This window comes from Hevea brasiliensis, unplaced genomic scaffold (assembly GCF_030052815.1).
Source record: "Hevea brasiliensis isolate MT/VB/25A 57/8 unplaced genomic scaffold, ASM3005281v1 Scaf354, whole genome shotgun sequence".
NCBI classification, from domain to species: domain Eukaryota; kingdom Viridiplantae; phylum Streptophyta; class Magnoliopsida; order Malpighiales; family Euphorbiaceae; genus Hevea; species Hevea brasiliensis.
Genome location: NW_026614867.1, coordinates 25,408 through 97,496, shown reverse-complemented (window position 1 = coordinate 97,496; position 72,089 = coordinate 25,408). Strand labels below are relative to the sequence as shown.

Below are 72,089 nucleotides of genomic sequence, written 5' to 3'. Positions count from 1 at the left end.
CTCGTTCATGGAGTCGTAGTCGACCTGTTCATGGTGCCTTCGACCTGTCATAGTATTCCCAACCTGTCATGGTGCTTTCCGACCTATCGTATTACTTTCTGACCGTTCATGGCACTCGTTAGCTCATACTCCAACTGAGCTCATGTAGTTGATCAAGTCGTCAAGGCCTCTTTTGAGTAGATTGTCATAGTGGTGGCCGGGCAGCTCGTCATGTACGAGTAGGACTTGCTTCTGCATGTAAAATTTTAGGCTCGGTGCCATGTGTGTGATTCTTCTAACATGCATCCATTTTTGTCACTTTCCTAATGACTGTGGAGCATTTTAAATAGTCTTGAAATTTGATTAAAAATTGTACAAGTCTCGGGACTTTCAACTATTTGAGTAAAAAAAATATAAAAAAAAAAATAAGGAAGAAGGTTATGTCTAGAAGTCTTAGAGATTAATTTTGAAAATATATCATTCTTGTATGGGTCTTAGTGGTTGTCAAGAAGAGCTACGAACATAACTTATCTCATACGAGTTGGAGGAGGTCGGGGTTGTTCATATGCTCGAGCTAGTGTGTCATTTGGTTGACTGCGATCGACCTTGGTTGTAGGTCAGCTCCGCCTTAGGTTTGGAGGCTAGCTATAAGGCTTGGTCGTCGTGAAGCTACTTCTTTATATTTAAGGGTTGCTCTTAAATCTTTATTGATGCTTGTTGAGCTCACTTGGTTAGTCAAGCTCATCGGGCTTGTTAAGTTTCCAAGGAGTCTGTGACATGCAGAATCTAGTCTACATGCACAGCCAGCTTAGGCACAAAGGAGGGGGTCATCAGTTGGTAGTCCATAAAGTTTAAAATTCTACAATATTGCCATGATCATAATGTTATTATGTTGCATGGGTTTTTCCTACTATAATAATAAAATGCCAAAATGATCATGAAATTGCAAGAATGAAATTGAGCATCTGTTGTGTGAAATCCCAACATTATTTACACACTTGACACTTAGCAATCGTTGTACACCTTTTGTTCGAACTTGTAAAAGTACTATTACTTCATTAATGACAAATAGCTTGTTGTATGATTAGATAAGCCTAATAAAAATTATATATATATATATAGAACTTGTAAAAGTACTATTACTTCATTAATGACAAATAGCTTGTTGTATGATTAGATAAGCCTAATATATATATATATATATATATATATATATATATATATATATCATGATTAGATAGGCCTAATAAAAATTACACGTGTACCACTTTGATCATTGAATTATGCTTCGAATTGAAATGCAAAAATTAAAGAGTTTTTGCTTAAAGTTAAATCTAATTTTGTTTTTAGAGAAAATGAGTATAATTTTAATTCCAATCCAGTTAAAACCTAAATTAGAAAAAAAAAAGTTTAATTTAGTGCCAATTCTAAGGATTAACTTCCAGAATTAACCTATGAAAGTTTTACGAGCTGGATTAAATTATTAAGGTTACCTTTGTTTCACAGTAAAATTTTTTAGAAAACATTTTTCAAAATTTTTTTAACGTTTGATATACTCAGAAAAAATAGTTAATAAAAAATATTTTTCTGTTCAAAGAAAAAATAAAATCATTTTTAGGGAAAATAAAAAAGAGAAAGTCATTTTTCATTTTCTGGACTTTGATCTTATTAAAATATGAAAACACTTATATATATATATATATATATATATATATATATATATATATATATATATATATATATATAATAACAAATACCATTAATTTAACATTACAATCAAATAATCAAAATTTTATTTAAAAAAAAATATTTTTCATAAAAAATATTTTTCATATATAAGTTATTTTCTGTAAAATAAACGGAGCCTTAGTCTCGTATTATTTTCTACAATAAATATTAAGTAATGGGGGCACTTGAATTTATTTTGGAGTTTATGTGTTTCAGTATTGCTCTAATCATTCATTTATTATTGTTTATAATGCTCTGCAATTTAGATTTACCAAAATTAAATTAATTTTATATCCATGCAAATATAAATTTTCTGCAATAAATATCTATGCAAGCATGATATATTATCTTTCAAATATTTTTGTACCTGAAAGTTATCATTATTTGTCAAATTCAATATGCAGAGCTCTTGAGAAATGTCCATTATATATTTGGTTTATCATAATATTAATTTATTGTGAAATGTTGAATAAATTTATGGCATGTCATATATATGGTAATGTTCACAAAATGTGTCTACAAAAGGTATTTTGTAGATAAATATCAAAAGACTCATAGATGTCCAAAACAAAGGTTAAAGACCTCCAATCAAAGGCTCTTAAGCCATTGAAGACCACTGGAGATAGATAGGGACAACCCCTAAAGGCTACGAGCCTCGAACAATCTCCAAGGCCATAATAGTGGCCCTCAAGCTCTAAGCCTCAAAGAATCTCCAAAATAAGGGACAACCCCTAAAGGTTACGAGCTGAGAAGAATATCTAAGGTCAAAAGAGTGGCCTTCAAGCCCTTGGCCACGCTAAGGGACAACCACTAAAGGCAACGAGCATAAAAAAATCTCTAAGGCCGGAAGAGTGGCTCTCGAGCCCTTGGCCATGGCAAGGGACAACCGTTGAGGGCTTAGAAACCTCAAAGAATCTCTAGATAGGGGACCAACCCTTGAGCTTCTTAAGGCACCTTGATGGGGCACTATCCCCTGAGCCTCTTAAGGCACCCTGTTGGGGGACCACCCATTGAGTCTCTTAACGCACCCTGATGGGATTTTAATCCCCGAGCCTCTCAAGGGATGAAGATTGAAGCCAAGCTTTTTAACTCTTAAGCCCCGAGGCCCCATATGTAGAGCCCTTCAGCTTCAGGCCCTAAGGTCCCACATTTAGAGCTTTGACTTTTAGGCTCCTGAGACCCCATATTTAGAGCCTTTCAACTTTAGGCCTCAAGGCCCCACATATAGAGCCCTTCATCTTTAGGCCTCCCGAGGTCCCGTGTGCAGAGCCATGAACTCCTAAAGAGAAAAGGCTATATTTCTATTAAAATTATTTTCAATTATCTATATTTCTCATGTTAAGCTAACTTTCTCTATAAGCCATGAAGAAGGGCTCTAAGCCCTGATGACAAGCTCTTAAAATTCATGGCCATAGGCCTTCAACTGTAGAGCCATGAGCTCCTAAAACTAAAGTTACATGTTATTGAAATTGTTTTAAAATTAGTAAGTTAAATATTTCCTTCATGATATACTTGCATAAAGAGGCCAAAGAGCCTCAAGAGCTAAAAGCTCCACAATTAAAAATTGAAGAGTTAAAAAAAAGAAAGGAAAAATGAGGATAGAAATCGACTACTCTAAGACACAAGCCATAAATATCTTATGCTTAGAGTAGGGGACATTTCGTAAATTAAAAGAATTGTTTTACAAATTATTAAAGACCTCTAGATTTAAGAACTAGTATTTCAATATTAGAAGCTGAAGAGAATTTGTAAAACATAAGATTCAACATAAAAAGTGTCCGTCAAGTGATGAGGGTGCTCTTGTAAGAATAAGAAAATCCTTATGAAGGCTAAAGTACCCTTCTAAGGGTAAAAGTGCCCTTTAAAGGCCAATATTAAAGGTTTAACGGTTAGAGCTGTAAGCTCTAAAGACTGTGACACATTCAAAAATAAAAGGAAACAAATAATAAAGATTAAATTTTATGTTCTTTAAATCTAATAGATAGAACTCTTGTTAGCAGAGCTATGAGCTCCATATAATTCAACGTTTATTTTATTAGTTAGTTCTATGACTTTACACTGTTAATGATATATCATTTTCAGTCTCAAAAGGGCCAAAAAGATATAAATTGAATACCTTATAAGTCGAATCCATCTCTTTATATAACTCTGTTTGTGATTATGTTAAATGCCATCTTTTCTTTGATGAAAGAAAGAGCCCTCGGGTTGTCTTTGTGGGTTTGATGAGTAGGAGATGACCTCCAGTAGTCGTAGTCATTCAGGGTGAGCACTTGCTAGTCATCCAGGCGGAGTACTTGCTAGTCGTCCAGGTTGATACTTGTTAGTCATCCAAACTGAGTACTTACAAGTCATCCAGGCCAAGCACTTACTGATTGTCCAAGATAAACACTCGCAAGTCAGGGTCCTTTCGACACCTCGTCGTGGAAAATAATGTAAAGAGCTGCTTGACCTGCAGACATGCTATGTCAATGGTGAGGAGGTCCATTATGTGTTTGATCATGGTTTTGCTTGTAACTACGAGCGTGCCACTGGAGGTCGAGGTCAAAGAACTCGTCCCTTAAGAATTTTTGAAACCTGATCGGCTAGCACAATTGTATAAAAAAGTCGTATCTGCATATAAATTGGCCTTCGAGAAAGAAAGTAGCCTGTAATTGAGAGGCTTTTGTTTTATTATATTTACTTAAGTTGCCACTTTTTAATTGCTGCTATGCTTTTGCTAAAATGTTGCAAAACATCATCTTGGTTTTATTAAGGACTCATGAGTCTTGTCATCTGTTTACATGATCCTTTTATTTTAAAATGCCACCTGTCTCATTTTATGAAGAGAAACCTTTTGATAAAATGAGTAGTATATATTTCTTCTACTCCATGATTTCACAAAGTTGCCGTTACGTATAAAATTTATGATTAATCGCAAAATCACAATTTGGTCACTATTAATTTTAGATCCCTAATGTGTCTTCGATCCTTCCTTGTGGTCATTTGATAAAGTCACATGTTTCTAGTTTTATTAAATTTATTTAAATATGATTTCAAAGGATTATCTTATTCACCTTTTATATAGACTTCTAATAAAATTATTTATTTCTCTATCAATTTAAAATTTAGTGTCCATAATTAGCTAAAGGCAGTTATATTAATTCGATTGGATCAAATAATCCAGGAGGCATAACAATATCTGTTACTAATTATAGCAAGAGCAGTTTTAGTACAAGAAAGTTTGCTCAAGCACAATGTCATAAATAACTTGCACTGAGTAAAGGGGCATTTGATACACTATAAAATACTCATATATAATATATACCTCTTTTATTTAGGAATACACCCTAAGGAATATTCCCTAAAATATGCTAAGAAATATGCTTTTATCACTTTTCCCTATAAATGGAGTTTGGTAAGGATGTAAAAGGGTTCTCTCCTTCTTTCCTCTCTCTTCTTCCTCTACTCTGCCTCTCTTCTCTTTCTACTTTGCCTCCCTTCTCTCTCTCTTCTCTCTCTAATGTATCTCTATCTCTCTAACAGGTCCCTTTCGCTGAGATGATAGAATTGGGACCTATCTTAGTCAAATGGCATCGTTTGTGGGAATCAACATAAAAAATTATGTCTCTTCCCTTTTTAATTCTATCAAGATAATCAGCTCATACTCCATACTTAAAATGGAAGAAGGAATTAGATGGAGGAGGTTGGTGGTTTGCAATAACCCAACTTGAAGAATTGTTGCTTTACTTGTAAATATAAATGGGTTTGAGGTAATTTGTTCAGATCTATATGCTGGTAATAATTTCACACCCATTCTAGTTTTCATTATTTCTTCTATGTTTAAGCGAGATCCAAAAATTTGATGTACAAGTAATGTAGTTTGGAAGTCATTTGCAAATCTTGATTTTGTCAAATTTTGCAAGTCGTTTGCCATTACCACTTTATAGGTTTGGTTTGAAACTGCAACTATGCCACTCATAATTTTACTTCTATTTACAAAATATCTCTGAATAATATTTGTCCAAAGTTACATTAACAACAATGCATGTGTTAGTAATATGCCCTAGAGCATATCATTGTATTGTATTATGTAAATAATTATTCTCATTTAATGGCAATTATTCTTTTCATTTATGTTCAAATGGTTTGAATTTAATTTGAAAAGGTCCTTTGATATCTTGTTAGATGTTCTATTCTCAAGTTATTAAGAATATGAGTGACATAACTGTACAACTATTATAAATTTGGTTCACAATCTAGGATGCTTTATTGGGCAGACTTATCCAGAAAGATTGTCACTTGTGTTTGTTTCTATGAATTAGTATGAGATACTAATAAGATGAAATGGTAAGTCTTATACCATATGACAAACATGGTGAGCACTTATATGATAAGTAGAATGAACCAGTGACACAAGATAACTTATGCATGGAGTTTACTCTTATCAAGATAAAGTCATCTAGATCATAATAGTACATATAATCCCTTGACATGAGATAACACAGTTATCTTGTATATAGGTGGTTTGAGTTTAATACTACTTTCATACTTATACTAGGTATGAGTATATGGGCATGTGTTGGCTCCGACTAATTATATATGGAAATAGATGTCAGTCAAAATGAGATCCGTTATCCTAATTAAATAGGAATAAAATCCTATGTTTGTTTGATTATTTTTTATTATTCAAGTTCCTAGTTAGGACAAATAGATTTAGATGGTTTGATTTTAATACTGCTTTTATACTTGTACTAGGTATGAATATATGGGTGTGTATTGATTCCGATTAGTTATATATAGAGATAGATGTTATTCAAGATGGAATCCGTTATCCTAAGTAAATAGATGTTATTCAAGATGAAATCTGTTATCCTAAGTAAATAGGGATAAAATCCTATACTCGTTTGATTATTCTTGATGACTCAAATTCCTAGTGAGGGCAGATAGATTTATTCAGAAAAGAATTTTAGACAAGTAAGTCTTATTAATCAATAATTAGAATCAAAAGAGAATATAAGATTTAATACAATTAGAGTTTGACATAAACCATGACTCTAGCTTAAATTGAGATTTTGTAACGGAGAGATTCTAGTGCATGGTATGTATGATCTAAGGTTCATGAATTGAAGAACTAATTCATAACCAATTGGGTAGTCATAACAAATAATGCTAGATGTTAACTATGACTTATGAGAACTTGAATAAAAAAGGAAATTTCATTTTGAGTTTGGAACAGTTCCAATAATATTAAGGACTTAATATTATTCTCATTGACAATTAGTGATGAACCTAGTAAGTCACACATATAAGAGCAAATTGATCGAAACAAAATTAATTTAATTAATTGATTAAAGTGTTTAATTGATTAATTGAATTAATTAATTTAGTTTGCAATTAGATTGCAAAGTCCGTAGCATAACTTAAAACTAAATTTATCAATTGAAGTATTCAAGTTAATATTTAAAGTGTTTAAATATAAACTTGAAAATTAACATAAGGTAGAAGATCAACTTTGACTTGTCAAAATTTGACCATGTTGACTTGGTCAAACTTGAGAGAAAATTAATTAACTAATGGTTAATTAATTAATTGGCATGAGTAATTAATGTTGATTAATCTAATCTTAATCTCTTGATTAATATTAAGCTTTAACAAGTGGTCCAATGAGATTGAGACAACATTTTTAATTAGCCAATCAAAGATAAATACTTGTTAGCTTAATTAATTAAAAAGGTGAGATATAAATGAAAAAGATAAGAAAAAATTGAATAAGGTCTTCTTCTTCGCATTCATGAGCCGGTTAATTTCTCCCTCTCTTTCTCTTAATTAATTAAAAAGGTGAGATATAAATGAATGAGATAAGGAAAAATTGAATAAGGTCTTCTTCTTCGCATCCATGAGCCGGCTAATTTCTCCCTCTCTTTCTCTTTAGTTTCATCTTCATCCTTGAGACAAAATTCAAGAACACAAAGTGTTGTTGCTCTTGAATCTCAAGTGAAAAATTGTTTCTCACCACTTCCAAAGAGAGAAAACTCAAAAACAACATATCTTTCTCCCTTCTTATTGTTAGCTGAACCATAAGGAGGCTAAGAAAAGAATTTTGAGTTGATCGGCCTAGCTTCCTGGATAAGGTGTTGAGAATTTGATTCTGCACGTATTGGGTAAAAAATTCTCCAAAATCCTAACTTGTTTAATTTTAGGAAAAATGTTTTCTAATGATAATTAGGCTTAATTAGCATTTAAAACATGATTTAGTGTGACTAAATGATATGTTTTTCAATAGTTTAATGTGATTGCATGATACATGAAACCTTAAGTTATGAAAAATTTTAAATTGCTAATGATTGCACCTATTGATGAATTGTTTTTGCAATTGCTGCAATTCTTCTTTCAGCATGGTCTTCATAATCGTCCATCAAGCTCATTGTTCGATCGTTTAGAGTCATGTCTAACCTGTTCATGGTGTCTCCAACCTGTTTAAGGTGTCTCTGACATGTTCATGGACTCATATTCGACCTATTCATGGTGCTATCCAATCTATTTGTGGTCTCTCCAACCTGTTCCTGGTGTTTCTGACATGTTCATGGAGTCATATCTAACCTATTCATGGTGCTATCCGATTTGTTTGCGGTGCTCTCTGACCTTCTCAGAGGGTCTACGACTTGTTCATGGAGTCATGTTCGACCTGTTCATGTTGTCTTCAACCTGTCATGGTGTTTCTAACCTATCATGGTGTTTTTCCAACTTGTCGTATTACTCTCCGACACCGTTAGCTCGCACCCCAAGTGGAGTTCATTTATTTGATCAGGTCCTCGATGTAAGTGTTTGGGAGAAATGTGTATCTGTATTGATTAATAATCAGTACATTGAAGACCGATAATATATATAATCAGAGGAAGTTAAACAAAATCAATTTGAAAATATACATAGATAGGGAAGAAATATAGTAATATTCTTTGTATCCTAACAGTCGAGGCCTCCTTTGAGCAGGTTGTCACAGTTGTGGTCGGGTAGCTCGTCATGTACGGGTAGGACTGCTTCTGCATGTAAAAATATAGGCTCAGTGCCATGCGTATGATTCTTCTAACATGCATCCATTTTTATCACATTCCTAATGACTGTGGAGCACTTTAAATGGTCTTGAAATCTGATTAAAAATTGTATGAGTCTTAGAATTTTTCAACTATTTGAGTCAAAAAGGAAAAAAAAATAAAAATATGAAAAAAAAATAAGGAAAAGGTTTTTGTCTAGAAGTCTAGAAGATTAACACCTCAAAATTTATTTAATTCACAAATAAAAGTTTTGAATATAGTTATGATTAACGTTAACGTTTGATATTTTTAGTCAATTGATTAAAATTTATATTTAAAAAGAAAATATATTTTATATTTATTTTTAAATGAAAGTTTATACTAAAAAAAATACTTTTATAAATTGAAATTAACGTAGTTATTTTTTAATCAAGCCAAACAAATTTGTGTATGAAAATATAAAATGTAAAAATAAATTTATAATTTTTTACAAAATAATTTTAAAAATAATATATAATTGAAAAGAATGTATTCCATATGAATTATAATATCCATTAATAAAATGTGTATTTTATATATAGTTTACTCTGCTTAATATGTGTATTTTATTTAATAAATTCTACGATTCATGATAAATCGGATTTAATGTATATTTTTTTCACTGAATTTTTACTAAATTTTTAAAAAATCCATTAACGTGTTCAAATTTTAATTGAAGACAAATGAAAAAAAAAACTCAATGCAATAATATTTAAGGTTCTATAATTTTATTAATTCTTTTTTCACAAAGAAAATAAAGAAAAAGGAAAAAAAGAAAAACAATTTCATGAAAATTTATGAACAAGTCATACATTTTATTTTCCATTTTCACAAAATTTAAGATGTGAAGAACTCATATAAATTATATGAAATTTATATCTGAATATTATAAATTATATATTTTGATTTACGTGATAAATCGAGTTTATATATGATTTTTTAAGTCATTACCTTTAATTTATTAAAAAATTCATAAAAAAATTAATATTTAATAAATTGTAATATTTATTAAATAAAATATACAAGTTAATTGGATTAAACTATGTGATAGAATATGTCCACCCTCTTCGGCTTTTAATCCATCACGTGCTAGGCCCATCCAAGTATTTTCCATTTTAGAGAAATTGCATTCATACAGCAGCATAGAGTATCCCACTACGAGTAGGAATTATTCTGCACTTAAATAATTGTCTTTTATTCAAAAGTGAGTGTATGAAATAATTATAAAAATAAGAAAAAGAGATAACTGAACAGTTTTTTTTTGCTTTAACTGCAAGAGCCAAAACCAAAGCTCTTGGGGGCACGTTTGGGCTGTGGCCTTTGGGTGCAACAAGAAGATATTAATCTTCAGTAGTTCGAATTTTAGTGCAATATTGGCGCAACAAGATTCTTTTATCTTTTAGCAGTTTCCATCTTTATAATTTCTGTGGAGTTTTTGCTGCAATCCTGGTGCAATTAAATTGTGAAAAATATATTTGATTTATGAGTAACATGTGATTGAATATGTATTAGTGATACAAAATTGATTATAGGCTTGTATGTATGATCTAATATGGTTAGGGCCATATTTATTTATTTTTATAATATGGTTAGGGCCATATTTATTTTTTCTAACACTATATATAAAATACATATTTTATATAATAGATGGTACAATTAATGTGGTTGTATCATTTTTAATTATATATTCTTTTCAAAATTACTTTGTAAAAAGGTATGATATTCTGTCATATTTTATATTTGTATACAAGGATTTGTTTAACTTGATTTAAGAGATAATTATGTTAATTTAATTAATAAAAATATTTTTTTATATAAAATTTTAGTTTAAAATAAATATAAAATATATTTTCTTTTAAATATAAAGTTTAATCAATAGACTAAAAATACCAAACATTTATATTTAAAACATGATTACATCTAAAACTTTTATTTATTAATTAAATAAAATATTAGGTGCTATATTGTCATTTACCTTTAATTTTTCAAATTTAATTTTAACTCTTTAGATATAATTATGCCAAATTTTAAAGGTTTAGATATTTCACGTAAAATTAAAAGTTTTAGATATATTCGTAATTTGATCTAAACGTTTGACTTTTTTTTGTCCAATTAGCCTTAATATAATCAATCAGTGTGTGTATATATATAACACGCACATAAATAAGCTTACAAAATCATGCCACGTGTTTAAGAAAGTAACTTAAAATTTTGTGATTTGTTATTTTCTTAGTGCAATTGTCATAATATATGCTAATATATACGCTACTTGGCAAAAATGCCACATATTTAAGATATTTTTATTTAAAAATATAAAATATTTAGAATTTAAATGATATAAAATATTTAAATTTTAAAAAATAAGAATTATTTATTGAAAAAAATATTAGATAGTTAGTTTGTTTAATCATTCAAAAATATTTTCTTTTAATTAATATTTATATAAAATATTTAATTTTAAAATATTAGATAAAAATTCTAATCCAATTCTAAAAGTTCGAGGATATATATATATATATATATATATATATATATATATATATATATATATATATATATATATATATAAAATCGTGGCTTGGATATGTTTTTTTTTAATTTTTTTTATCTCTTTTACTTTATTTTTTTCCCCTATAAAACTGCATAATTTTCTTACCTTTTTAAACTTGCCGAAGAAATCTGAAAGTCAAAATCAAAGTTGTGGCCTCTCAATTACTATGTAACCTTAACCAAAGTTCATAAAGAAGCTTTTGATTTTGGATCACTTTCCAGAATGCACAGACTAAGCTTAATGTCACTGAGGTTAAAATCAGGTATTAGAATATATACTCCGATGAGCATGTAATTTTTTATGAAATTAATACTTTCTTCCATCCTAATCCACAATATTACATAATTAAGTTAATTTTCATTCTTTTTTATATTTTAATGGAGCAGTTTTATAATATGTATTGGTATTTTTTTATATTTAATTTTAAATTCATAATTTATCATGCATAGCTTTGTTTGAGTATCACTAATTGCATACGTGAGTTATGTAGAAAATAAACATTTGTTAGTTACATAGCAGACGCATAGCTATCTGCTATTTTTTTTAATATAATTAATTAAGCTAGAAGAAAATAAAAAGAAATTTTGATTGCTACTAAAAATAGAAAGGAATATGAAAATAAAACTATATATATATATATATATATATATATATATATATATATATATATATATATATATATATATATATATATATGATAAACCCATTTTATATAGATATTTTAGGGTAGTTTTGCATCTATTTTGCCCTTTTTAGTTTAGTAATTTTATATTTTTAATACTTATTTTAGTTAATTTGTTAATTTTAGTTTCATTAATTTTCATTCTTTTTTATATTTTAATGGAGCAGTTTTATAATATGTATTGGTATTTTTTTATATTTAATTTTAAATTCATAATTTATCATGCATAGCTTTGTATGAGTATCACTAATTGCATACGTGAGTTATATAGAAAATAAACATTTGTTAGTTACATAGCAGACGCATAGCTATCTGCTATTTTTTTTAATATAATTAATTAAGCTAGAAGAAAATAAAAAGAAATTTTGATTGCTACTAAAAATAGAAAGGAATATGAAAATAAAACTATATATATATATATATATGATAAACCCATTTTATATAGATATTTTAGGGTAGTTTTGCATCTATTTTGCCCTTTTTAGTTTAGTAATTTTATATTTTTAATACTTATTTTAGTTAATTTGTTAATTTTAGTTTCATTATATTTGATTTTTGGGATTTTAATGTTTTTGATAGGTTTTAATAAGATTTAAAGACAAAAAGGTCCATATGGAAGAAATTCAAAGTGATTTGGAAGCTTAAAGTAGTGTGAAAAATAAAGAAAATTCGCTTAAAGAAGAAGACTAGCCAAGACTTTCAAGGGCCTCAACATATCCCGAGTTGAGGGTTGTGTGAAGATAAGAGTTAGCCAGTAGAAATCCACATGAGGCATGTAAATTCACACTAGGTCGTGTAAACAGAGATTTCGGAACACAATACGCTGAAAGTTTCAAGGGCTTCAACATGTCCCGTGTAGCTGGTCATGCAGAATCTAAAGGCTATTCCTCCAAATCAACATGAGGCACGTGGAAAACAACTTAAATAACATGAGGCATGTGGGATGGCACTGGGAGATTTGCTGACATGGAAAAATTTTCTCTTTTCACACCTTTTACACCTTTTGTCTTTATCCCTTTAGAGACCATTTTTAGGGCAAATCTTGAGGGGATATATAAGTATCATATTCTCATTTTTACTATAAGGAGAAAGAGAGAAAAAAAATCAAAAGAAGAAAGAAAGAGGGAATCAAGCCATTTTTGGAGGAAGAACACCTGTAGAGTGACATTTTCCAGCTTCCATTTTCAGAGATTTAGATTCTCTTCTTCTGGGTTCTTTTATTTTAGTTTTATTTTCATGTTTTCTTACTCTATTTCATATTTTCTACTTGTAAATACAAGCATGAGTGAGTAGATACTTAAGATTTCAAAGTTGTGTGTAATGATTTAAGTTTTATCCGTAGATTTGGACTGGTTTTAGCCAAATTTTAATATATATAAGTTTTGATTCTTATCTTGTGTGCTTATTTACATACCCATTGTTGGTACCCTTTGAGTTTTATTCTTAATCTTAGATTGAAGGACCGAGAGGTGAAAATCTATGATAGATAATCAAGATAATGAACTTAATCACCTAATGTTAGAAATAAACTAGTGAGTTAAGAGGAATTTCAAGTTGATTAAAATGCTTAAAGGGTTTTGGGTAATTAAACATCGCATGAGAATGGGTTTAAAACACTCTTTAGTTTGCTTGAAAGAGAAAATAAAGGAAATCAGAATCAACTTCCTTCAAAATTGTATTTTCCTTAATTTTGGCTTTGCCTATCCAAATCCCAATGAAATTTACTTCATGAACCTCAACTCTGGAATCAATTTTTACCATTAGTTAATTAAATCTTTTGTCACTTGCTGAAATTTTAGTAAATTAGTATAGTGCTTAGAATTTTAAATGCTTAATTCATTATAATTTCCTTACTTTCCCAATTTATTTTGCTGCATCTCTTACTTTACTTTTTTGGAACACGTTATCGATAGTCCAAATAATCGTGACTTTTATAGTTTGGTACTCAAACAACAAATCTCTATGGGACGATATCTTTTCTTTACTACTTAAACGACCTGTATACTTGCAGAGTACGCAATCAAATTTTTGGCACCGTTGCCGGGGATTTGTTTTGTTTGATATTAGACGATTGATTGTTTGGTTAATTTAGGCATTTTATTTTTTATTTAATTTCTTTTCTTTATCATTATACTTTGAGATTTTCCTGTTTTGATTTTTCAGGTACATATCTTTTATATGAGAAGAACAAAAAGTGCAGAAATTGATTTAATTTTTTATCCTGAGATTGAAAAGATAGCTAAAGCTTTAAGAGCAGAATCTAAAAGAAGAAAAGCTGAACTCAGAATTCAAAGATAGCAAGAGCAACATCAAGAGCAACAAGTGATAGAAGCTATGGCAAACAACAACAACCGATCAATTAAGGATCATGCTTTTCCTAGTTTTGGAGATTTAGACCGAGTATTACAAGGCCTAGAGTGGAAGCAAACAACTTTGAGTTGAAGCCCTCACTTTGTCAAATGGTTCAACAATCACAGTTTGGGGGAGGTCCTACTGAGAGTCCATATGTGCACCTTGCACATTTTCTTGAGATTAGTGACATGCTGAAGATAAATGGAGTGTCAGATGATGCCATCCAGCTGAGATTATTTCCTTTTTCTTTGAAGGATGGTGCTAGGGAGTGGTTGCATTCATTACCTCCGGGTTCAATAACTACTTGGGATGAGTTGTCACAAGCTTTCTTGGCTCAATACTTTCCTCCTAGCAAGACTACAAAATTGAGAAATGAATTAACTTCTTTTAGACTAAGGGATGATGAGAGTCTCTATGAAGCTTGGGAGAGATACAAGGATCTTCAAAGGAGATGTCCACATCATGGAATCCCTAAATGGATGCTAGTTCAACATTTCTACAATGGTGTTTCTCCAGCAAATAGAAGTATAATTGATGCATCTTCAGGAGGTGATCTTTTGGAGAAGTCATAAGATGAAGCTTATTTAGCATTGGACAAAATTGCTTACAACAATTATCAATGGTGCTGTGAAAGAAATGAAATGAAGAGGCCACCAGCTGGTGTATATGAATTAGATGCCATGAGTATGTTCAATACCAAATTTGATGCTTTGACGAGAAAAATGGATAAGTTAAGCATGAAGGTTGACTCATCAATTAGAGGATCTAGTCATTTAGAAGATGTTGGTGCGGGAAATATGCATTGTATCAATGATTTTCCTTCCTATGGGCAAGAGTTTGGAAATGAGCAAGTTGATTTTGTTGGGAATTACAATCAGAAACCAGTTGGTAATCCTTTTTCTGCTACATATAATCCATCATGGAGGAACCACCCTAACTTTTCTTGGGAAGGTCGATAAGGGCAGCAACAAAATTATTAACAACCTCCTAATTTCCAGCAACAGCAGCAGAATTTTCAGCAAAACAGAGTACCACCTGGATTTCCACCACAAAGGAATCAAAATGCACCTATTCCACAACCACCAGTTCAGTTTTCAGACCAAGATTCAATTTTTAAGTCTATGATGGAGAATTTCTTAACTGTTTAATAAAAACAAGGAGAAATGATTCAACAATTAACTTCAAGGATAGACCAGCTTGCCACTTATGACAGGATGTTGAAAAACCAAATAGCTCAACAAGCAAGTTCTTCCAGCAAAGCATAAGGAAAACTTTCAAGTCAACCAGAGAATCCTAGAGAACATTGCAATGCAGTGATCCTAAGGAGTGGGAAAATTTTTGGGAAATGACAAGAAAGATGAGGTAGAAGAGGAAAAGAAGAAAGAAGATGAAGACAAAAATGAATCTATTTCAAATCATGGTGAAGTTAATGAGGAAGCAAACAAAAAGAAGGAAGTTGAAAAAGAAGAAGAGGAAAAATATGTGCCTCTACCACCATACAAGCCACCACTGCCATATCCTCAGAGGTTTCAGAAAGCAAAGCTAGATAAGCAGTTCAAGAAATTTTTGGAAGTTTTGAAGAAATTATACATCAACATTCCATTTACAGATGCAATTTCTCAAATGCCCTCTTATGCTAAGTTCCTGAAAGAAATTTTGTCAAACAAGAGGAGATTAGACGATTATGAAACTGTGGCATTAACAGAGGAGTGTAGTGCTCTCTTACAGAATAAACTTCCACCAAAATTAAAGGATTCAGGAAGTTTCTCTATTCCTTGTCACACTGGGGACACTAGTATTGAAAAGGCATTGTGTGATCTTGAAGCTAGTGTAAGTTGATGCCACTCTCCATTTGTGAAAAGCTGAAGGTAAGAGATTTGAAGCCCATCACCATTTCTTTGCAATTAGTTGATAGATCCATCAAATATCCAGTGGGAATTTTGGAGAATGTGCCCTTAAAAGTTGGAAAATTTTTCATTCCTGTGGATTTTGTGGTTCTTGAAATGGAAGAGGATATTCACATACCTATCATCTTGGGAAGGCTATTTTTAGCCACAATTGGGGCTATAATTGATGTAAAGAATGGTAGATTAACATTAAAAGTTGGAGAAGAGTAAGTGGAATTTAATTTGAATCAGACTTTGAAGAAACATCATGGAGTTGATCCTTGTTTAAGGGTGGATGTTATTGATGAGATTGTGGAAGAAGAATTTAGGAAAAGATATCCTAAGGATCCTTTGGAGAATTGTTTGGTACATAGTAGAACAACAAAGGATGAAAATCCTGAAGTTGCAGCTTTTGCTCAAATTTTGGAAGCTACTCAAGCAGTTGTAGGAGATCAAGTTTTGCAAGTTGAAGAATTGAAATATGAAGTTGCACACCTATCTTTGCTAGATGAGAAGGATGCACCACAGGTAGACCTCAAACCACTTCCATCTACATTAAGATATGCTTTTCTTGGACCTAATTCAACTTATCCTGTCATTATTAATGCGAGTTTGAGTGATGTACAAGTTGAAAAATTGCTAAAAGAGTTAAGAGCACATAGGAAAGTCATTGGTTACACCATTGATGACATAAAGGGTGTTAGTAGTATGCCTTAGAGTATATCATTTAGTATGTATCTTGTACATCTTTTATTAATAAAAGGTATTTTTACTTTTTCATTTACATAATATATTTATGTGTAATAGAAAAGGTCCATTGATATTTTATTAGAAATATTATTCTTAAGTTGTTAAGAATATAAGTGACAGTATTTTTAGTACAAAGTATCATAAATAGGTTCACAATCGAGGATACTTCACAATAAGGACATGACTTATCCAGAAAGATTGTAATCATGTTTGTTCCCAAGTTATTTATATGAGATGTAAATAAGATGGAATGGTGAGTCTCATGCCATATAACAAATATAATAGGCACTTATACATGATAAGTAGGCCGAACTAGTGACATTTATGACAAGCACATAGAGTTTACTCTTGTCAATGTATTGTCATAAATCATATCAGTGCATATAATCTTTAGACCTGAGATAGCACAGTTATCTTATATATAGGTGGTTTGAGTTTGATACTGCTTTCATACTTATCCTTTGTATGGATATGTGGGCATGTGTTGGCTCCTACTAGTTATATATGAAGGTAGGTGTTTATCAAGATGGAATCTGTTACTCTAAGTAAATAGGGATAAAATCCTATGTTCATTTAATTGTTCTTGATGTTTCAAGTTCCTGGCCAGGACAGATAGATTTAATCAGAAAAGAGTTTCTAATAAGAAAATCTTTTAATCAAGAACTGGAATTAAAAGAGAACATAATATTCATAGCAAATGGGGTTTGACATAAACCATGACTCCAGCTTGAGTTGGGATTTTTGTAACAGAGAGATTCTAGTGCATGGTAGCATATGATTATAAGTTCATTTAAGGTAAACCTTATTACTGATTGGATGGCCATGACATGCTATGCTAGGTGTTAACCATGGTCTATGAGGTACATAAAATGATTTAGAGAAATCATTTATGGTAAGAAAAAGTTCTGATGATATTAAGAGTTGATATCATGTCTCATTGCCAATTAGTGATGAGCTTAGTAAGTCACACACATACACAAGTAATCACCAAATTAAATATGATTTAATTAATTAACTAATTAAAGAGTTTAATTGATTAATTAAATAGATTTGGTTTGCAATTAGATTGCAAAGTCCCTAGCATGACTTGAAACCAAATCTAGGTTATTAGATGTATAGTATAAGTTAAATTTATATTTAAAGTGTTTAAATATAAATTTAATTAATGAGAAATTAATTAATAGAGATTAATTAATTAGTTTATATTTGATATAAATTGATTAGAAGAAGAGAAATAATTATTTTGGGTTGAGAACTCAAAATTAGGACACGGGTATTTTGGTCATTTCACAGGGTGACATGTGGCACCATGAGATGGTGACACATGACACTACACATAAGCTTGTCATATGTCTTTTAATCATGTAAGATGATTAAAATCAAGATTAAATATAGGTTTGACACTTAGCACAATGTGATTGGGTCAATTAAACCTAGAGCCAATCAGAAGGTGACATGTGACGAGGGTTTTAAGTGATGACCTAGCTATATAAGTGTTGTTATGAAAGAGTAAAATGTGTGGGCTGCTGTTCTTCTTTGGTGTAGCTACCCAAAGAACATCTCCCCTCTCTTCTTTTTCATCTCTCATCAATTCAAAGAGATTAGCCATCAATTTCTTTAATTAAAAATACTAGAAATTGTTTCTAGTGTCCTGCTTACATCTGTAATCTCTCAAAAGGTAAAACTTAATTTTGTAATTCATAGAAAAAGCTTTAGAAGCTATTCAAGAGTTGCCATAGGTGAACTTGGTGTGAACAAGCTAGAGGGACAACATCTGGTATCCTAAAGATGCATCCCAAAGGTACAAATACCCTGCAGTGCATAAAGAGGTTAGTGTATTTGTTCTTTATCTAATCTAGGGTTCTAAAATTAATTTGATTAATTTTAAAATCTTAAATGGCAAATATAGATCCAAAAACATATTAAAAGTGTTTTAATATGTTGTTTATCATTGAAATCAAATAGATAAAAATAAATCTTGCATGATGCATGTAATCCTAGGTGAAAATTTTTTGAATTCAATGGTATAAACTTGTGTTTTTCATGCTTCCGCTCCTTCAAAGGATATAAACCCTACCTTGTGCATGCATAGGATTCTTTTAGAGGATAATTTTAAAGCCACCATAGAACATCAAAGAAGGTTAAATCCTAATATGAAAGAGGTGGTGAAGAAAGAGATCTTGAAACTACTTGAAGCTAGGATCATTTATCCTATTTCTGATAGTAGTTTAGGTTAGCCCAGTTCATGTAGTTCCTAAGAAAGGAGGTGTGACCGTTGTAAAAAATGAAAATAATGAGTTGATACCTACTAGAATTGTCACAAGGTGGAGGATGTGTATAGATTACAGGAAGCTTAATATTGCCACTAGGAAATATCATTTTTCCTTGCCTTTTATTGATCAAATGTTAGTGAGGTTAGCAAAATATTCATATTTTTGTTATTTGGATAGGTATTCTGGTTTTTTCCAAATCCCAATACATCCTAGTGATCAAGAGAAAACCACATTCACATGTCCATATGGCACATTTACATATAGAAGGATGCCTTTTGGCTTATGTAATGCACCAGCTACTTTTTAGCAGTGTATGATGGCCATTTTCTCTAATTTTGTTAAGGAAATTATGGAAGTTTTCATAGATGATTTTTCTATATATGGTTTTTCTTTCGATAATTGTCTATCTAACCTCTCTAAAGTGCTTAAAAGATGTGAAGAAATAGATTTGGTGCTAAATTGGGAGAAATGTCATTTTATGGTGCAAGAAGGCATTGTTCTTGGACATTTCACATAGAGGAATTGAAGTGGACAAGGCCAAAGCAGAAGTGATTGAAAAGATGCCTCCACCAACTTCAGTGAAAGGAATTAGAAGTTTTCTTGGGCATACTGGGTTTTATCGACGATTTATAAAGGATTTTTCAAAAATTGCTAAAGCTCTTACAAATTTTTTAAATCATGATGTTCCTTTTAATTTTGACCACTCTTGTTTTGATTCTTTTAATAGGTTGAAGGAAGCTCTAACAACAGCCCCTATTATGTAACCTCCGGATTGGTCATTGCCATTTGAGGTTATGTGTGAAGCTAGTGACTATGCTGTGGGAGCTGTACTTGGTCAGAAAAAAGAGAAGAGGTCTTATGCAATCTTTTATGCCAGCAAAACTCTAGATGTTGCTCAAGTAAATTATGCCACCACTGAGAAAAAATTTTTAACTGTGGTATTTACTGTGGAAAAGTTTAGATCATACCTAGTTGGATCGAAAGTGATTGTCTATATAGACCATGCCGCCATAAGATATTTGATGAATAAAAAATAAGCAAAGCCAAGATTGATAAGATGGGTTCTATTGCTACAGGACTTTGACTTACAAATTAAAGATAAAAAGGGAGCTGAAAATATTGTGGCGGACCATCTATCAAGGATTAAGTATGAGAGTAAGAATGGAAATGAAGAGGAATTGCCAATTGGTGAGTTTTTCTCAAATGAGTAATTGCTAGTTGTTGTTGCTGCATTGCTATGGTTTGCAGATTTTGTCAATTACCTGTCATGTGGAGTTCTCCCACCAGATTTGAGCTATCAACAGAAAAAGAAATTTTTGCATGATGTGAAATTTTATACATGGGAGGATCCATTGTTATTCAAGAGATGTAATAAAGGCCTAGTTAGAAGGTGCGTGCCTAAAGAGGAAATAGGAAACATTCTAGGGCACTGTCATTCTTCTGACTATGGAGGTCATTTTAGTGTGGATAAAATAGTGGCTAAAATACTTCAAGCAGGATTTTATTGGCCACACATTTTTGAAATTGTGAGAGAATTTATCTTGAGATGTGATAGATGTCAAAGAGTGGGGAATATTTCAAAGAAAAATGAAATGCCACAATAAGGAATTTTGGAGATTGAGTTATTTGATGTTTGGGGCATAGATTTTGGTAGGTGTGGATTATGTGTCTAAATGGGTTGAGGCCATTGCTTCCCCTACAAATGATGCAAGGGTAGTAGTGAAATTTTTGAAAAAGTTTATTTTCACTAGATTTGGAGCTCCAAGTGCTATAATCAGTGATGGTGGATCTCCTTTATGCAATAAACAGTTTGAAAATCTTTTGAAGAAATATGGGGTTACTCATAACCTCATGTACAATCACACGGGGCATGTAACTTTTCCCTTTTATTCCAACATGCCTCATGTTAGACACTAGGTATATCACCACTTAACCCTTTACCTTAGCTATTTTATCCTATTTCATCTCATCAGCCGCACGACCTAAGCTTTCACTATTCCTTCCATGGTGCACACCAAACAGCTTTCAACCCACATACCCAAGCTGTGAGCCATAAAAATGGCTACTAATAGTAATTCTTTAACCCCAACACCAAACCCTACACTACCCAATGCTCAACCCGAAACACCCATTTCATCCCCAAATCCCCAATTTCCCGATATGAACCCTAGTTTTCCACCTCACCAATCCTCTCATTCCACCCCTAATCCCAACAATGCCACCCAAGACGCCACACCTCCCTCCTAAAACACACAAAATCCATCCCTTCAGCTGTATATGAGACATGAAAAGGAAAGAAATCAGTTCTGCACTCCTCTGCTCCATCGAAACAGCTTAGATTTATTTCCCCAGAACCCGTTAGTGCTAAAACCCGCTCTGCTGCTCAAAATCCTATCTCACCAAAGGTTTCTTCTGCTCCAATTAGAGTTTAATCGCACCTACATCATTCACCAACAGTGTCTCAAACTGCTCCAGTTATCCCTCAATCTATAAATTAGGTAAACTCATCTTACCCATGGACTTTTAGGGACTTTAAAATGAGGAAAAATTATGAGGCCCTTGCTAAAAAGAAAGTTTTAGCCATCAAGTACATTGATGAACACAGTTTCAGGGAGATAGGGCTTTATGAATCTGTTAGTGAATATTTGGAAAATATAGGTTGGAGTGATTTTGCTAGGATTCAAGAACCTACCTCTAAGGAATTGACAATTGAGTTTTTAAGCTCATTGCAATTGGACTTCCAGCCCATGCAAAGTAACCATAGGGACACCATTTCCTTTAGGTGTTTGGGTCAGGACAGAGAACTTGACACTGTTCAAGTGAATGCCTTATTTGGTTTTTGTAATGATGGAGCAAAAGTGATAGAGTGGCAAAGGACTATTTATGACCCCCCTACATTTTGGAAGTCCATTGCACCATATGGGAAATACTCCAACCCTAGTTCTGCTAAGGCCTCAGCTATCCAGGACCCTGCTCTGAGATACTTGCAAAGATTCATGTCTTACACTATACTAGGTAGAGGGCACAGTAATGGGGTTGTAGGAAAGAATGATTTATTCTTTTTATGGTGCATGAAAGAGAAGAAAAAAATAAATGGTGCTTATTTTCTTTGCTCTCATATGGAACATATAGTCTCTAAGCATTCAGCTGGCAGTATAGTTTTTGGAGGGATGGTGACTGTAATTGCCAAATCATTTGGTTTTAACCTTGACCAGTATACTATGGTGTCTATGGTTGGCAGTCTTTTCTAGATAGAATTATTATGACTCAAATGAAAATTTATGTAAAAATGGGTGATGTTTATGTATTGGTAAATGGGGGACATGAAGGCACAGAGCAGCAGCAACAACCACAGGGTATAGGACAGCATACTGATGCTGGTCCTTCTAGCTCACACCCACATACTGCTGGATAATCAGACTTACTTGTTTTTCTTAAAGATTTGGAAGCAAAAATTGACAGAATGAGTGTAGCACAGCAGCCTGTTTCTAATGCTAATTCTGATATTGTGGTTGCTTTGAAAACTTTAGAGGCTAAGGTTGATACTTTAAGTCAGAAGCAAGCCAAGCTTGAGAAAAAGATTAAAAAGAAGTTTTCTTCATTCAGGAAAAAGTAGAAAATTCATGACAAAGAAATGATTGACATTTACAATAAGTTGGCAGCCTCTTTTAACCAACTGTACAAATGGGGCCAAGATATTTTTGCAAAAATGAAGGCTATGGTAGAAAACCTAGATACTGCTTCTGAGAAATCCAATGAGCAAGCACTTGCAGCAGCAAATGAGCCAGTGCCATCCACCAATGAAGATGACCAACCAATTGTCTAGTTTTAGAATTTTTTTTTTTTGTTAATTTCAATTAGTTTATGAAACTTTAGCTTTTAATTGTGCACATTGGTCAGTTTGCTTTATATTTTAACTATCAATTTCCTGGTTATTGGAACTTTTATATGTTTTATCTATTTGTAAATGATTTAATTTTTTTTTTTAATTCTGTTTGTTTCATGAATCTTACGTTGGCTTGTTCATTGTTGCTAGCTGCCTTGGTTTCTTTTGTTGTGATACTTGCACTATCTTTGTCATCAAGATTTCTATTGAATTGATCATTTTTTTTAATTTCAGTCTCTATTGGCTATTATAATAGCATTACTGATATTGCTTTTTAATAGTCATATAACTGAATTATTGACAATGTAGCAGCTGTTCTTCTCTTAGCCTTGACAATTAAGCATCTAAGGTAACTTTTAGACATTCATTTGCTACACGCTGACACTGCTTTCCTTTGCCATGCCTCATGCTAAGGGTTATGCTCTCCTATTAGCTATTTTCATAGCCTCAAATTTTCAAAATTTTTTAAAACCCATCGAAATTTTCATGGAGCATGACATGCCCCATGTTGATACCCCATATCAGCTCCTCAACAGTTGGCACAGGGCATGATAATTTACCTTTACTTCAACATGCCTCATGCTTTTTGATTAACATGCCTCATTTATGAATCACATGCCTCATGTATATATTTTGATCATTGACCACTAGGCATGAACGTTCTACATGGTAACTCTTTTCCACTCTTTCTTAGTTTATATCTCTCGAGCTATCATTTATTTATTTAATTTACATTCTTGCCACTTCGATTAAGCCAATGAGGACATTGTCTAATTTGAGTTTGGGGGAGGGCAAAATTTTTGCAAAATTTTTAATCCTTTTTATTTACATTACTTAAATTGCATTTCATTTATACTTAGTTACTTAGTTCATATACACCATACACTTACACCATGTAAATATATACATTTGCATATAGATATCATATAGATCATGTATAGTTTTTATTTCAATTTTTTTATTTTATTTAATTTTTGCATTCATTTTAGGAATCATGCATACATAAAAAATATATATAAAAAAATAAAAAAATAAAATTTTACCTAATTCTTAGAAGATTGAGAATCATTTTGAAAAGCAATTGAGCTTGCCTCTAGATGGGTTTGATGGATTGAAAGTTCCGGATTGGTATAAGACTATAAGATTCATATCTAGGTTTATATCTTCTTAGCCAAGCACCATCCAATTAATTACATTGAGTTTTGAGTGCTTAAAGAAAACTTTAGAGTAAGAAATAACTAATTGTGTCTCACTAATCCTAGAACAAGCCTTCTAGACCTTTCGAGGAGAAATTTTAGCATTCACTTGAAAAGAGAAATGATTAAGGCATTTTTCGAATTTTAAACCTACATTTTTAGCCTTAACCAACCTCATTTTAAATTTTACATTTGAAACCAATTTGAGCCTTCATTTATACCATTTATTTCCTTGGCACCCATAATTTACCTAGCCATAAACCTAAACACTTACCGTCCTTTGTGAGAATAATTTGTTTAAGAGATAGATTAAAAAAAAAAGGGTATATAACAATCAAGTGGGAGAAGTATTAACGTAAAATTGGCTAGCAATCATATCATGTTGCGAAAAAAAAAAAAAAATTATTTACTACCCAAGTATACAAAGAAATGAGTTTGGGGGTGGATTAAAAAGGAACAATTGCAATGCAAAATTCAATGTTATTTACATAGTCCCTAAAAGAGTTGCAAAAAAAAAATTGTATGCTAGTATTGATGATTTATTGTAAAGTTCTTCTTCCCATTTGATTTAAAAAAAATAATAAATAAATAAAAATAAAAAATAATAATGAAAGAAAAGTGTATCTTGGTCTTTTTAACAATTTAATTATTTTCATGTTTTACTTCCCTTTTACCTTTTCTTGTTAGCCACATTATTACCCCCCTTAGCCCCATTACATCCATTAAAAGTCCTTTTGATCTCTTGATTGTATTTTGCTACATTAGTGGAGATTGGATTAGTTGGTTTACCTATGGGATTAGCATATTATTCATCCATTTAAACTATTTTCATCATCATTTAAGACGTTTTAGTTTATGGATTGTTTTAAAGCCTATTTTAGCATGATTTCTCTATGTAATTGATTGGTTTGGATTTGATGGAATGAATAATTGACCAAAGGCAAGCGGTGATAACTTTGGTGAAAATTGAATTCCTTATATCTTGAAGGTGGGTATATGGTTTGTTGGTAGCTAGAGGTAAGTTCGAAAGATTTAATGAGTGATTTTCATGGATCTAAGAACAAGGGACCCCAACTGCATATAATTGTTTTTAATTTGCTTGAGGACAAGCAAAGATTTGAGTTCAGGGGAATTTGATAAACTCATTTTATATAGATATTTTAAGATAATTTTGCATCCATTTTGCCCTTTTTAGTTTAGTAATTTTATGCTTTTAATGCTTATTTTAGCTAATTTGTTAATTTTAGTTTCATTATATTTGATTTTTGGGATTTTAATGTTTTTCATAGGTTTTAATAAGATTTAAAGGCAAAAAGTTCCATATAGAAGAAATTTAAAGTGATTTGGAAGCTTAATGAAAAAAATTCGCTTAAAGAAGAAGACCAGCCGAGACTTTCAAGGGCCTCAACATGCCTCGTGTTGAGGGTCGTGTGAAGATAAAAGTTAGCCAGCAGGAATCCACATGAGGCATGTAAATTCACACTGGGTCATGTAAACAGAGATTTTGGAACAAAACATGCTAAAAGTTTCAAGAACTTCAACATGCCCCGTGTAGCTGGTCATGTAGAATCTAAAGGCTTCTCCTCCGAATCAACATGAGGCATGTGAAAAACAACTTAAATCAACATGAGGCATGTGTGATGGCGTTGACAGATTTGCTGACATGGAAAAATTTTATCTTTTAACACCTTTTACACCTTTTGTCTTTATCCCTTTAGAGACCACTTTTAGGGCAAACCTTGAGAGGATATATAAGTATCATATTCTCCTTTTTACTATAAGGAGAAAGAGAGTAAAAAATCAAAAGAAGAAGGAAAGAGAGAATCACACTATTTTTGGAGGAAGAACACCTGTAGAGTGACATTTTCCAGCTTCCATTTTCAAAAATTTAGATTCTCTTCTTTTGGGTTCTTTTATTTTAGTATTATTTTCATGTTTTCTTGCTCTATTTCATATTTTCTACTTGTAAATACAAGCATGAGTGAGTAGATACTTAAGATTTCAGAGTTGGATGTAATGATTTAAGTTTTATCTATGGATTTGGACTGGTTTTAGCCAGACTTTAATATATAGAAGTTTTGATTCTTATCTTGTGTGCTTATTTACATACCCATTGTTGGTACCCTTTGGGTTTTGTTCTTAATCTTAGATTGAAGGACCGAGAGGTGAAAATCTATGATAGATAATCAAGATAATGAACTTAATCACCTAGTGTTAGAAATAAACTAGTGGGTTAAGAGGAATTTCAAGTTGATTAAAGTACTTAAAGGGTTTTGGATAATTAAACATCGCATGAGAATGGGTTTAAAACACTCTTTAGTTTGCTTGAAAGAGAAATTAAAGGAAATCAGAATCAACTTCCTTCAAAATTGTATTTCCCTTAATTTTGGCTTTACCTATCCAAATCCCAATGAAATTTACTTCATGAACCTCAACTTTGGAATCAATTTTTACCATTAAGTAATTAAATCTTTTGTCACTTACTGAAATTTTAGTAAATTAGTATAGTGCTTAGAATTTTAATTGCTTAATTCATTATAATTTCCTTACTTTCCCAATTTATTTTGCTGCATCTCTTACTTTACTTTTGGAACATATTATCGATAGTCCAAATAATCGTGACTTTTATAGTTTGGTACTCAAACAACAAATCTCTGTGGGATGATATCTTTTCTTTATTACTTGAACGACCTGTATACTTGCGGAGTACGCAATCAATATATTTATTTATTTAAAAATTACATAATAAATAACTAAAAAATATATCATATAATATACTTGTATCATTATATTATATAATATATTTAACCTTAAATTATATATACACCTTTTAGTTAAAAATTATATAATTTAAAAATAATTAAAAAATATATTATATAATATATTATATCAAACCAAATTGAAACTCGAATCGAAATTATATCAAACTAAATTGAAATTGAAATATCAAAAAATTGAATTAAAACTATATTGAAATTTTAGTTCAGTTTTAATTCTTAGATAGATTTCAAATCGAAATCTCACATTCTTAATTCATATTACAACTCTATTCATAAAAGAATGAGAGCAGGAAGTACAAAATTGATATTATTACGTCAGGACAGAGAATAGTAAGATTTTATCAAAAGACACTTATAATAGACTGTGCATTTATATATATATATAGACTTCAAATCGAAATCTCACATTCTTAATTCATATTACAACTCTATTCATAAAGAATGAGAGCAGGAAGTACAAAACTGATATTATGCATCAGGACAGAGAATAGTAAGATTTTATCAAAAGACACTTATGATAGACTATATATATATATTATGATAGACTATATATATATATATATATATATATATATATATATATATATATATATATATATATTTATTTATTTATTTATTTATTTATATATATATATATATAGACTTCAAATCGAAATCTCACATTCTTAAATCATATTACAACTCTGTTCATAAAGAATGAGAGCAGGAAGTACAAAACTGATATTATTACATCAGGACAGAGAATAGTAAGATTTTATCAAAAGACACTGTGCATATATATATATATTAGATCATCTAAGACATAGCCACACTTTCCTTCCATTGCATCATGAGAAATTTCTTATAGGCTTGAGCATTCGGTTCAAATTGAATCGTATCAAATCGAACTATCAAAATCGAATTAACTGAATTACCTATTTTAAAAATCGAATCGAAATGAATGGAAAAGTGAATCGAACTGAATCGCTCTATTTCTATTCAGTTCGGTTCGAATTGATCGGTTTTGAGTTTTGATGGAATTTTCATTTTAGACTTAATTTTCAAGTTATTTTGTATGATTTTAACCTAATAACCATTAATCAATGAAATTAAATAATTTATATATATATATATATAATTATATATAATTCATAAATTTTTGATAAAAATAAATCAATTTAAAAATTAATAAAGTAATTTGGTTTGGTTCAGTTCAATCAATTTTTTTTCTCTCCAAAACCGAACTGAACTGAACCGAAATAATTGAAATTTTTAGAATGTAAAACTAAACTGAACCGAATTATTTTAAAAATCAAACTAAATTATCGAATTAAGATACTTTAGTTTGATTTATTTGGTTCAAACCAAATAGTACTCACCCCTAATTTCTTACATAGCTTGAACACAACAGGAGCTTATAGGACAGCTTATTCAAATATGTTACAAATCACACACCAACTACTTTAAACCATATAACTTCAGTAATTATCCTAATTTTCAATGCATGAAATGCAAGATTAATTCCACACTGCATGACTGCAGAGTAATAATTTCCTTCTCTTAATTATTCTTGATAAATTGTAACGTCATCTATCCCTTCAAAGTTACTGAGAAAGGATTTCTTTTTTGGTGGCTTCTCTACTTCAAAACCTGCATCATTATGGTATATGGATAAATCAGGCCTTGGTTCAAAATTGTTAACAAATGATTTCTCATCTAATGGCTTTTTGGCTTTGAAACCAACATCATTGTGGTAAATTGTCGCGTCAGGTCTCGGCTCATGTTCTTCCTTGAAAAATGATTTCGATGGTTTCTCGGCTTCAAGAACAATATCGTTATGGTGGATTGAGACATCAGGTACTGGCTCAAACTTTTGAAGAGAGTACGTCTCATGCAATGTTTTCTTTGTTTGAAGACCAATATCAGGTCTCGGCTCCACATTCTTGCTCATGTGACAATCGGTTTTCTTATTAGAGGCAGATGAGGCTGGAGAAGCTTGAAGAAGCTTTTGTATTGCTTCTGGCAGAGGTTGATCTTTCGTCACTCCTCTCCAATACTCGTCCACATCTTTTCTTGCATCGGTGGTGCTCAAAATCTGCTAAAAGAATCAATAAATAAATCTTAAAACATTGAAAAAGAATTGGAAAGTGAAAATAAATAAATCTTAAAATATTGAATGTAGATTAGATTTTCTTGCCACTAATAGAAACTCTTACCAAGAGAGGTATGAAAAGAGGGAGAAAAGCAAAGAAGGATTTCATGTTTTCTATCACAAAATCAAGAAACTATTGCACTGAATGTTAAACACCCCCTTACTATTTATAAGCCAATTTCATTATACCACCAAAATAACTAATGAATATTTTTTTGGTGAAATGTTATAAAAAAAATCTAAAACTTTACGCCTTTTTTTTATGTAATTGTATAATTTTTTTTTATCAATTTTTGTCTGATTTAAAAGTTCATTGTTTATTATGGTTTGATTAAAATTAGAAATTTGAGGGCGCTGACATAGTAAAAATATTATTTTTTTAATATATTATGATTGATGTAACAAGTGATGTGATATGAATTTTTATGTTTCTACCGACGTAGTAAAATTATTATTATTTTTTATATTATTGCTGACATAACATAACTTTAATAAATAAAAAATGTAAAACATTTTGACTTTGTCAATTATAGCTAATTTTATAAGTTTATCTTATTTATAGTTAGTCGATTAATTTTAATCTAATTTAATAAAAAATTAACATTTATTACTTATATCCCTTCACCCAGCTTTCTCTTTCTAAATAATATCCCTATATTTACCTTTCTATCTCTATCCCTATCTCTTTCCCTCTCTCACTAAAAAATATCCTTACACCTACATCTCTCTCTCTCTCTCTCTCTCTCTCTCTCTCTCTCTCTCTCTCCTCCCACCTACTGTTATTAAAAAATATTTTTTTTATTATACTCAGTAACATAAATATTTATTTTTTCAATTATATTAGGCAATAAAATATTAATTTTTTGACCAAATTAGATCAAAATTAGTTAATTAACTATAAATGAAACAAACTTATAAATTTGGCTATCATTAGTAAAAGTCAAAAAGTTTTAGATTTTTTTAATTATTAAAATTATGCCACGTTAGTAACAACATATTAAAAAAATAATATTTTTGATACGTTAAGCACAACGTCAGTGCCCGCAAATCCTCAATTTTGACCGAATCATAATAAATATTAAATTTTCAAATTACGCCAAAATTAAAAAAAAAAACTGTAATTACAAAAACGAATAAAATTTTAGAAAATTTTTTAAAATATTAGGCCTATTTTTTATTATCACCCGGGTACCCCACATATATTTTGTTCCAATGAATCATTATGGCTGAATGAATTATGCAACCTCAATTATAAGATAGATCCATGGACTAGCCTATTGAACTAGACAATGAGGACAGAGTCAGAAAACGCCAATTAAATGTTATCAGATCCAGCTTAAACGCAAGTGAGGAAATAGCGTTCGCAGTGTGGTCATCCCAAATTGGTAAGAGAAGCAGAAAAATCCAAATAACTTTAATTATTTTGATGAAGGTGTGTATCAAATTGAAACCCAATACACAATGTCAATCTGTTTGTGTTACAACCCTCCTGGACTTTACAGTTACGTCCATACACTCATAAGCATAACATTATGCAATCTAAATAACATTATTTTTATATGGGAACAAGTGCACTTAGATAGATATATTAATTACTTTGTCATCGCAACCTATGAAGATGTATAAAAGAAACATGGAATAAGATTGATAAGACTTATCAACTACTTCCATTGATTGCAATTTTTGTTTGTTAATGTGAAATAATTTTTCAGGAGATTTAATGCATTGGGCTGTCTGGTTAGTTGTCAGTCTATTTTTTGGCCGGTTCCACACTAAAATTTGAATCAATCCTAAGTTTTTACGTTTTAATTTAATTCTTATAATTCTACATCAATTGTTCAAAATTTTAAAATTAGAATAAATTTTATTTAAATTTGAATAATATTAGAAAGAGTGTGCTCTGATTAATGTGTCATTAAATATAGCATTTTTATTTTTTTTATGTGGGCGAATTGCACAAGACACACAAGATTAAAAAAAAAAAATTAGTTCATTAGTCCTCATGGTAAGTATAAACTGAAAACACTAATGATTTAACTACAAATTTAAAGGAATAATCAAACAACAGCGGAGTAACAAGTCTCTTAGGCGATTTAGCTAATTGTTGTGAATCATTGCGGCGTTTACTCTAGTTGTGCACGGTTTTGAGAACCTTTCTTCGGTAGAAATTTCCGCCATTGGTGGTATCGTGGAGCTTAGACGTGTATTCTTGGTTGGTTTTCAACTGAAAATCTCATTTGAGTTCAGGAACCTTCGAACCTTCAAAGCAGCTTTATAGAGAAATAGAATTTTTTTTTTTTTTTTTATTTTATTTTTTTGTTAGGCAAAGAAAGATTTTGTTAAGGAAAAGAAAGAAAATAAGAGGATGAGGGAAACAAACTCATAAGCAAATCCAAAAGCAGGCCAACCCCACATAGACAAAACAATGAACACATAGTAACCTAAGAACTAAGCTATAACAAAACGAAACTAACCAAAGAGATATTACAACAAACAAAGAAGCATGGACCCAAAAAAAACTAACAACACATGGACGAACAAACAAGTTTATTAAGCAGACGCCAGATCTGGTGGCATTGTACGAAATTGTTTTCAAAGCATACATTGGGCTTCTTCAAAGTATCATGATGAGGCTTCTTCAAAGTATCATGATGATGCTTCTTTGCATGTGGTTCCTCTAGTTGCTAGGTCATAGGGCTCAACTGCCTAATTCTGAGCATAAACTCGTTGCTTTCCTCCAAGACTATGCTTACAAGGCATTGGTTTGTCCCAAGACTGGATTGCCTTATGCTGGCGATGCTCCCTTAGATTTGAATGGGACTAAGATTGCAACATTGAGGCTTAGTAGTGGAAGCTTAAGGAGGAAAGGTGTTCGCATGTACAAAGAATTTTAGATCCCTATTGGAGTTATTGAGCAGTCATTTATGCAAGGCTTGTTTTGGTATACCAAATTTGGGAAATTGGTTTAATGACTTATAAATATATCTTTAACATAGAGTGATGAATGTCATTGGATCGGAGAATTATGGAGAGGTGAACATCAGTTTTGTCACCGGCGGTTGTCAGGCAACAATTTTCATTGGCGGAGCAGATAAATGTGGAAGCAGAAAGATTGTCTTGAGGAAGGAAAGAAAGCTCGAGGTTGGATATTCGTTGGAGGATTTGTGTTTGCAATCATTGGTTTTTTTAAATCTTATGTGCTAATACATTAGCAGGGTCACACTCCCCCAATTTCAGCTTTAAATTTGGACAAAATTTATACCAATTTTGAAGTTTTGAATAATTAATGAAAAATTAGAAAAATTAGAGTCAAGACTGCAAATGTTCGGATTTTTTGAGTCATTGGGCCAATTTAAATACATTTAAATTCATTAAAACGTGTAATAAGTTTTACTTCCAATTAGTTGATATATAATTTTACTAAAAGTATAAAATATAAACTAAATACTTCTTCTATATAGTAAAGATAGACTTATTTCCCCTTTTTATTTGCTACAATTTATAGTATACTTTCTATTTTGAAATAATAGTTTATTTATTTGTTTACTAATATAATCCTATTTAATATGCATTAAAAAAAATCCATTGATTTCAAGAATAGTTTAGTAATATGAGTTAATTTAATTTTTAATGAAACAATATGAGTGAAGAATATATTAGAAAAAAACTCAATAAATTTTTTTACTTTAACTATATTAACTATATTTTCTTAAACTACATAAAAATAGAAGTAAATTTATCGGTGTGAGATGAAGGGAGTATTTTTTTTTTTAAACAATAAACAATATTAAGAACAACAAAACTCAAATCCCATAATAATAGTTAACATAATAGCCAACAAAATTTAAAGTCACACAAGCAATAATGGCAAAATACAAGTCATTTATTTCCATATCATAAATGCATATGTGATAGAAAATATTTAAGCTATATTTATGGAGATTCTATGCATGAAGCTTTAATACAAAATACCATTTTTTGAAAACATATTTATATAAATAAATAGAACTTAATAAATAGGTTCAGGCCAATTAAGAACTGCTTCAACATTTTTGTGGTCTACTTTGATCCCATCTTAAGTTACCACATGACTGAGAATGTGACACTATTTACTAAAATTCAAATTTGGAGAATATGGCATACAACTGACTTTTTCTTAGAGTTTGTACCACTATTCTCAAGTGTTTGACATGCTCATCCTCTATCTTAGAGCATACCAGGATATCATCTATGAAGACTACAACAAAGTCATTTAGAAATAGCTTAAATACTCTGTTCATTAAGTCCATGATTGTCACAAGTGCATTCATTAAGCCAAAAGACATACTAAAAACTCATAATATCCATGCTTCGTTTGAAAAGCCATCTTTGGAATATCTGCTTATTTTATTTTTAACCAATGATATCTTAATCTTAAGTCTATCTTAGAGAAGTACCTTGCTCCCTACAATCGATTAAATAGATCATCAATCTAGTGCAAAGGAAAGTTGTTCCGAATTGTAACCTTATTGAGTTGTTTATATTTAATGCAGAATCTCATGGAGCCATCATTCTTTTCACAAAACATTACCTGTGCTCCCATTAAGATGTACTAGGTTTGATGAAACCCTTGCTCAATAGGTCTTTCAACTTTGTTGGGACCATTTGATATATATGGAAGAATAGATACCAATTTGGTCCCAGGCACAAGATCATTGTAGAACTTTTTCCCTCATTTGGGAGGTAGTTTTAATAGATCTTTAGGATAAACATCATAGAACTCTTGGGTCACTGGTACATTTTCTATCTTTAATGCCTCAGTGGTGGTATGCTTTATAATAGTAAGATACCCTTTCCTTATCAATCTTTTGACCGTGAAAGTGGATATCATACTATAAGTGGCCTTCCTCTCATCACATTTGAAACTAAACTTGCTTTCACTTGGTATATTTAAGTTCACTTCCCTATTGTGATAGTCAACCATAGCATAATGCATGGTCAACCAATCCATGCCAATTATCACATTGAACTCTATCACATCCAACAACATTAGCTAGTTAGGGTGTTTCTTTCCCTTATGCAAATAAAATATGATTAGTAGACTTTGTTTATGATGACCTTGTCCTCTTTGACTATTGTTTGGGCTAAACCATGTCCTTCTATTCCTCTTCCAACACCTCTTTGGAAATTGGCTGGACCACTAAATTGACTGACTAGTGAACCGTGTTCCACCTTGGGAATTATCATATGTAGGTTGCGCCACATCGGTCATTGACATTTATGGTGCCTAGACATTCTTTAGTGAAGTGTCCCATCTGGCCATATTGGAAGTGGGATCCATATTATTTAAGGTGTTGTTTTCCACACTTTTGAAAAAAAAAAAAAAAGGCCAATTTGGTTTGAAAGATCCTCCACTCTGGAAACTGCTATTATGTCCAAAACTATTTCTAAATCTCCTTTTACCTTTCCATTTCTTACTTTTAGTGTATTTGGTAGATTGCTTAGATTGGGTGATATTGGAGAATTCTTATAACTCCATTTTAACCTTTTTTCTCATTGGCCCTTCTAGCTTAGGTCTTAGTTTGTTATCAATCTCTTGACCCATGTTTATGACCTTATGATATGGTGAACCTTCATGGTACAAATCAAAGTTGTATATCCCTTGATCAAACCATGGATAAACCTATTCATCTTCATAGCTCAAACCATAGATAAACCTATTCATCTTCATAGCTTCGACAATAATAGAAGCTAGAGAAAAGTTGCTTACTTCCTCAAACAACTTGATATATTCCGAGACTTTTCTCCCTCTTATGTGAATCTTTTGAACTCATTCATCTTATTGCTTTTGAAGCTCTAAGGAATTTCTTTGGACATAAATATCTTATAGAGATCAAACCATGTCATTTGGGGTTGAATTTGATCCATAAACCACATAGCCACTTCTCCTTTCATGGAGAATCCTGCCATTTAAATGACTACTACTTGGAGAATCTCAGCAAATCACTAAGCTGCTTTACATTAAACAAGAAGGTAAAGGGGTCCTCTCATCCTTTCTTTCATAATAAAGAGGCCCCAAAGCTATATATTATGCACCAAAGTCTTTCTCTCACTCGTCTTACTTCTAGTTAGACATAAAGAGGCGGTGGTGGTGGTGCTGCTTACCTCTGATCCATAAACTATACCACAACATCCACCATCCATCTCATCTTTATTAGCATTGCCAAAGGATCCATTTGCGGATGTAATGGTTATTCATTTGGCTAGACTCGAGAGGTAACTCTCCTAGCCTTTCCTCCATATGTGGTGGCTACTAGCAGCTTAGGTACTCTAAGTGGCCTATCCTTACCTCTTAAGGCAACTCACTCAAGCTAACTGAAGGCGACCTCCATTGCTTGTTCCCGTCCCTGGGAACAACTAGATCATCATTATGAGTATTCTTGCCTTCCACACAAAATTTAAATCATTTGTTAGTTAAAATACTGTAAAATGCTTAAAACATGGCCAATTGGATAGAAATTTCCAAACATTTTTTTTCTAATTGACAATTATATCTAAACGTTTAGAACATTTGGACATAATTTCCAATTAGAAAAAACGTTTAGCCTTTTTTATCCAATAAGCCTTAAAACATAAATTAATGTAAAAATATGCACCCTACTCTCTTTAGTGTCTCTATCCTCAAAGGTGTCTATCGATAGACAACATAGACCATAAGCTATGCCCTCTGGTATCAATTTTATCACAACTCATTCATGAGTTGGACTTGCACTAGGATTTGAATAATTTTAAGGCTACCAAAACACGTAGAAAGCCTTCATTCGTGCAAAACGATACATAATCTTACTAAAAATCCAATGCAGAATTTATATATATTAAAATATACAATGCAGTGCACAAATTATAAACAAAATATTTTGCTGGCAATAAATAATATTAAGGACATCAAAACCTGAGTCGCACATCAATTGTCAACATAAGTATCAGTAAAGCCCAAAGCTTGCTCACAAATAGCAGTGGCAAAGCACAAGCCACTTATCTTAAAATCACAAATGCACATGAGCCAAGGAAAATATTTAGGTGACGTTTATGAAGATTCTGCACATACAACTTTAATCCAAAATATCATATTCTAGAAAATCTGTTTAAATAAATAAATTAATTAATTAATTAAAATAATGGAATGAGTCTCCACCGAGTAGATATTAAATAGCATACATGCACCTATAATTATTAAATTAGTACTTAGTAGTTAGCATAGATACTAGTTTAGCCATTAGCATAGATACCAATGTACCTTAGCTACATGAATGTGATTCTATTTCAGTATAAATCATTCACAAATTGATATTTTATAGATAAAAATATTAAAATTCATAAAAATAAGGTTTAGAGACATCAAATTGCAGATTGCAGCATTACGCTTAAATCATCGAATTACCTCTAAATAGGTGAACTCAATTTTTTTTTCTAACTAATTACTATTCACATTTATTATTGCTCATTGTTACTACTCAGGCACTACAATTAACAGTTGTTATTCACTCAGGTTGGTAAATATAGATCAATGTTATAAAATGTTGAGGAGATTAGCTCTCCCTCCTCCCTGAGATCAGCTTATATATGGCTGGCAGGTTGTTTTGTGTAGGTGGAGAGAAAGAAGAGAGCACCTATAGGGCCTACTTTTGATATGGTCGAACGTTGGTGTTGCTGTCATGAGGAGAGGGGGTTCGCAGAGGAGTTCGCCAGCGAGAGATGTAAATAGCTGACTTAAAGGCTATAAAGACTAAAATGCCTTAGTCCAATGTGATTTAAGCCTCTGTCTTCTTAGCATATGCTGCGGTTTGGCCAGATCTAGTAGCCTGTATCAAGCGATGGTTGAGGTTTTCTGGTGTTTTAATATGTGCCAATTGTTTGTCTTTATTGTGTTTGAGTTTCTTCATCGTTATTTTGCTGTAGCTAGGGTCTGTTTGCTTAAGGGTGATTAGCATTGTGTTTTGCTGGTTGGAAGAGTCCTAGTAGGAGATCCAGCAGAGATTATATGATGGTTTCATCTTTCAGTGAAACTTCTTGAATCCTGTGGGCATATAGGTTTTGGCGGTTTTATTGTTTTTGGTTGGGTCTCTCTCTGTAGTAGGATTCCTATTGGAGCTGAATTTGAAACCTTGTTTTATTATAACTTTTTCATGTAATCCTACCCATTTTGGGCCATATTTAATGCAATGCCATACTTGCATGTTCTAAAAAAAATGTTACAAAATGGTGAAATTAGACTACAAAATTTATACCAATCCACTCATTTCAGTGTGGAGAGTTCAACTACCGGTGGTACTTTTTAACTCATAACCATTCGCCATAGATTGAGGAGAGAAGGTGGTGATGGTGTGATTTTGATATTCCTTTTCTAGCCATGAAAATTAGTTTGATTAGATGCAAAATAAAGCTTGTGAGGTGATGATCACAATGGTATATAATACTCTTAGAAAATATTAGTAGATTGGCAAGAATAACAATTTTTAGACTACAAAATTTATACCAATCCACTCATTTCAGTGTGGAGAGTTCAACTACCGGTGGTACTTTTTAACTCATAACCATTCGCCGCAGATTGAGGAGAGAAGGTGGTGATGGTGTGATTTTGATATTCCTTTTCTGACCATGAAAATTAGTTTGATTAGATGCAAAATAAAGCTTGTGAGGTGATGATCACAATGGTATATAATACTCTTAGAAAAGATTAGTAGATTGGCAAGAATAACAATTCAAAGTTTCTCATATTTATAGGGTGGTCAGAGGTACTTCATAACTCAAAATGATGGTGAGAATGGTAGAAAGTCAATTTAGACAATAGTACTATTCAATTCTAGTAAGAGCTTATCTACTTTGCAATCAAAATTTGACGATTTAGCGGTTTTTTCACATTGCTATAGTGATTATATGCATTATTACATTAACCCATTACGACATCATTAGTGATGATTGCTGTAGTAATCATTGGCAACTGCTATAGTGATATTAGCAATGACATCATCAAAAGAATATCTCCAAACTTTAAAAATTCACTAAAAATTATACATAGCTAGAAAAATTTCAGATATTATATTAATGGTACATAAATTTCTATGCTTTTGGTTATTATATAGTAGTAGTATGCATGTTTGGCTAGATATCATCATCTCTAGTTGATCGTTTTTCATGGTAATTTTTATAGCCCATTTTTAAACTTTATTTTGTGTTTTATTTCCATTGCTTAATTTTAATTTGTTATTAAAAAATTTTAAACTTTAATTTTGTGCTAATTTTAAATAGTGATTAAAACGGCTTATTTTTTTAATTATGAAGGGATAAGAGGTAAAAAGATAATTTTTTTTAACTTAAAAATTTGATATAGTACTTTAGAAAAATTTTTATAAAACAAAATTAATTTTAAGAGATTTTTTATTAACAAATTAAAGTCAAAAGATAAAAGTAAAATACGAATCAAAATTTAAAAACGAATTATAAAAATTACCCTCATTTTTCACATTCCTGTTTTCTTAGAAGAGTTTTGCACATTCTTGTTAGTTGTCAATTTTGAGTTTAAATAAATAGGAAGATTGCAACGCAGTTGAACTGGCTGATTTTTTTCTTTTAGGAAAGGTAATAATTATTTACGTAATTATCATTGTTTGGTTACTTTTGGCAATTTGCAAATATCATAATTGATTCATCCTTGTCATTTTATGCTAATGTTATTTAAATGTCATTTTTTAAATTAATTTGTTATTTCTCATACATACAGATTTTGTTTGCCTAAGGCTAATACTAATTATAGACTCAAAATACAAAATATTTATTAAGTAAATTTCATATATTTATATCTTAAATCTATCATAAATTGAGTTTAAGAATTTTTTTTATTATAAATATCTAATTGATAAAAATAAAACTATTTAAATATTGTATACCGAATATATATTTTCTTTTTCCTATTTAATATGAATGAACAACACCATAGGTAGCAATCCCACTTTATTCTTGTAATCTCATCTAAAAAGCTCTTCTCACAGAAACTTTAAGTTTTTTTACTGCTAGGATGTCTATTTGTGGACATCGATATTATTATAGCCATTGATTAGCAAAATACATGAAGTGGTCGGTGATAGAGTAAAGGAGTGACTTATAATTAATTATTTGATAGTGTCATTAAACTATTGAGATTTGAGACCTTGTTTTGATTAATTTCACTAAACCACATAATTAACCTTGTTTTGTTGAAATTTGTCCAAACTGAAATTGTTCTAACCGTATAAAAAGGCAAGCTAATCAGTCAAACTTTGCACTTCAAATCGAAATTCTGATGAACTGACTTTGGGTCCAATTTAATTCATAACTACGTTTGCTACATTGGGAAAAAAAGAAAAAAACAATTGGGTTGAATTATATCAATAAATCTGTCATGTGAGAATGTCAAAATTAAACAATATAAAAAATTAATAAATTTTAATTTATCAAGGATAATTATATTTTTTTTATTCTTAACAATTTTTTTTTATTACAGGGGATTGAAGGAGTGAAGGCTCGTATATGACTCCCGGATCAAATCGAACTACACACATTACTAATGATAATTAAGGTTTAAACTCAGCTTTTTTTTTTTATTTTTATAAGCATGATCTTTTATTAAGATAAATAAATATCTTCTTGAATATATGAAAATCTTGAATTCAATTCATAGGTTTAAATCATTCTTAAAATTCGACTTTAATTTTAGACATCTTACTCATTCATTAAACTTATTATTGGCATAGTTATTACACTCAAACGAAACAGGCTTTTTATTGAAGCCAAAGGTACATAATAAGCACAAAGCACTCTAATCTATCGATCACACTGAGAGTACATTATTAATCATGGCGGGCATAGGAACTCAAGAACAAGTGCTAGCTTGATTCTATTAGCCATGGATAGGCATATTGATGGGAACATAAACTAGATTATCTCCTCTAAAGAAATGGCACACAGGGGAGGTTCCTGGTTCAATCCCAAGCACACGGAATGATGCATGATTTGGACTCCATTGAGAGGTATCCATGTGACAAACTGCAACTCCTTCTATTCTCCCTCCATGATCACCACCTAGTGACACCACAAATGCCTTGTTCTCGGTCTCTTGACTATGGCAATAGAAGACTGTGTATGGATACGGCATCGTATGGCATGCTACCATCTTTGGAACTGGTATTTCGTTGGGCTCATCCAGGATGGTGTAATTGTCCAAAAGGGTTCTTGATTTTGCGAGATGGGTTGTGCTCAGAACTTTGAATTGGGTCTCCGATCCAAAGGTTTCTCGTACAAAATCTAGCATGGATTCTAATGAAGCAGCACAGATTTTAGTCTCGCCCTTGATGGGTTTTATCTCACATTCTCTGAGAGTATGTTCCATGGCTTTGGCTTGGGGAGAACCCGGAGAGAAGGAGAAGAAGTGAAGGAGATGGGGAAGATCTGCGCAGGAGAAGGGAATGGAATTTGCTTCATCTCTGGACATCAAAGGAGGAGTAGATGAAGAATCTTTCATAGGAAAAAATATGGGCAATTTCTTGCCCACCTTGAGATCATTCAGGGTGAAAAAAATCATCAGTGAAGGGTCCATGTGATCCATACGGGTTGATGGATTTGCATGAACAGGGCGACTTCTATGCATTCCCTTATCTGAGACACCATTTTCTTCCTCACTTGGAAGTCTCAGAACATTGCTTATCGTCATCTCCCTGGCGTCTCCATGGCTTCGATGAGTACACTGCAAGTCATTCATCAGTCAATTAATATATGAATTAATCAAGTAGGACAATAGGATCTGTGGAGAGATTAATTACCAGAACAAGCAGGAGATGGAGGAGAAACGTCTTCAATGCAAATTGCAATCCCATCATTAGTTATTGGTTTACCCTCAGAGTAATTTCTTGCTAGAAAGAGAGAGCTCAGGCAAATGAGTTGAAGTATAGCATGAAAGTTTTTCTTTTTCTTTTTTTTTTTCTTTTGAAATAATTATGAAGCATATCACATCATTGCAGAACGTTGCCATTTCATTATATATATTTGCTTTGATAATTTGGCTTGAAACTTGAATTAATTGAAATGAAAATGAAATTTCATTTGAAATATTTCATTTGAAGTTTATTGTAATAATAATTCATTCACTTCCTTTTATTTTTCAAGTAAATCATTGGGAGTGACTTGTAAAATATTAACTAGCAAAAAGTTTGTCTTATACAAAATTGATTAACAATTATTATAAATAATTTTAAATTATATATAAAAATTACATTGTGTATGCAGTATTTCTTTTTTTTTTTTTTTTTTTCTTAACTATCAAGACTTTGATATATTTAGAAATGGAGAAATTTCTACAGAAAATGATTAAAATAATGTGGGGTACAAAATTATATAAATAAATATAAAAATTAAAATAGTAAAACCCAATTATACACAATTTTTTTAACGTGTAATGCATATAATGATTATAATAAAATTCTTTCATTAATATTATATTTATCTTTAATTATAATCCTAATATATTTCTGTGTTATTTAAATTTATTTAAAATTATATATATGTGACTAAATTTATATATTTACAAAAGGCCTAAAACTATGAAATTACATTTTAATTATAAAAATTTTATAATTACTCTTACTCTCATCTATTTATTCCCTGATTTATTATTTCTTATTTAATTGATTTACTTTCATTTTTATTGATTTCAAATAATATATATCTAATTTAAAAAAAAATTATAAAAGCATATTTTTATAATAACTTTTAATTCTATAAATTATAATTTTTTTATGTTAATCTAGCTAACACAACGCACAAGAAAATAATATTAATTTTAAATTACCAGAAAGAATAAAATATACATAAATGCAAATTTAATTTTTTAAAAATGGAAAAAAAAGTGCGGACGAACCTAATACAATGAGCAAAACTTAACGTCATTTAAACTTTTAAGTAACGTCTTCGGTAATTAAATTAATTAAAGCATATAACTTTTCATAAAATTATAATTTAATTAATTAAAGATACAATATAATAATAAAAATTTTGGAGCAATGAGCATAATTTAATGGTAAATGTATATATAATGTATATATATTAGACCAATAATACAGAGGTTCAAGTCTCTCTATATCTTTTATAATAATAATAATAATAATAATGGTGAATTTTATGATTATTTAATTTAAAATAAAATAATTTTATTTTATTATAAAAAATAATATAATTTTACAAAATTTTACAATTAATCTCATTAAATTTTTATAAAATTATGCTTTTTTTCATAAAATAATTAATTATGAAAAATTTATTAGTTTAACAGAAAAAATAAAATTTCTTTAATATTTTCAATTATCATATTTTTTTTAACTTATTATATTTTTTAATATTATTAAAAATTATATTATATATTTATTCATTTATATAAGGAAATTTTTTTTTCTATCTATTAATAATTTTTTTAAAAAAATACCATTTTACAAAAATTTAATAAAATAAATTATAAAATTTCGTTGAGTTATTTTATTTTCCATAACAAATTAATTTTACTTTATATTAAACTAAATAACAATAGAATATATTAATAATAATATTTATTTATAAATTTATATTGATTAACATTAAACTTAATATTTTTATTTTCAATAATTACATTTAATATTTATACATAAATAAATAATTATTAATTATGTAATACACATATAATATAAGTGTTTAAAAAATAATATGTTGATCTGGTGCAATAATTAATGGGATACTTGACATGTAGATGATATGTCAATCTCGTAAAACATCTTCGAACATATTCGAAGATAAGAAAAAAGAGAGAGAGAGAGAGAGAGAAAGGTTAGAGTAAGATGATATAAAACATGTGGAAAAGAAGCTCTTACTTAGTCTCTCATTTTCTTTAATTAATTAATTAACATACACTTAAAAAAATCACTTGATGATGAAATCAAATTAATAATAATAATAAAAAAAAAATAGCTTGATCTTCCAATTAGTTGATTTACAGTTTTAATTGGCTTTTATTATAATATGGACAAACGCTCATTTGGGTGTCCACATCAGTGCTTTTTCAAAGTTGCTTTTTTATGTCCTTTCAAAAAAGTTGCATTTTTATTGCAATTATGTGGGTTGTATTCCATTATTTTATAAATTATGTCAGAATATTATTGAAGCATACATAGATATAAGGATGATCATGGTTCGAGAATCACCGGTTATAATTTTTAAATTATCAATTTAAGTTTAATGAAATTATGAATCAATTAAACCGTCGAAAATGATTTGAAAATAGTTCTAAACCGTTGATTCGATTTGAGTTCCGATTTAAAACAGTTTAAAGGGCGATTCGAAAAAAAAAGGTTCAAGATAGTTTGGAGGACGGTTTGAAAGCGATTTAGGAATGATTTAAGGGTAGCTACGATTAAAAAATTAGAGAAAAATTTTATTAATTCAAAATTTAAGTTATATTTGTAAAAATATTTTAATTTTTCTTAGAAATCTTTCAATCAAAATAAAATAAGAAAAAAAAGAAAATGATTTATCTTTAAGAAAAATTTAATAAATAAAAACTTGAACCTATTTAAAAAACAAAAGATAAAATTAATTTTTTTAAAATAAATTAACAAAAAATACATGAACTTAATTTTGCCTAAATATCTTTTTAAGATTTAGAGGAATAAAAATTTTTAGTTCTATTACTTACATTTTTTTAAAAATTATATAATAATTGATAATTAAAAAGTATAAAAGAGAAAAAAATTAAAATAGAGGGTATTGAAAATTTTATTATGGATTTAAAGTAATAACAAAGTAATTGAGATAATATTGAAAATTTCAGTACGTATATAAAATAATAAAGTAGGAAAATTGAGAGAGTATTGGAAATTAAAATGAGTGTAGAAAATAATTATTTAGAAAATTTGAGAAAAATTAAAAAAATATTAAGAATTAAAGAAAATGCAGAGAATAATTGTTTAGAGAATTAATGATATATATAAATGAATTAGGAGTAAGGTAAAATATTTATTGAATTTTTTTATATTTAAATTGCCGATTTAATCCGGTTCGAAATCATCGATTTAATTCAGTTCGGAACCGCCGATTCACGATTCTTAAAAAATATGAACCTGAACCAAACCACAGATGACGGTTTCAGTCCGGTTCGAAGTCGATTCCGATTTTGATCAATTTTGGTCCGATTTTAACCGAATCGGTTTCAGTTCGGTTCCGATTTAAAATTGGACCGTGGCCACCCCTATATAGAGATACAGCTTTAACAAAATTCAAATATATATATATATATATATATATATATATATATATATATATATATATATATATATATATATATATAACTTAAAAAAGACGAGATCGCAACGCAAATAATACAAAATAAAAGCTATTGCATTAATAATTTAGTTGTTGAGCTTTTTTTTAGTGAGAAAATCAAGGGTTTAAAATTAAATAATCTATTAAGAATTATGTGTATATATATATATATATATATATATATAACACATCTGAATAATTATTATTGGAAAGAAAGTTCATTTTTTGCTCCGAAATTTTTGTTCATGTTTAATTTTACCCATTTTCAAGTTTTTTATTTAATTAATTCAAATTTTTAGATTTTAACTCAAATTAGCACTCCCATTATGAAAATAATGGACCTATAATTTTATTAATTAATATTAAAAAATATTAAAAAAAAACTTAGGTATTACATTTGTAGGGAAGGGGTTAATTTGAACTTATAGAAATATTTATGTAAAGCGGGCTAAGAACTTAAAAATGGACAAAATTGAACATAAATAAAAAGTTCAAAGACAAAAATGAACTTTTATCCATTGCTATCAGAGAACTTATAAAAGGGCTTTCAATATTAATTCTTATTGCAAAATCACAGGAAGAAATATTTTTTATTGTTAAGTTTCTAATAAGAGAAATTTACAATTTAAACTCAGATTTTTACCACTAATTATAATTTAGTCTCTATATTTTGATAATTAAACTATTCTATCCCCAATTAATGCTTTTGTGTAAATTGAAGTCTCTCCATATGGAATTATTGGTAAGGTTTTACCGTTTCCAATAACAATTTCATCAGGACCATGATAGGTGTGGACTTGGTAATGTTTCAATTTCATCAGGACCATGATAGGTGTGGACTTGGTAATGTTTCCTGGATCATCTGTGGTGAGATGATAATTTGTACTTGAATTTACTATCTAAGATTGCACATAACCATTATTTGTAGAGGCAAAGTTGGAAGTAGGGTGTCGTTTTCTCAACTGTTTAAGGTTGCTTAGGTGAAGGGCATTGTCTTGCTATTTGTCCAGTCCCTTAACAATTCTAACAAACAATGGTTAAACTAGATTAATGGGAGTATTTGGAACTTAGAGAATGGCGGCCACGTCCATGACTAGATCTGTCCCCTTTGACCAGTAAATTTCTCGCATTTGAGCTGTTGCAAACATATGTGCATCTAGAGTCAAAGTTTCCATTTTTAATTGATTTTCCTCACTTAATAACAATGTAAATAGGTCATCATAAGAAATTATACAGTAGTTTTTAGCTCCAATAGCTCTAGCGAATGGTCCATATTCAGACCCGAGTCTCTCCATAATATTGCCTATGAGCATCTCTTCAATAATAGGGCATTATAAAGTCATAAATGGATCAAAGATATCCTTTGCTAGTCAAATGTACACTTCAATTGAATTAGTACCTTTGCGCAAGTGCTTCAACGGCTTACGTAATTGCTGGACTAGTGTCCTTGAGCTTGAGGCAAACATGTCTCCAGTTTGTGCCACGCTTCCCTTGCAGATTTCATGCCTATAATATGAGGCAACAAATTCTTACAGATAGAACAAAATAGCCAGGACAAAACCAATTGGTCCTGACGAAACCAAGACAAGTAAGCAAGATTTGACATGTTGTCATCTAGAAGTTGTGGGTGTCGTAGAAGAAGGAGAGACGTGTTTTGCCATATTGTACCTATAAAGTATGGGTAATAGCTGTGCTTGCCACAATAAATAATTGGTAGGTGAGTTTGATGGGTAAATATCGAGAGATATTCGGAAGTGTTGCAAGTTGAGAAATCATAGCAAACGTGTTGGAGATCAAGGCTTGAAAGGTTGACATGATGAGAAGATGGGACTATTAGGCCATAGGCTTATTATGATAACATGGCGGAGTATTGAAGTAAATAGCTTGAGTTTCATTGATGTAAGAGATGTCACACCCTACTCTCCTATAAGATGTAACATGATCCCGTAGTACACCTAATGAATTACCGTACTTCGTCTACCGATAATTCATTAAATATACTACAAGGGATTTTCAAACAATTTTCATGAAATTTAAATCATCGATTAAAATCTGGTGTTATAAAATTTTTTTCAAAATTTCGACAAAGTGCCGATTATATTTTGAGAAAACAGTTCTTCAAAACCTGCAAAGAACACACTCCCAATATGTTTTCTCAAATACAACTTTAATAACTTCATTTGAACCCATAATTCAAATCTCAATAATCAAATCAATCTCTTCATAAAAGAAACATTTCATTGATTACAAGACTCAAAATTAATATTACAAAACTATTCAGATAAATGAAATCCCAAATTTACATTTATAATAATTTACATTTAATTACATATCAAAATATTTTACAAGAGTTTTTATACAACTGCTCAAATAATTTGCATATATATTATTACATGCATACATCAAAACTTATGTACATGAGTATACCTATGATATACCTGGAGCTGATCTGAATGTGCCTTCAAAGAAACTTACTCACTGCTCTATGCTCTTCTTACCTGTGACAGCATACAAAGCTATCGCTGACTGGTGAACTCAGTTGTAACACCCTCCCGGTAGCAACTCTGTACATTCTACTGTTCCGGTGACCAGTGTCGGTCCGGACAATTAGAACGTTCGGAAAAATATTTTAACTAAAGTGAGGGACCATAATTAACTCAAATATTAATAAGAAAAATTTAGTAAAAATTTTAGAAATAAAATACAACCAAGTCAAATGAGCCGGTGCCCAAATGATGGGTAACCCAGAGGGAAGTTGTGGTTCTCACAACTAGGAGTCCTAGACCAGGGTAAAAATTCATAAAATAATTTTTGGGACTCCAGAGAAGGGTCATTGAGGTTCCTATAGCATTAGAATGCCAAGAAAATATTTAGAAAAATTTTTCAATTGGTACAGATAATTTTGACCCGTTAAGCCAAACGGAGGGCATTTTGGTCATTTCGCCTTCAGAGATGATTTTTGGCCGACTTGTCCAGTTGAGTAAATAATTATTATGACATAAAATGTGAATAAATATTGCTAAAAATTAAATTGAAAATAAGTAGAGAAGTAAAGAATAGAAAATGAGATAAAAGGCTCATTTATGACATATTATGATGTCATTTAAAAGCTCCCTCCAATCACAATTAAACAACCATCTAATTAACTAATAAAAGAGACAAAAGAAGACCAAAAAAATTCTGCTCTTCTTCTTCTTCTTCCTCAAGCCGTGACCTCTCCTCCATAACCCTCCATGAAAATTTCCTTTAATTACTTCCATTTCCCATGAAATTCCACTACTAAACCCTAAGTCACCTTCACTAAAATTTATCCACACACTCTAAGGAAACTCTAGGCAGCCTAAAAAAGGAAAGAAAGTGAAGTCAAGCTTGGGAAAATTCTGCCCTACAAGAGGTTAGTGCCTATTTACACTTATACCTCTTTTATTCCATGTTAAAGACTTAATATAAGTAAGAATTTGTGAATCAAATGAATGAAATTTATGTGTATAGACCCCATGGAATTCGGCAGCCCTAAGGAAGGAACAAGATGGAGTGTTTTTGATGGACTTGGAGTGAACTAGAAATCATGTTTAAAGTATATAAACATAAGGATAATGAATTAGTTAGTTAACTAAGGTAATTTGTGTAAACCTTGAATATGAGCTAGGGTTTGGGAGTGAAACTTGGATTTTGCTTATGAAATTGTTAAAGAACATTCTAATGGTCAATTAGTGACCATTTAAGGTAAGTTGACCATAATTTGGAGTGAACTATTGCATGGCAAACTGAAATGGGTATGCTGCCTAGTGAGTGCAGCAGGGTGGCTGTGATTCCAGCCCACTTAGATAGCCATAACTTTGGCTATGTAGGTTCAATTGGTGTTTGGTCAATTGGACATGAAATTAGACATATAATGGCACAATTTTGCTGAAGAAACCATGCCCAAAAGACCAAAGCAAGTAGACCAAAAATTGGCCCCAATCCGGATACCCTGCAATCAAATTCTGCAGAATGACCAAATGAATAGTAACTGTTCATTTGGCCATAACTCATTGTAGAATGGGCCAATTGACCTGAAATTTTTACAGCAACAAGTTAAGATATAGACAAACAACTTTTATGAAGAAACCTACCCCAAATTTTGACCAGAACCTATCCAAAAAGGCAGTGGCAGTCACTATTCACTGCATTGTAAATATGGTCAATTCTGCAGTTTTGCAATCTGGCCAGCTGTGGTTTTTAGACCATATCTAGAGCTACAAAACTCCAAATGGAGTGATTTAAAAAAGGAAATTCAACTAGACAAAATAAGGAACAACTTTCATGTTTACCATTTCCTCAAATTCCCACTGTAACAATCACAAATGGAACAGAAATGTTGGGGTACAAAAACTAAAAATTCTGCTCCCTTAGTTCTAAGTTTAAAATGGTATTGGTGATTAATTCCAACAAGTTTTGAATGCAAAATGTGGTACATTGGGGGTGTTAAAACCAATGTACCTATTTTCTATCCAAAAGTCAACATTTTTGTTGACCAATGTAGTGAATAATGACACCAAAACTTGAAATTCAAAAATTGAAGAATTTAAAAGTATCAAATGCCCTAGTATACCTAACAAGATTGGTTTGAATAGTTTGGCATGCCAATAGGGTTCAGTTAGCAGTACTGCACATGGCATTATGCCATTCTGTGATTTTATGGCTTTTAGCCATTCTGACCTTGTGTTGATATTTGGCCTTGTGCCTATTGTAATTACAGCTTATTAGCTGTTCTGTTGCACACCGGGAGATGCATATGTGACCGATGGTGTGACGGTCCGAGGTACTAGGTACCCAGTGCCAGTTTACCCGTTTATCCAGTCCAGTCGTCCAGTATAGGTTACTTGGGCAACCAAAAAAATGAAAGTGGATAAATTTAATGAAATAATGAATATAACAAATACAAAACAAGTAAGACATCGATACATTCAATACATATTTATTTTCTGTTATTTCCTTCTATTTTATTATTTGCACCACTAAGCATTATTGCTTAGCGCGTTGCTTTTGCCACGCGTAGGTTCTGGAGATACTGATCGAGAGCCCGAGACCGTAGATCGTGAGACCATCCTGCATAGTGTCCGTGTCACCTCACCATCTTCAGTGCATTGGTAGGACACTAGGTTTCATCTTGATATTTTGTAACTAATTTTTATTTTCTCATATGTAATTGAACTTATAAAATGTATTTTGATGTTCATGTAAATGATGATAATTGTGTTTGTGAATGGAAAAGTGAATGTTTATCTGTGATTTATACATGATTATCACATGAGATGAATGATTGAGAAATGAAATTGAAAAATGTTGAGATTTTGATATTGGAGTTTGAGATGATTGAATATGATTATAGGAAGTGTTTTTCACAGGTTCCGAAGAACTGTTTTCTCCATTTTTAATTGTACTGCGAATTTTCTACAAAATTTTCGGAACCTCAAATAAATTAAAATTTCAACAAATGACTTAAATAGATTATATTTCACAAGTTATGTTCAAAATTATGATGAAAATTAATTAAGATAAAATAGAGTGTTACGGTACACCGTGTGACATAACTTACTCGGATATACTGTAGACGGGCAAGGGGTGTCACAATTAGTGGGCCTAGATTGAGTCCATACCATGCATTGCACTTGTAAGAGTCGAGGTGATACTAATGTAGATCTGTTTGTCTTTCTTATTTTGAATAGGATATGGACCCTACATCTCAGAGGCCAGTTGAGGAGGAAGTGGAGAGTCATGCTCCACCTGCAGCAGCTGAGACTGGGGGTATGGGAAAACTCGCTCGCAAGCTCAAGCAGAGCTCGCCGGCCTCCATGTGCCATGTTCCAAAGAAATGGCCGAATTCTTCAGACAAATGGCCGGGGTAATGCCAGCACCACCACCACCACCACCTCCACAACCAAAATCACATCTGGAAAAATTGAGAAAATTTGGAGCAGTGGACTTCTTTGGTAAGAGAGAAGATGATTCTGTTGCAGCCAAGAATTGGTTGAACAGAACAGGCAGAGTTTTAAAACAACTCCACTGCACCCCAGAGCAAAATTTAGAGGCTGCTGTATCTCGGATGCAAGATGATGCATATGAATGGTTGGAAACGGTATCCATGAAGTGCACGAGAAGTTATAACTTGGGACTTCTTCCTCTCAATTCAAGAAGAAATATATGGGTAGTGTATACCTGGAAAAGAGAAGAAGAGAGTTCATTAATCTGAGGCAGAGACAGCTGTCAGTGGCCGAGTATGAAAAGGAATTCGTTAGATTGAGCCGCTATGGAAGGGAGATAGTCCCTAATGAGGCCGAAAGGTGTAAGAGATTTGAAGAGGGACTAAATGACAACATAAAGATCATGATCACTGCCTTGGAAATTACAGACTTCACCAAGTTAGTGGAAGCTGCAATAAAGGTTGAGAAAGTAAGAATCAGTGAGCAGACTAAAAGGGAAAGACAGCAGAAAGACAGCAGAAGAGGGGCTCGGGTCAGTCTAGTTCATTTCCTGCACCTGGGAAGAGGTTCAAGGGTCCACCTGCACAGAGTTCAAGTCAACCACAAGGTCATGGTCACCTCGGGGCCCAGCCACGCTTACCCCTAGGAGAGGTCACCCACACCATCGGTGGGCAGCTCTCCGAGGATGGGGTTCGAAGGACCAGCCCAAGATCTTCTCGCATGTCCACACCGCTTGAAATGGCATAAGGGGGAGTGTTGGAGAGTGACCGGTGCTCGCTAAGGTGTGGGTCAGAGCATCGGTTGAAGAACTATCCACGCAGAACTACTACACTGCTCCAACACAAGCGGCATGCACTGCTCCGCACCACAAAGGGGTAGGAAATCGGCAAATCGACGCAGTGGGACCATCACAGAGACTCAGATCGAGCGGCAGAGAGGCTCGATAATGCACCACCTGCCAGAGCTTATGCCATTAGAGCTCAGGAGGAGCAAGATGCCCCGGACGTCATCAGGGGTACGTTCTCCCTCTACACTACATCTGTGCATGCATTAGTGGATCCAGGATCCACTCATTCATATATCTGCATCAACCTACCCGTAGAAAGGGGGATTTTAGTAGGGAGAGTGACCAAGACATTCTGGTCACTAATCCATTGGGCCACAGTGTGGTGGTGAACAAAGTATATAAGGGTTGCCCGTTAAGGATTCAGGGGTATGAATTTTTGGCAGACCTGATTGAGTTGCCCTTCCACTAGTTTGACGTGATTTTGGGAATGGATTGGTTGTCACGTCATCAGGCAATAGTTGATTGCAAATTGAAGAGAATTTCTCTGAAAACTTTTGAGGGTAATGAGATCACTATTGTGGGTGAAAGGACAGATTTCCTGTCCAATGTTATTTCAGTCACAGTTGCAAGAAGAATGATGAGAAAAGGCTGTGAAGCCTACCTAGCACATGTGGTGGATACTAGGCAAGCTAAGCCAAACCTGAGTGATATACCCACAGTAAGAGACTTCCCAGGTATTTCTCGAAGAGTTACCGTTTGCCACCGTAAAGGGAAGTTGAATTTGCTATTGAGACAACTGCACAAAGACCCATTTCCATTGCTCCTTATAGGATGGCACCCACTGAATTGAGGGAGTTGAAAACTCAGTTGCAAGAGTTGCTTGATAAGGGGTTTATACGCCCCAGTGTGTCACCATGGGGAGCTCCAGTGCTATTTGTGAAAAAGAAGGATGGGACTTTGAGGCTATGCATTGATTACCTGCAGTTGAATAAAGTGACTGTGAAGAACAAATATCCGTTGCCTAGAATTAATGATCTGTTTGATCAGTTAAAGGGAGCAGGAGTATTTTCTAAGATTGATCTCGCATCGAGGTATCATCGATTGAGGGTGAAGGATGTAGATGTGCCCAAGATCGCATTCGGGACTCGGTATGGGCATTATGAGTTTCACTTGATGCCCTTTGGCCTAACAAATGCACCAGCGGCATTTATGGACCTTATGAACCGTATCTTCCATCCACACTTAGATCGGTTCGTAGTGGTCTTTATTGATGATATTTTGGTGTATTCCAAGGCCAAGGAAGAACATGATGAGCATTTGAGGATTGTTCTGCAAACCTTGAGAGAAAAGAAGCTGTATGCTAAGTTGTCCAAGTGTGACTTCTGGTTGAATGAGATTGCATCCTTAGACACATAGTGTCAGCTGATGGGATTAGGGTGGATCCCAAGAAAATAGAAGCAGTGATGGAATGGAAGCCTCCCAGGAATACAACTGAGGTCAGAAGCTTCTTGGGGCTAGCTGGGTATTACAGGAGATTTGTGAAGGGATTTTCCTTAATAGCTGCTCCAATGACCAAGTTGTTACACAAGAATGTCAGATTTGACTGGAATGACAAGTGTTAGACCAGTTTTGAGAAGCTAAAGGCTATGTTGACGGAGGCACCAGTGTTAACATAGCCAGTGTCAGGAAAGGACTTTGTGGTCTACAGTGATGCCTCTCATAATGGGATAGGGTGTGTATTGATGCAAGAGGGGAAGGTGGTCGCTTATGCTTCCAGGCAGCTAAGGCCACATGAACAGAATTACCCTACCCATGATCTAGAGCTTGCAGCAATTATCTTCGCACTGAAGATATGGAGGCATTACTTATATGGTGAAAAGTGCTACATTTACACAGACCACAAAAGTCTGAAATATTTGCCAACTCAGAAGGAGCTCAACCTTAGACAGAGGCGATGGATTGAGTTCCTGAAGGACTATGATTGTGTAATTGACTACCATCCTGGAAAGGCAAATGTAGTTGCTAATGCTTTGAGTAGAAAATCCATCACAGCTTTGAGATCATTGAATACCCATCTATCTTTGGTTCGAGATGGAGCTATTTTGGCTGAGTTGCAAGTGAGGCCAAACCTACTACAGCAGATTTTAGATGGGCAAAAGGCAGATGAAAAGTTAATGGCTATTATGAGCAAAATCTCAGAGGGAAAAGCAACTGACTATGAGGTGAAAGCAGATGGGTGTCTGTACTACAAAGGAAGACTGTGTGTACCAGATAATGGGGAATTGAAGGCCGATTCTAAAAGAGGCACACATCGGTGTATATGCTATGCACCTGTGAAGTACAAAGATGTATTATGATCCAAGCTTGATATTGGTGGCCTGGTATGAAGAAGGACATAGCTGACTATGTGACTAAATGCTTGACATATCAGCAAGTCAAGGCAGAACATCAAGTTCCATCAGGATTGCTACAGCCTATACGCATACCTGAATGGAAATGGGATCGGGTCACCATGGATTTTGTAAGTGGTCTACCTCTCACCTAGAAGAAACATGATGCAGTATGGGTGATAGTAGATAGATTGACAAAGTCAGCACACTTTCTGCCAGTTAGGACTGACTACTCACTAGAGAAGTTAGCAGAATTGTATATCAGTGAGATAGTTAGACTGCATGGAATTCCACTTTCCATCATATCTGATTGAGACCCAAGGTTTACATCGAGATTTTGGAAGAAGTTGCATGAGTCCTTAGGTACACAACTCCACTTCAGCACAGCTTTCCATCCTCAAACGGATGGGCAATCCGAAAGAGTAATCCAGGTAAACAATTGAATCAATTGAATTAATACAACTATTGAACTAAAATGATAACAATAACATGAAATATATGTCAGGTCCTTGAGGATATGCTGAGGAGTTGTGTCATTGAGTTTGAGGGAAGTTGGGATAGATACTTCCCACTGGCAGAATTTGCATACAACAATAGCTACCAAGCTAGTATCCAAATGGCCCCATATGAAGCAATCGTATGGGAGAAAATGTAGAACTCAGGTGTCTGGAATGAATTGGCGAGACAAACTAGTAGAGCTGCACTGTAAAGCGGTCGAGGAGAAAGTGAAACTAATCAAAGCCAATCTGAAGGTTGCCTCAGATAGACAGAAATCTTATGCCGACCTGAAGAGAAAAGAAATAGAATATGAGGTTGGCGACAAAGTGTTCCTCAAGGTGTCACCGTGGAAGAAGGTATTGAGGTTTAGAAGAAAAGGTAAGTTAAGCCCTAGGTTCATTGGCCCATATGAAGTCATTGAACGTGTGGGTCCAGTGGCCTATAGGCTAGCTTTACCACAAGAGCTGGACAAGATCCACAATGTGTTCCATGTGTCCATGCTCAGAAGATATCGCTCAGATCCTTCACATGTCATCTCCCGGGAAGAAATTGAAATACAGCCGAATTTGACATATGAAGAAGAACCTCTACGGATCCTGGCTCGGGAAGTGAGAGATTTGAGAAATGAGCAGATTCCACTGGTGAAAGTGCTTTGGAGGCACCACAACACCGAGGAGGCAACTTGGGAAAGTGAAGAAACAGTGAGGCAACAGTTCCCTCAACTATTTGCATCAGGTAAATTTCGAGGACGAAATTTAAATTAGAGGGGAAGAGTTGTAACACCCTCCCGGTAGCAACTCTGTACATTCTACTGTTCCGGTGACCGGTGTCGGTCTGGATAGTTAGAACATTCGAAAAAATGTTTTAACTAAAGTGAGGGACCATAATTAACTCAAATATTAATACGAAAAATTTAGTAAAAATTTTAGAAATAAAATACAACCAAGTCAAATGAGCCGGTGCCTAAGTGATGGGTAACCCAGAGGGAAGTTGCGGTTCTTATAACTAAGAGCCCTAGACCCGGGTAAAAATTCATAAAATAATTTTTGGGACTCCAGAGAAGGGTCATTGAGGTTCCTATGGCATTAGAATGCCAAGAAAATATTTAGAAAAATTTTTCAATCGGTACAGACAATTTTGACCCGTTAAGCCAAACGGAGGGCATTTTGGTCATTTCGCCTTCAGAGATGATTTTTGGCCGACTTGTCCAGTTGAGTAAATAATTATTATGACATAAAATGTGAATAAATATTGCTAAAAATTAAATTGAAAATAAGTAAAGAAGTAAAGAATAGAAAATGAGATAAAAGGCTCATTTATGACATATTATGATGTCATTTAAAAGCTCCCTCCAATCACAATTAAACAACCATCTAATTAACTAATAAAAGAGACAAAAGAAGACCAAAAAAAATTCTGCTCTTCTTCTTCTTCTTCCTCAAGCCGTGACCTCTCCTCCATAACCCTCCATGAAAATTTCCTTTAATTACTTCCATTTCCCATTAAATTTCACTACTAAACCCTAAGTCACCTTCACTAAAATTTATCCACACACTCTAAGGAAACTCTAGGCAGCCTAAAAAAAAGGAAAGAAAGTGAAGTCAAGCTTGAGAAAATTCTGCCCTACAAGAGGTTAGTGCCTATTTACACTTATACCTCTTTTATTCCATGTTAAAGACTTAATATAAGTAAGAATTTGTGAATCAAATGAATGAAATTTATGTGTATAGACCCCATGGAATTCGGCAGCCCTAAGGAAGGAACAAGATGGAGTGTTTTTGATGGACTTGGAGTGAACTAGAAATCATGTTTAAAGTATATAAACATAAGGATAATGAATTAGTTAGTTAACTAAGGTAATTTGTGTAAACCTTGAATATGAGCTAGGGTTTGGGAGTGAAACTTAGATTTTGCTTATGAAATTGTTAAAGAATGTTCTAATGGTCAATTAGTGACCATTTAAGGTAAGTTGACCACAAACTGAAATGGGTATGCTGCCTAGTGAGTGTAGCAGGGTGGCTGTGATTCCAGCCCACTTAGACAGCCATAACTTTGGCTGTGTAGGTTCAATTGGTGTTTGGCCAATTGGACATGAAACTAGACATATTATGACACAATTTTGCTGAAGAAACCATGCCCAAAAGACCAAAGCAAGTAGACCAAAAATTGGCCCCAATCCGGATACCCTGCAATCAAATTCTGCAGAATGACCAAATGAACAGTAACTGTTCATTTGGCCATAACTCATTATAGAATGGGCAAATTGACCTGAAATTTTTACAACAACAAGTTAAGATATAGAAAAACAACTTTCATGAAGAAACCTATCCCAAATTTTGACCAGAACCTATCCAACAAGGCAGTGGCAGTCACTGTTCACTGCACTGCAGATATGGTCAATTCTGCAATTTTGCAATCCGGCCAGCTGTGGTTTTTGGACCAAATGGAATAGAAAAGTTGGGGTACAAAAACTGAAAATTCTGCTCCCTTAGTTCTAAGTTTAAAATGGTATTGGTGATTAATTCCAACAAGTTTTGAATGCAAAATGTGGTACATTGGGGGTGTTAAAACCAATGTACCTATTTTCTATCCAAAAGTCAACATTTTTGTTGACCAATGAAGTGAATAGTGACACCAAAACTTGAAATTCAAAAATTGAAGAATTTAAAAGTATTAAATGCCCTAGTATACCTAACAAGATTGGTTTGGATATTTTGGCATGCCAATAGGGTTCAGTTAGCAGTACTGCACATGGCATTATGCCATTCTGTGATTTTATGGCTTTTAGCCATTCTGACCTTGTGTTGATATTTGGCCTTGTGCCTATTGTAATTACAGCTTATTAGCTGTTCTGTTGCACACCGGGAGATGTATATGTGACTGATGGTGTGACGGTCCGAGGTATTAGGTACCCAAAGGCGCTTTACCCGCTTATCCGATCGTCCCAAAGATAGGTTACTTGGGCAACCAAAAAAATGAAAGTGGATAAATTTAATGAAATAATGAATATAACAAATACAAAACAAGTAAGACATCGATACATTCAATACATATTTATTTTCTGTTATTTCCTTCTATTTTATTATTTGCACCACTAAGCATTATTGCTTAGCGTGTTGCTTTTGCCACACCTAGGTTCTGGAGATACTGATCGAGAGCCCAGTAGACTGCAGACTGGGTGAGACCATCCTGCAGCTCTGCATAGTGTCCGTGTCACCTCACCATCTTCAGTGCATTGGTAGGACACTAGGTTTCATCTTGATATTTTGTAACTAATTTTTATTTTCTCATATGTAATTGAACTTATGAAATGTATTTTGATGTTCATGTAAATGATGAGAATTGTGTTTGTGAATGGAAAAGTGAATGTTTATCTGTGATTTATACATGATTATCACATGAGATGAATGATTGAGAAATGAAATTGAAAAATGTTGAGATTTTGATAGTGGAGTTTGAGATGATTGAATATGATTATAGGAAGTGTTTTTCACAGGTTCCGAAGAACTGTTTTCTCCATTTTTAGCCGGTACTCTGCCGAATTTTCTACAAAATTTTCGGAACCTCAAATAAATTAAAATTTCAACAAATGACTTAAATAGATTATATTTCACAAGTTATGTTCAAAATTATGATGAAAATTAATTAAGATAAAATAGAGTGTTACGGTACACCGTGTGACATAACTTACTCGGATATACTGTAGACGGGTAAGGGGTGTCACATCAGTGGTGCACAACTATAATTTAAAACATAGTACAATATCCATTGACAAAATTTACAGCAAATAATTTGGAAATCTAAATACTCATCAAATTCCAAAACTCAAAATATTCATTGCCAATAATGTAAATCGTTTGTATGAAATGACTTTGATCACGAAATTCAATTTATCAAATCATGACTAACCATTTAAGGTAGTTCCAACAAAATCAATTATACACAAATCATAACTGAAATCACAATTCTTTACTATTCAAAAACATTATGTGTCTCAAAAACCATGTTATATCTCAAAAATCATTCTATATCTCAAAAATCATGCTGTATCTCAAAAATCATTCTTTATCTCACTAACTATGCAAGACTAATCCGAAAGGGCCATATTCAAAGTGATTCTAACTCCCTATGGTCGGGGAGGTCGAATTAGATTCTAACTCCTATGGTCGGGGAGGTCGAATCATCGTGCACAGTATACATCACAACAATGAATCTTTCGCAAGGGCCATAACGATAAAAAAACTTAGATCTAACCTCAAATCAGAGGAAAATCTCAGCCTGTGCACGTACCATGGTAATCAAAACACAACTAACTCCATTGTCTTCTCAACAAATGAGAGAGACGGGTAATAACCTAGTCAAGCATCTATAGTGAGATATAAAATAATATCACAATCCTTTTAGTGAGCATAAATCACAATATAATTCGATTCAAATTCAATTCCAATATCCAATAATTTTTATGCTCATCACAATTCAAATCATAAATTTGCATTTTTCCATGAAAATTACCATCACAATTCAAAACATGTTCTATCACAATTTTTCAAAACATAATTTATTCAATCCATAACAATGCTTAATACTTGTGGAAATACCATTTCACAAAGCTAAATTCATACATACTATAACAATTTCAATAATCATTGAATTAAATCCAATGCTTTTTAAACATAATACATAAGAAAAATATGTCATTTATTCATATGAAATATTCAAAACAAAATCAGTTAAAAACTAGTTGTGCACAAACCTCTGATAACTGTCTCTTGGCTCTGACTCAGTGTTTCCTTCCCCTTCCCTGAGTCTTTGCTAACTGAGAAACACAATTTTGAAGTGTTTCAGTACTCATTTAAACTGTCTCTAAGAATAATGTTCAATAATTAATTTATCGAATTCTATTTTCCTTAGTCAACCTAAGATGTCAACCCTCGGTGCAGTCTAGGTGAATTAGGTTTTAATGTTACCAATATGTCACATTTGTAGCCTTTTAGTATTGGTACATGTTACCAAATTCATTTCCATGTATATTGCATTTTATTGCAATTTGTCGGATCCCGGTATACTAATTTGACCTAGCCGGATGACCTAGTTCCCTCGGCTTTCGGGTTTCGGTCAAAACTACAAACTTGTAGATCTATGTCTTATTGCACGCAGGGCAAAATTTCAGGTCATTCTGAGTTTACTAGACCAAGTTATGGTCATTTTACTATTGCTGGTCAAAATGTACCAAAATTGGTCACTTTAGGTTATTTTAGGTCAATTTTGGTTCGGCCAGTTTTTGGACCCGAACTTGTACAAGCTTTTTGACTTGCTTATGATCATTTCTGGGCTTTAGTGTCTTCAGAAGACTTGTAGATATAAGTCTTAACTATTCATGGTCAAAATTTCAGGTCAATTGGACCTGTTTTGAGTGAGTTATGGCCAAAATACTAACTGCTGCCCAAATAGTCAATTTTCAGGCCTTAAATGCACTAATCCGGATTTGGTCACTTTTCAAGTTATCTTACAAGCAGAATTTTGGTAAGCTTCCTTCATGAAAGTTGGCACATTTTGTGCCTAGTTTCACCTCCAATTGGTGTCATACCAATTGGAGCCACACACTTAAGCTTCTAGGCCCATAACATAAACTGCCCTATTGCATTTGTTCATTACTCATCAAAGGATACTTTCAACACTTACCAAACTATACATTCATGCCAATTCTAGTTTGTACCCTAACCTAAATACATTTCACAACATATTGTTGGTCATTTTGGCAGCTTATAATCACACTCAGCATGCACCATTTAGTACAGAATTTTTCAAGCTCAAATTACAATAATTTAATCACCTAACCTAGCTCATTTACATGTCCAACCTCACACCATCATACATATACCCAAGCTGCCATAACAACTATCACAATTCAACATTAATATTCCATAAACCAAACATGAAATAACATCTTTATGGTTCACCAAATCAAGCTGCCGATTCATATATCACACTCCATTAATTTCCAAGCTTCCAAATTCAAGTACACATTTACATATACTTAATATACATAACCCAAATAAATTCCTATACACATAAATACTTAATCAACCCTTTAATCTACCATTTACAAGTAAGAATAAACTGCCCTCAAGGAGTTTCCATGGCTGCCAAAAACACACCTCTCCCTTTAAACATCAAACCTCAAAAATCTCTCCATAATTCAAGTACCCATAACATTCTTACTAACTTTAATGAAGCCATAACCCAAAAACACAAACTTACCACTTTGGAAACTCTTCAAAATCTCTCCAAAACTTGGTCTTCTTGTTGCCTATCTACTGCCCAAGGTGTATGGACAATCTTTAATGAAGGAAAGTGCCAAGAAAGGAGCTTGAATCTCACATGTATGGAGCTTCAAACCATGCGTCAATGGAGTTTTTTGGGAGCAAATTTCTGCTGGTTCTAAGGTTGAAGATAAAGACGTGTATTCTGCCCAAGATGATGAGTTAGTGGTCCACTTTGATGGGTGAGTGGAGCACTAAGCTTAAATTAAATATTACTTTAATATAAGATTTTATTTTCCCACATTAAGCTTCTCATTTTTACTATTTACATTAGGTACCACTAATTTAATTTTTCATGACATTTTCTAAGTGTAATATCATTTATTTTTAATGGATATTTAGGTCAAAAGACAACTCGGAATGTCAAATAACCACAATGCCCCTGTTCGGATTACATTCCCGATTTTTCAGTAACACCGGGTTTTGTCCGTTTTTCGATTTCTCACTTTTCTTTGTACTAATTAATTAATTTTTCTTTGATATTTCTAATGGTATTTATACTTCAATAGGTGTCTATTTAAGTCCTAAAAAATTTTTTCAGGGTTTCCCGTGGTCTAGGGCTAGTCAACGGTCCACGCCGTGACTTCCCGGTGCGGTCACCCATCGCTAGGGTTCTCGGCTCGCTTAACTTGGTTACATTTCTTTGCTATTATTTTTCCTTTGTTTTTCTTGTATTTTCTTTTCTTGTATTTCATTGTTTTATGTCTCCTCACTCATATCAAGTGTAGTTCTAGGCATCCTAGCTGTCCAGGATAACATCAGTCACTGGAGCGAGAATGCACTACCGAACATAGAGGTGTTACAATTCTCCCCCCCCCCTAAAATAAATTTCATCTAGAAATTTTACCGGGCATCAGTCTCTGAACAATGTTGGGTTCTGTCTCCTCATATTCTCTTCATGTTCCCAAGTAGCTTCTGGCCCGAATGATGGTTCCACAAAGACTTTAACTCGTGTATCTGTTGTTCCTTAGCTGCGTCACCTCATAAGCTAGAATTTCTATGGGTTCTTCCTCATATGAGAGGTTTGGATTTACCTCAATCTCTTCAACTGATAGCACATGAGATGGGTCAGATCTGTACCTCCTTAACATGGACACATGGAAGACACTGTGTATCCTTGCTAGCTCCGGAGGTAATGCCAACCGATATGCCAAAGGACCCACTCTTTCCAGAACCTCATATGGTCCAATGAAACGAGGACTCAGTTTCCCCTTTCTGCCAAATCTCATAATCCTCTTCCAAGGAGAAACTTTGAGGAATACCTTATCACCCACTGCATATTCAATATCTCTTCTCTTTAGATCAACATAAGACTTCTGATGGTCTGATGCAGCCTTGAGTCTATCTCTAATCAATCTGATCTTTTCCTCTGTCTGTTGAACAATTTCTGGCCCAATCATCTTCCTTTCACCTACTTCATCCCAACATAAGGGAGTTCTGCACTTTCTGCCATATAATGCTTCATATGGAGGCATCCCAATGCTTGATTGGTAGCTGTTGTTGTAAGTAAACTCAATCAAAGGTAAGTGTGTATCCCAACTACCTTCAAACTCAATCACACAAGCCCGTAGCATATTCTCCAATATCTGAATTATCCTCTCAGACTGGCCATCTATCTGTGGGTGGAATGCTGTGCTGAAGTTCAATCTATTTCCTAGGGCTCTCTGAAGACTACTCTAGAATCTAGAAGTGAACCTAGGATCTCTGCCTGATACAATCAATACTGGCACTCCATGCAGTTTTATAATCTCATTTGTGTATAATTTGGCCAATCTTCCCAGGCTATAGTCCATCTGGACTGGCAAAAAGTGAGCATACTTGGTTAATCTATCAACTATAACCCATACTGCATCATGACTATTCTGTGTCCTCGGAAGTCTCATCACAAAATCCATAGTTATCTGTTCCCTTCCAATGTTTCATAGGGTGCCACTTGTATGCTAGCTTGACACTTATTAATGTATACAAATTCTGTTAGTGGGATGTATCTGTCCCATCTCCCCTCGGATTCAATGACACAAGTTCTCAGTATATTCTTAAGGGCTTATCACATATTACAGGTTATTATTATCATTTCATTTCATTATTTATGAAAACTCAATGAGTTTCAAAATTTACCTGAATCACTTGTTTCGACTGTCCATCCATCTGAGGATGATAATTCGTACTGATATCTCTAAGCTTATAGCAATTACTGTGGTACAGGTAATTCACATTAATGTAACCAAGTCACTGACTCTAGCTACCTTACAAGTGTAGTCGTTTGATAGGCTAGTTCTAAAGTTTTAAATTTCTTACTAGAATTTTCACATTTATTTCCCGTAATAGTACTCTATTCGGGCGCAACTGTATCAATTTATAGATTACTTACAAATATTCTTAATTTATTGTACCACGAGGAAGCACGTAGCTCTACATAATAATCCTGTGTCGGTACTGTAATCCGCAGCTTACAATACAAACATCGAGAATATTATATAGTCACTACGTTATAACCTCATGAGCTAGGTTTTCTAACATCTTATCTTTCTCGAATCCACTAATATCCTAAATCGATTCTGATTACAATTTCCTTTGACAATTACTAACAGTAACATCTTTGCCCTCATCTAGAGTAATTCTATTACTGTAACTTACTTTTAGGTCCTCTTGCCTTACATTAAGTAGGCTCACCAATTAGCTTTATAATTTATGGTGTGTTAGAAAATACTTTTAGCTAACATTTCTTCCAAAATTAATGTCAATCATACTTGTTATTATAGTTTTCATCCTAAAGGACTAGTCACTAATGCATCAAAATTCATTCCCATGTAAAGGAATAGCAACAGAACATAAAGTTCTAACACTAACATACAACTAAGTAGTGCTGGGATCAAATCATAACTAATTGTTTCTTTCAAAATTTAAGAACTTACTAGCAGCTACATCTGAAGTTTCTGCTCTTTCTCCTTGGCGCATAGTGGACGCTCTGACTAGTGTGCTACTATATTTGGGTTGATTCACTACGTTATGGTTGTGAGGAGTACTAACTCTATTTCTATCTCGACTCTGACTGACAGTCTGTGAACTCCGGAGAGCAGATCGAGGTGGTCTAGTACAATCTCTAACAAAGTGTCCAAGCTTTCCACAATTGTAGTAGGCTCCAGAGGCCCTTCGACAAATACCTCCATGTAGCTTACCACAAACATGGCAGAAACGGGCAGAATAGGAACTTTTGGTTGTTCGATGACTAGATCTTGGTGTTCTCTGCCCTAATGATCCGCCTCTGTCATATCTCTAAGCTCGGGGTTCCTTAAATTCTTTTCTCTTCCCCAAATTACTACTCGAGTTCTGATCTGTAGATTTCTCCCTCTTCTCTATTTCACACTGCCCTTGTGGGGGTTGGGTCTGTACTTGGGCTTGGGCTGACAAATTATCAGCCATTTGTTGGAAGAAAGTGGCCATTTGCTGGGCCATTTGTGCAGTAATTTGTACTGGTAAAACTGGTACAGTCGGGCCTTCGACACTTTGTGGAGTTGGGGCCTCAACTTGTACTTCTGCCATCACGGACTGTTCTATTGTCTCATTCTTCTCTTCCATATCTTTTCACAAAATTTTCTATTCCTGTACAACCAACATAAGGAGATTCCCCTCCATTAGTTCATATTTATGATGTAAATGTACTATATGTATCAAACATTTGAGCATTTGTAATTAACGACAAAAAGATTTCAAATTCACAGTTCGAAATTTACTTTAAAACCATTGCTCTGATACCACAAAATATGTCATACCCTACTCCTGTAAGATGTAACATGATCCGTAGTACACCTAATGAATTACCGCATTTACCACCGATAATCCATTAAATATACTACAAGGGATTTTCAAACAATTTTCATGAAATTTAAATCATCGATTAAAATCGTGTTATAAAATTTTTTCAAAATTTGGCAGAAGTGTTGGTTGTATTTTGAGAAAACAGTTCTTCAAAACTCGTAAAGAACACACTCCCAATATGTTTTCTCAAATACAACTTCAATAACTTCATTTGAACCCATAATTCAAATCTCAATAATTAAATCAATCTCCTCATAAAAGAAACATTTCATTGATTACAAGACTCAAAATTAATATTACAAAACTATTCAGATAAATGAAATCCCAAATTTACATTTACAATAATTTACATTTAATTACATATCAAAATATTTTATAAGAGTTTTTATACAACTGCTCAAATAATTTACATACATATTATTACATGCATACATCAAAACTTATGTACATGGGTATACCTATGATATACCTGGAGCTGATCTGAATGTGTCTTCAAAGAAGTTTACTCATCGCTTCTATGCTCTTCTTACTGTGATAAAGATACAAAGCTATTCCGAGTGGTGAACCTGGTGCACAACTATAATTTAAAACATAGTACAATATACAATGACAAAATTTACAGCAAATAATTTGGAAATCTAAATACTCATCAAATTCCAAAACTCAAAATATTCATTGCCAATAATGTAAATCGTTTGTATGAAATGACTTTGATCACAAAATTCAATTTATCAAATCATGACTAACCATTTAAGGTAGTTTCAACAAAATCAATTATACACAAATCATAACTGAAATCACAATTCTTTACTATTCAAAAACATTATGTGTCTCAAAAACCATGTTATATCTCAAAAATCATGTCAGATCTCAAAATCATGTCAGATCTCAAAAATCATGTTGTATCTCAAAAATCATTTTTTATCTCACTAACTATGCAAGACTAATCCGAAAGGGCCATATTCGAAGTGATTCTAACTCCCTATGGTCGAGGAGGTCGAATCAGATTCTAACTCCCTATGGTCGGGGAGGTCGAATCATCGTGCACAGTACATGTAACACCCTAGGCAAATCCCACATCGACAAAACACGGGAGAGATGCTAGGTTTATAAGATGGAGGTTCCTAACCCCTATTGACTCATTTTAAAACTGTGAGGGCTTCAGCCCAGAGCGGACAATATCACTAGTGGGCCGGGCCATTACATTTGTGGTATCAGAGCCGCTCCGCGTGCAACCTTGAACGATGGTGGGGCAAACCTCAGCGAGGACGCTGAGTCCCATAAGGGGGGTGGATTGTAACACCCTAGGCAAATCCCACATCGACAAAACACGGGAGAGATGCTGGGTTTATAAGTTGGTGGTTCCTAACTCCTAGTGACGCGTTTTAAAACCGTGAGGGCTTTGGCCCAGAGCGGACAATATCACTAGTGGGCCGGGCCATTACATTTATGGTATCAGAGCCGCTCCGCGTGCAACCTTGAACTATGGTGGGGCAAACCTCAGCGAGGACGCTGAGTCCCATAAGGGGGGTGGATTGTAACACCCTAGGCAAATCCCACATCGACAAAACACGGGAGAGATGCTAGGTTTATAAGATGGAGGTTCCTAACCCCTATTGACGCGTTTTAAAACCGTGAGGGCTTCAGCCCAGAGCGAACAATATCACTAGTGGGTCGGGCCTTCTCCAGTTAGTATTGTCCGCTTTGGCCCATGGGCCTCATGGATTTGTCCCTTGGGAGGTTTCATTCCCAAAAGCGCGCTGACCAGGTGAGGAAGGCTCCCACATATATGGCCCAAATCTTTTCTTCCTGTTTTCGATGTGGGACACGGTTTCCACCTGGTTGAACAAGCACGCCCCAACCCCATCCCACCACACACCGTACTAGAGGAGTCCACTGATACCAAATTGATCCTTCAGTATTGTCCGCTTTGGCCCATGGGCCTGATTTGTCCCTTGGGAGGTTTCATTCCCAAAAGCGCCGACCCGGTGAGGAAGGCTCCCACATATATGGCCCAAATCTTTTCTTCCCATTTCGATGTGGGACACGGTTTCCACTTGAACAAGCACGCCCCAACCCCATCCCCACACATCACAATAATGAATCTTTCGCAAGGGCCATAACGATAAAAACTTAGATCTAACCTCAAATCAGAGGAAAATCTAAGTACCATGGTAATCAAAACACAACTAACTCCATTGTCTTCTCAACAAATGAGAGAGACAGGTAATAACCTAGTCAAGCATCTATAGTGAGATATAAAACAATATCACAATCCTTTTAGTGAGCATAAATCACAATATAATTCAATTCAAATTCAATTCCAATATCCAATAATTTTTATGCTCATCACAATTCAAATTATAAATTTGCATTTTTCCATGAAAATTACCATCACAATTCAAAACATGTTCTATCACAATTTTCCAAAACATAATTTATTCAATCCATAACAATGCTTAATACTTGTGGAAATACCATTTCACAAAGCTAAATTCATATATACTATAACAATTTCAATAATCATTGAATTAAATCCAATGCTTTTTAAACATAATACATAAGAAAAATATGTCATTTATTCATATGAAATATTTAAAACAAAATCAGTTAAAAACTAGTTGTGCATAAACCTTTGATAACTGTCTCTTGGCTTTCCTTCCCTTCCTCGAGTCTTTGCTAATCGAGAAACACAAATTTAAAGTGTTTCAGTACTCATTTAAACTGTCTCTAAGAATAAGGTTCAATAATTAATTTATCGAATTATATTATTTCCTTAGTCAACCTAAAATGTCAACCCTCAATGCAGTCTAGATGAATTAGGTTTTAATGTTACCAATATGTCACATTTGTAGCCTTTTAGTATTGGTACATGTTACCAAATTCATTTCCATGTATATTGCATTTTATTGCAATTTGTCGGATCCCGATATACTAATTTGACCTAGCCGGATGACCTAGTTCGTCAAAACTACAAACTTGTAGATCTATGTCTTATTGCACGCAGGGCAAAATTTCAGGTCATTCTGAGTTTACTAGACCAAGTTATGGTCATTTTACTATTGCTGGTCAGAATGTATCAAAATTGGTCACTTTAGGTTATTTTAGGTCAATTTTGGTTCGGCCAGTTTTTGGACCCGAACTTGTGCAAGCTTTTTGACTTGCTTATGGTCATTTCTGGGCTTTGGTGTCTTCAGAAAACTTATAGATATAGGTCTTAACTATTCATGGTCAAAATTTCAGGTCAATTGGATTGTTTTGAGTGAGTAATGGCCAAAATACTAACTGCTGCCCAAATGGTCAATTTTCAGGCCTTAAATGCACTAATCCGGATTTTGTCACTTTTCAAGTTACCTTACAAGCAGAATTTTGGTAAGCTTCCTTCATGAAAGTTGGCACATTTTGTGCCTAGTTTCACCTCCAATTGGTCTCATACCAATTGGAGCCACACACTTAAGGTTCTAGGCCCATAACATAAACCGCCCTATTGCATTTGTTCATTACTCATCAAAGGATACTTTCAACACTTACCAAACTATACATTCATGCCAATTCTGGTTTGTACCCTAACCTAAATACATTTCACAATATATTGTTGGTCATTTTGGCAGCTTGTAATCACACTCAGCATGCACCATTTAGTATAAAATTTTTCTAGCTTAAATTACAACAATTTAATCACCTAACCTAGCTCATTTATATGTCCAACCTCACACCATCATACATATACCCAAGCTGCCATAACAACTATCACAATTCAACATTAATATTCCATAAACTAAACATGAAATAACATCTTTATGGTTCACCAAATCAAGCTGCCAATTCATATATCACACTTTATTAATTTTCAAGCTTCCAAATTCAAGTACACATTTACATATACTTAATATACATCACCCAAATAAATTCCTACACACATAAACACTTAATCAACCCTTTAATCTACCATTTACAAGCAAGAATAAACTGCCCTCAAGGAGTTTCCATGGCTGCCAAAAATACACCTCTCTCTTTAAACATCAAACCTCAAAAATATCTCCGTAATTCAAATACCCATAACATTCTTACTAACTTTAATGAAGCCATAACCCAAAAACACAAACTTACCACTTTGGAAACTCTTCAAAATCTCTCCAAAACTTGGTCTTCTTGTTGCCTATCTACTGCCTAAGGTGTATGGACAATCCTTAATGAAGGAAAGTGCCAAGAAAGGAGCTTGAATCTCACATGCATGGAGCTTCAAACCATGGTCAATGGAGTTTTTTGGGAGCAAATTTCTGCTGGTTCTAAGGTTGAAGATGAAGATGTGTATTCTACCCAAGATGATGAGTTAGTGGTCCACTTTGATGGGTGAGTGGAGCACTAAGCTTAAATTAAATATTAGTTTAATATAAGATTTTATTTTCCCACATTAAGCTTCTTATTTTTGCTATTTACATTAGGTACCACTAATTTAATTTTTCATGGCATTTTCCAAGTGTAATATCATTTATTTTTAATGGACATTTAGGTCAAAAGACAACTTGGAATGTCAAATGACCACAATGCCCCTGTTCGGATTGCATTCCCGATTTTTCGATAACACCGGGTTTTGTCCATTTTTCGATTTCCCACTTTTCTTTGTACTAATTAATTAATTTTTCTTTGATATTTCTAATGGTATTTATACTTCAATAGGTGTCTATTTAAGTCCTAAAAATTTTTTCCAGGGTTCCCCGTGGTCCAGGGCTAGTCAACAGTCCACGCCGTGACTTCCCGGTGCGGTCACCCATCGCTAGGGTTCTCGGCTCGCTTAACTTGGTTACATTTCTCGGCTCGCCAGTCCGGACAACACTGGTCACTGGAACAGTAGAACGCACTACCGAACTTAGGGGTGTTACAAGAGACCACTATTGTAGACCCTTATTTTGTGATTTATTATGAATATATACATTGAGGTTATAGGAAATCTGAAGATGAAAAATTATATGACTGTAAGATATAATTGAAGGCATAAAACTAAATTATTAATTAATTCTGTGACATGATCTTGAAAAAAAAAATAATATATTTTTTAAAAAAATTAATTTAATTAAATTTAAATAAAATTTTGTTTTGATTAAATTTAATATGGGTAGTTCTTAAATGGGCCTAATTAAGTTTAATTGAGCCCCGTGGACCTAAGAAAGTCTAATTAGGAATTTTAAATAGAACTCATTTAATTTATTTTCTGAAAATTAAAAAAAGAAAATATCTTTTTCTCTTTCCCTCTCCCATACAAACTCTCTCTCTCTCTCTTGGTCCCACTCTCTTCTTCACTCCCTATTGGTGCCGTCCCCTTTCCCTTCTTCCTATTGGTTGAAACACACCTCACTCATATCCCAGTCTCACCGAAATTCTTCAATCCCAGTTGTTTAAGTTATCTGAACCTTATCACCCTAGGACTCCAAACCCTACCACACCTCTTTCCCTCTTCCATATAAACTCTCTCTCCCACTCAGCCCCACTCTCTTTGTAACTCCTTATTGGTGTTGCCTCCTCTCCCTCTCTTCCTATTGGTTGAAACACCTCACCCATATCCCAGTCTCACCCAAATTCTCCAATTCCAATTGTTTAAGTTATCTAAACCTTATCACCCTATGACTTCAAACCCTACTACACCTCTCTCCCAAAACCCTATAAATATCCTACTGGGGTAGAGAGAAGGGAAGAAAGAGAAAAGAAAAGAAAAAAAGAAAGATTCAAAAATATTCAAGGCTATTTAGAGATATTTTAGAGCTATAGAAAATTTAGAGATATTCAAAAACTCTTTTAGTTCTTTCTTATTTCTTCTCTTTTCTTCAAGATGATTTTCTTGCAATATTTCGTGAAGATTGGTTTTTGTTATTTTCTTTTCAAGATCTATACCACATAATATTTAATTCTATATTATTTATCTTTTAATTTACCTTAAATGTTCATGTGAATCACGTAATCATGTTTAATTTGAGGGGATACACAACTCTATAAATATTCAGTTTTTTACCTTTTAGGTTTTTTAATACTTTCCATTATCTTATGAATTTGTAAAAATTTTACAAAATTATAATCATATTTTACATGAAATTTAATTAATTTTAGGCTCAAGAATCACTGAAAAAGATTTTGTATTTTATAAGTTATGGCTGTTTGAAGTTAGGGTTCCAGCAAAACCCAATTTGGAGCATATCAGAATTATGAAGCCCATATCTCCCTTGTTTATTAATATTTTTGTGTGAATCTGGTGTCTAAAATTAATTTCAGAATCTTATGAATCTTTTCCAATTGATTTCACATTCATATCTATTGAGGTTGACGAGTTATGAGTTTTACAAAAAAGTAATACGATTTTGTTACTTAGAAAAGTTACAATTTGTGTAGACTATTCGGATAGGATTTTGTTTGGTCTATAAATTTTATAATCTTGTATAATGTGTTTGCTATCTTCTATAATTTTTTCATGATTTTTAGGCTTGTCTAGCTATTTTTAAAAATCAGATTTCTTATTGCTGTTAATCTGCTAGAATCTGGAAATTGATTATTTATGCATGTCTTGTGTGTTCTTAGGTTCTAATTGATATTTGATCTATTTTTCTGTATTCTTTTAATTCAAGAAGTGTTATGAAGTGTTTGGAATATGTTAGAAGACCTGGACCCTTAGGTAGTTATAACTAATTAGGAATCTTAACCCTTTAAGAGACTAGAGTTAAAATCCAATATGAATTATTATAAGCATTTTCTTATTTTCTTTACTTCCTTTATTTTCTTTAAGTTTTCTTTATTTGTTTATTATTCCAAACAAAATTGGTAAGTAGTCCTAAGATAAGTACCAAAGAGGATATTTACATGAAGCTAAACGGGAGTAAGCCAGGGATATCATTGCCATACTACAAGAGAATATCATTTTTTAAGGGTAACTTGTCCCAATGGCAACTGCAATTACTAACGAGTAAATAATCCTAAATTCCTAAAATAATTGTTGGCATAAAAATATAGTAATAATAGGATTTTTATTTGATAAATTAAAATTAACTTTATTTTTAATTTAACTGACTTTTGTATGAAATTAATTTAAGTAAATACTTGGTAAATTAAAATTAACCTTGTTTATAAATTAAACTAACATTGGCATGTAAAATGAATATAATTTAATACTTGGTAATTACAAAATAAATTTACATGTTAGAAATCTTTATTAGGTTGTGATTGTTTGGGCCTTATGTGATATTAGAAGTCTTTTTAGTCCTTACTTCAAATCTTATGAAAAATTGCAATTTTGTTCAACTAGGTGTTCCTAAGTATAGTGATGCTATGCAATGATATACTTTCAAGTAAAAATAAGTTTGAATCACAATGCAATACAATAACTTAATACAAGTTGATTTTCATCAAATCACAGCCTATATTTCAAATGTGCCTAAATTGGTTATTAACAACTAATCAAAATAAGGCAGCTCACAATATGTTATCAAATGTGCACAAATCAAACTTTAATTCTAGCCAAGGCAATCAACACTTCAATCGTTTGATTCAATGAACTCAACAAATATGCAAATATCAATTTTCTCAAAAATAATCTCAATATGTTCAATAAGCACAATATAACAAAATATATATTGCAAAAAGTAAAGAAGATTGAACATAAGAGATTTTTTAGTGGTTTGGCCAATAAGCTAATGTCCACTCTCTCAAAATTCCCTTTGAGTCTT

General features: G+C 32.8%; 2 protein-coding genes and 1 non-coding gene across 4 annotated transcripts; all 3 read right to left on the bottom strand.

Annotated features, from left to right (window-relative positions):
* Positions 1-14,703: 14,703 nt before the first annotated feature.
* On the bottom strand, positions 14,704-14,810 carry LOC131177207 (small nucleolar RNA R71). The gene has a single exon (XR_009146823.1). It is a non-coding gene; the product is annotated as a small nucleolar RNA R71 (small nucleolar RNA).
* Positions 14,811-28,413: 13,603 nt separating this feature from the next.
* On the bottom strand, positions 28,414-29,429 carry LOC110653760 (organ-specific protein P4). Of its 2 annotated transcripts, none has more exons than XM_021809532.2 (2): positions 29,308-29,429; positions 28,414-29,186 (listed from the first exon to the last, which is right to left on the bottom strand). In XM_021809532.2, the coding sequence occupies exons 1-2, from the start codon at positions 29,350-29,352 to the stop codon at positions 28,656-28,658; spliced, it is 576 nt and encodes a 191-aa protein (XP_021665224.2). In that variant the 5' UTR covers positions 29,353-29,429; the 3' UTR covers positions 28,414-28,655. The 2 variants fall into 2 exon arrangements, with proteins under 2 accessions (XP_021665224.2, XP_057998139.1); XM_058142156.1 differs by having other exon boundaries at positions 28,414-29,189; positions 29,308-29,371.
* Positions 29,430-40,012: 10,583 nt separating this feature from the next.
* LOC131177206 (BURP domain-containing protein BNM2A-like) lies at positions 40,013-41,256 on the bottom strand. The gene is made up of 2 exons (XM_058142155.1): positions 41,078-41,256; positions 40,013-41,001 (listed from the first exon to the last, which is right to left on the bottom strand). The coding sequence occupies exons 1-2, from the start codon at positions 41,132-41,134 to the stop codon at positions 40,159-40,161; spliced, it is 900 nt and encodes a 299-aa protein (XP_057998138.1). The 5' UTR covers positions 41,135-41,256; the 3' UTR covers positions 40,013-40,158.
* Positions 41,257-72,089: the final 30,833 nt, after the last annotated feature.

Bases quoted from the DNA above. Each gene is read 5' to 3' on its own strand.
- LOC131177206 (XM_058142155.1), bottom strand. From the start codon at position 41,134: ATGATGGGATTGCAATTTGCATTGAAGACGTTTCTCCTCCATCTCCTG. The intron at 41,002-41,077 runs GTAATTAATCTC...AATGACTTGCAG, and splicing joins TCCATCTCCTGCTTGTTCTG to TGTACTCATCGAAGCCATGG.
- LOC110653760 (XM_058142156.1), bottom strand. From the start codon at position 29,352: ATGAAATCCTTCTTTGCTTTTCTCCCTCTTTTCATACCTCTCTTG. The intron at 29,190-29,307 runs GTAAGAGTTTCT...TGATTCTTTTAG, and splicing joins CTCTTTTCATACCTCTCTTG to CAGATTTTGAGCACCACCGA.